Below are 72,089 nucleotides of genomic sequence, written 5' to 3' on the forward strand. Positions count from 1 at the left end.
AATGGCAAAGGGTCTACTTTTATTTGTGTATATTCATAATAACATCAAAACAACGTGCTTTTGTAAAATAATGGGTGTGCTCTCTGCCATCTCGGCCTCTGTCACCTCTCTTCACACACACGTAAATTAAAGAACCTGAAAATCAGTGAATACTTGCATCAAAGACATCAGAAATGTATGTATAGAAAGCGTGGAATGTCTACTTTTAAATGAAGTAAGTCACATCCAAAACAAATATTCTCTGATAAAGTAATCTGTATGAAACCAATGCGACGTTCAGTTTTTCCCATCTCAACTCATTATCTCTAATGCGATCATGCCCACAAGACGATCGTACTTTTCAAATTCCAAGCATCCACGTGAGACACGCAGACATGGAAATGTCCACATCACCTCCGTAAACAAACATGAAGAATTCATCCCGGCTACTTTTTTGTTTCTAGAAGAAGGCGAACTGAGGGCAATAACCCAGAATTTACCTCAGAAGAAGAACACAACATGATGCTCAGTTATATTCAGTTAATTCTCAGCATATAGAGACTCTTTCACGTACATATCACACTATAGAGACTGTGTCTGTTCCCCGAACTAGAAAGTACAAAAAAAAAGTCCAAACCAATTTATGAGTAACAAATTAATTGATGTTCAACAAACGAAAAATGTATATAACACAGAGAAACAAATGATAAAGCTTGGCTTATTGAATATCAGGACTCTTTCTACAAAAACGTTTTTGTAAATGATATGATAACTGATCATAAACTAGATGTGCTCGGTTTGACAGAAACCTGGCAAAAACCAGATGAATACATTAGTTTAAACGAGTCTACCCCCCAAGATTACTGTTATAAAAATGAGCCGCGTTCAAAAGGCAAAGGGGGAGGTGTACAATTTATAGCAATATTTTCAGTATTTCACAGAAGACAGGCTTTAAGTATAACTCCTTTGAAGTAATGGTGCTTCATATAACATTATCTAGAGAAAAAAGTATTAGTGATAAATCTCCTGTGATGTTTGTACTGGCTACTGTATACAGGCCAGCAGGGCACCATACAGACTTTATTAAAGAATTTGGTGATTTTCTATCAGAGTTAGTGCTGGCTGCAGATAAAGTTTTAATTGTGGGTGATTTTAATATCCACGTTGATAATGAAAAAGATGCATTAGGATCAGCATTCATAGACATTCTGAACTCTATCGGGGTTAGACAACATGTGTCAGGACCTATTCATTGTCGATATCATACTCTAAATATAATACTGTCACATGCAATTGATGTTAAGGGTGTTGAAATTCTGCAGCAAAGCGATGATATATCAGTTCATTATCTAGTCTTGTGTAAACTCCATATAGCTAAAGCTGTAAATTCAACTCCTTCTTACAAATATGGTAGAACCATCACTTCTACCACAAAGGACTGCTTTGTAAGTAATCTTCCTGATTTATCTTAATTCCTCAGTATATCCAACAGTGCAGAAAAACTTGATGATATACCAGAAACTATGGACTCTTTCTTTTCTAGCACTTTAGATACGGTTTCTCCTTTACGCTTAAGGAAGATTAAGGAAAAGAGTCCAACACTGTGGTATAATGAGCACACTTGCGCCCTAAAGAGAGCAGCCTGGAAAATTTAGCGCAGTTGGAGGAAAACTAAACTAGATGTATTTCGTATTGCTTGGTGGGAAAGTACCCTATCCTACAGAAAAGTATTAAAAACTGCTAGATCTGATTACTTCTCATCTCTTTTAGAAGAAAACAAACATAACCCCAGGTATTTATTCAATACAGTGGCAAAATTAACAAAAAATAAAGCATCAACAGGTGTTGACATTTCCCAACAGCACAGCAGTAATGACTTTATGAACTATTTAACTTCCAAAATCGATACAATTAGAAATCAAATTGTAACCATGTAGTTAAATTTACATTTAAAGTTACATTTACTTCGTTATATTTACTTGAGTACATTTTTGGGGTAACTAATACTTTTAGAGTATATTTAAAAATGGGTACTCTTACTAAAGTACATTTTTAGTGAAAAAACAGTACTTTTACTTCGTTACTGTGGGTGATGCTCCTCTCGTTACTTTATCTTAATGCAATGCAAGTTAAAAAGCCAACGATTTATTCCAAACGCGCCGTATGCTTTTTTTCTGGGCAACGAGCGATGCCCATTCGAGAATGATTCATTCTTTTGAGTCAATTCTGTTCAAAGGCTTGATCAAACCAGTTGGCAAAGCAATGAATCGGTTCGCAAATCAGTTTGAATGATTCGTTCAGTTCCCTGCCGCACGCGCTGAGTCATCTGAAGCGGTTCTCACTCAGGGTTGTAACAGAAAAGAGCTTTGGATCTACAGTCAGTTGAAAGCAAATCTGCAAAGGTTATGCATGGTTTGCTAGCTATGAAGATCTTTATTAGATGAACACCGCATGTGCTATCGGTTCCACAGGTATAGATTCGATTACAGTACATGATACCATGACATTACCAGTTTGTTCTACATGTGCCTTACACATTAAATACAATGTATAATTTATTCATTAAATAATCTGTCACAGAGTATGAAATGAACACCCGCCAAACCCGTGTTAGCAGGGACATGCACAGACATTTTGAGGGGCAGGGGCTCAAGTGGAAAAAAGGACACTTCTCATATTAATTTAATTATTTTCTAAACAAAACGGTAAATATATTATGGGTGTGCGAAATTGACAAAAAATATATCAATATTTTCTGAGATTTTATCGATAATGATAATTAGACAATATTTTGCTGAGTGTGTTATTGTGCTGATATCTTAAGGACTACCGTGGACAGCTGACTCCTAAAGTTTTTGATATTCTGCATATTCTATGGTGATCGGTTCACAGCAGTGGTAGAAATTTATCTTTTCCAATCAGTTTAAATAGATTTTTTACCTTTTATGGGCATTTTTACCTTTATAAAGCCCTGCATCAGGGTGCAAATTGAATCATTCAATTAGAATAAGTCATTCAAGCTGTTACCAAGCAAATGAAATCAGTATTGACTAAGTTAATCTTTGCAATGCAGAGAAAACACAGAAGCTGCATTAGAAGTGGCATTTAGATGCATTTACACACTGTTTAATGCAGGACATGAATGCATTTAACCTGCAGTTACAATTACAAATGCATTAATACTATTTTGATATTTTAAACATAAAACATTGAATACTGATAAAAAAAAATGAATAGATACTTTAAATGTGAAATTAAAACTGCCAGTAGGTGGCAGCAAGTCACTTAATAAGTGAGTCATTGCAACTGAACCAAATCATTTAAATGGTTGATTCATTCAGGAACAAAACAGCTGCTGCTTAGAGCCGCAAATGGAAATTATATTTGTGGGCAAAATAGAGCAAAAACAATCAATATGGTGTCTAAAACATAAGTATGTTAATATTAAATTCTTGGTTATTTAACTGCTTTATAAAATCAATATCACATTTGTAATCATGTTGCTTTTTGGTGGGGGAAAAAACAAACAAATAAAAAACGCCAGTCTTCGAGTGATACTGTGATACTGTGATGAAATGATATACATATATACATTTCTGCCCAAATATCTTGAATTTTGTGATCATTCTTAATCTAAATGCATTTTAATAAACTGAATCATGCAGTGAAAGAATGCGCACTGGTCTATGGTAGCTGATGTTAGCAAGACAAATTAACTATATTTGCCTTTTGTCTTTTGGATAATTAGCTGTAAATTCGAGGCACAGGTAGCTAGTCTTTTGTTTATAACCAATCACCTCCACACCAAGATAAACACAACTGGAGAGGGAGGGAGGGCTTCAATTTTGCGGTTCTCTGCCTGTCTGTGATGTGCATGTGCCGATCAATGTGTGCTACACTGCTGTGCTGCGCGTGCCTGCGCCGAGACGCGGAGGGGAGAAAGGCATCGGAACTAGACAGAGTCTCAACGTTTTCCGACCCGACCTGATATTTAGATTTTTTTTATTTGTTTGACAGGGAAAGCTGTGCACAAACAGAAACACACACGAATACATAAATACATAGGCCTATATTCATTTATAAAAAAAATTAATAAAAAAACCCCCAGAAAAAAGGGCACTTTCTCTCAAGGAAAAAAAGGGCAGGTGCTCCATCCCCCCCTTTATGTCTATGTGTGCACGTGCCTGCGTGTTAGCTCCAGGAGGAATGCCTTTGCCTAGACATAATAATTATATTTTCACAATATTTATGCTTGCAGAAATAAAGGCTACATTTGTTTACATTTTGCAGAACAAATGGAAGAAGATCCGTCAATGGGCATTTGTTTTGTTATGTTCAGATGTTCTGTAGCGGTCATGTGAGGAGTTTTCACTCGTCTCCGTGTCAGAGGTTATATATACATTTATAATACATAATATAATACAGCGCCATCAGTGAACAACAAACAAAAAACCCAGACGGCTTTTTCATCATAGCCGGAGACTTCAACCACGCAAACTTAAAGACAGTTTTGCCAAAGTTCTACCAACATGTGAACTTTGCAACAAGGGGAAACAACACACTGGACTTTGTTTACACAACAGTAAAGAACTCTTACAAGTCTGTACCCCGCCCCCACCTCGGGTACTCAGACCACAGCACTGTTATGCTAATCCCAGCATATAGTCCACTTCTCAAACTCGCCAAACCGGTTCAAAAGCAGATCACAGTATGGCCAGACAATGCCACCTCAGCACTGCAGGACTGCTTCCAGGACACAGACTGGAACATGTTTAAAGAGGCAGCCACCTACAACAACCACACAGACCTGCATGAGTACACTGAAACTGTGACTGCTTACATCAAAAAGTGCACTTATGATGTGACAGTCACCAAGACCATCACCACACGTGCAAACCAGAAGCCATGGATGACAGCAGAGGTTCGTGGGCTGCTAAAGACCAGAGATGAAGCATTCAGATCAGGAGATAAAGCAGCCCTCAAAACAGCAAGAGCCAGTCTGAGCCAGGACACATCCCTCCCCGATGCACTCAACCACTTTTATTCACGGTTTGAAATGCAGAATGCCACACCTGCACAAAAACTGCCCATACCTCCCAACGACCGGGCGCTCTGTCTGTCTCCAGCCGACGTAAGGAAGACCCTATCTAGGATTAACCCACGCAAGGCTGCGGGTCCTGACAACATACCTGACCATGTTCTGAGAGACTGTGCTGCACAGCTGACAGATGTCCTAACAGATATCTTCAACACCTCGCTGAGCCAGGCAGTCGTCCCCATATGTCTCAAATCCACAACAATCATACCGGTACCAAAGAAATCACCTGTGTCCTGTCTCAATGACTACCGTCCCATAGCACTGACTCCAATCATGATGAAGTGCTTTGAGAGGCTACTCATGCACAACATCAAAACCGGCCTCCCCAACACACTCGACCCGCTCCAGTTTGCATACCTTCCAAACCACTCTATGGACGATGCATTTTCCTCCACCCTACACCTGGCTCTTACCCACCTAGCAAATAAAGAATCCTATGTTAGAATGCTGTTCATTGACTTCAGCTCGGCATTCAACACAACAATAAGCTCATAAATAAACTAAACCTGCTGGGCCTTAACAATTCCCTGTGTAATTGGATCCTGGACTTTCTAACCGGAAGACCCCAGTCAGTCCGTGTCGGCCACAACACCTCAAGCTCTACCACACTGAGCACAGGGGCCCCACAAGGCTGTGTGCTCAGCCTGCTGCTCTTCACACTGCTGACCCACGACTGCACTGCCAAGTTCAGCTCCAAACACATCATCAAGTTTGCTGATGACACAACAGTGGTAGGTCTCATCAGCAACAACAATGAAGCGCACTACAGAGAGGAAGTGGGACAGCTGGCTGAATGGTGTGGTACCAACAATCTGTCCCTCAATGTGGAGAAGACAAAGGAGGTTGTGATGGACTTCAGAAGAAACTCCGTTGACCACCCCCCTTTGACAGCTCGACTGTGGAGAGAGTCAGCAGCACTAAATTCCGGGGGGTGCACATCACAGAGGACCTCACCTGGACCACCAACACCATGTCACTCTCCAAAAAGGCACAACAGCGCCTACACTTTCTCCGCTGGCTGAAAAGAGCAAGTCTCCCTCCACCCATCCTCTCCACATTCTACAGAGGCACCACTGAGAGTGTGCTGACCAGCTTCATCACTGTCTGGTACGGGAACTGCAGTGCTGCTGACTGCAAGACCCTCCAGCGGACAGTGAACACAGCTGCAAAGATCATCGGTGCTCCTCTCCCCTCCATCCTGGACATTTTCCTTACACAATGCTCCAGCAAAACCAACAGCATCATGAAGGACTCCACCGATCCCTCCCACAGTCTCTTCCAACTCCTACCATCAGGAAGACGGTACCGGAGCATCAGAACCCGCTCCGCCAGACTGCTCAACAGCTTTTTCCCCCAGGCTGTGAGAGCTCTGAACTCAAATCACCTCGCCTCCCTCTGAAACCCCATGCACACCCCTACCTCCTATAATATGGACCACCCCCCACCCCAAACACCCCCCAACCTTACAAAACTGTATGGAACTTTTTTTGTGCAATTCGAAGTGTGCTACACACAGGTGAGTGGGTCTGTACAAACCACCTGTAGTAGAACACTCTCCTCTATGTGCACTAGACACTTTACACACAGTGCTGCGTGTACACAATCCCACAAAAGATTCAGCAATATATGTATGTTTACATGCTCATGCACTACAAATCATCCTGCACTGTTCCCCAACCAGCTGCTTGACTCAAAATGTCTCTCTTTGCACATGTACAATATTTGTAAAGCATACGTATAGTTTGTATTTTTTATCTTCTATTTTTTAGTTTGTATAGGGTAAATATTTATGTGAAGCATTCGTATAGTTTGTATTTTTTATCCTTTATTCTTTTAGTTTGTATAGGGTAAATACTTATATATAGTATACTTATAGTTAAATCTGTCAGTAGGTTAGTTGTGTATAGGTTTATGGTGGATTCTTTTCCTCGTTGTATGTCTGTATTTATGTAGAACCGTGGAATGACAATAAAGCTCAACTTGACTTGACTATAAAAGTAGTATGTGTGTTAACACTATGAATGTTATTAGAGTCTGTGAATGTTTCAGTGTCCAGATCAGTATCTTCAATCATGTGTCCTTGGCTTTCACTGTGTCTTTCACTGTCTCCACATACACTACATCGCTGGGTCCCATCATACATGCACATGGCTTCTCCTAACACTGCTACGCTGATGACACACAGCTCTATCTCTCTTTTCAACCAGATGACCCAACGGTAGCTGCACGGATCTCAGGCTGCCTGGCGGACATCTCGGCATGGATGAAAGAACATCACCTACAGCTCAACCTGGCAAAGACAGAACTTCTTGTCTTCCCTGCCACTCCGACTCTAAAGCATGACTTCACGATTCAGTTAGGCTCATCAATGATTACCCCATCAACTTCGGTCAGAAATCTTGATGTAATCTTTGATGACCAGCTGACCTTCAAAGAGCACATTGCAAAGACTGCTCGATCCTGCAGGTTTGCACTACACAACATCAGAAAGATCAGGCCCTTTCTGACAGAGCATGCTGCACAACTTCTTGTCCAGGCCCTTGTCGTTTCTAGACTGGGCTACTGCAATGCTCTTCTGGCTGGTTTTCCATCAAACCTCTACAAATGATTCAGAATGCAGCGGCACGACTGATCTTCAACGAGCCCAAAAGAGCGCATGTTACACCTCTCTTCATCTCCTTGCACTGGCTACCAGTGGCAGCTCGCATCAAGTTCAAGACACTGATGCTTGCATACAGAACTACCACAGGCTCAGCACCCTCCTACTTCCACTCACTATTACGAACCTATATCCGCTCCAGAAGTCTGAGATCTGCTAGTGAGCGACGCCTTGTGGTACCATCACAGAGAGGCTCAAAATCACTCTCCAGAACATTCTCGTTCACCATTCCTGGCTGGTGGAATAATCTTCCCACCCCTATCCGGAACGCTGGATCCCTGTCAATCTTCAAGCAACAACTGAAAACTTATCTCTTTCGGCAGTACTTGACTTCATCCTAAACTAAAAAAAAAAACAAACAAAAAAACTCTTTCCCTCTATCTTTCTCTCCCCTTACTAGCTTGTAGTTATTTGAACAATGACTGAGACTTGGTGTTACGAGCACTTCCTCTGTCTGATTGCCTCTTCAAGATTAATCGCTTTTTGTATTCCCCAATTGTAAGTCGCTTTGGATAAAAGCGTCTGCCAAATGACTAAATGTAAATGTCTTTGAGCTGGACAGCTAACTCCGGCCACACTCCAGCCCAAGTGGGAAATGTTTGTAATGGTATCAATAAAGATACACATCTAGAGTGGGATCCAAGGTGAGGAACCAGGGTCTGAGCCACATAGAAGAGGGTACAATGCTGGCAGCGTGATCCTTACCACATATGGTTTTTAGAGAGTGCACAAGATGCTCAGCGTGTGTGCTTATAAGCTTGAAAGAGCAGAAAGCACTCAGTGCCATGAAGGCAATGCATTATTGGGGCCAAGAAGAGGCCTAGCGACCTGGTTTGACTGCATCACAGAGCTATAAGGAGCAGACTACTCGACTATCAGAATGAGAGGAGAGCGCATGGGATTCGCGACGCTGATTCGCTCCCGGCCACCAGAGGACGCTTGCCACCAGAGAACGCTTCCGCTTCCGGCACACACCCAGACTGAGATCACACACACACACACACACACACACACACACACACAGGGCCTTGCCCTTTTCGTTTTGTTTTTTCCTCCGTGATCCCGTTTGCCACTGAACCTGCTTTAACGACGACAGTGGGGCTTTGACAGCCTTAGTCAAACGGGTTGGCGCGTTTGGTCGGGTTGTTAGTTAGTGCGCTATATTGAACCGTTTGCCACTGAACCTGCTTTAACGACGACAGTGGGGCTTCGACTGCCTTATTCAAACGGCTTTTCTATAACGTGTGAATATATCCACTATAGCGTTCTATAACAAATCCGATCAGAGCGCCTGTTTATCACTAGTTTTATCACTAGTTTTATTCTGATTCTCGAGTCTGCTATTAGCTTATAGCCCGTTAGCATCGGCAGCGTGGCAGCCGCTAATCTCGCTTACATTGCAAATCTCGCTTACATTGCAAATCCTCTATTCACACACATTACTATCGTTTCACTGTTACTTGCTTAAATGGCGGATTTGTGTCTACCTCTGAGTGCAGGTGAGGACACGTTCGAGCTGCATTCGGTGCAGCTGGAGCTGGAGGCCGTGGAGAAACAGATCCGCGACCTGCTGGAGAAAAAGGCCCAGCTGAAGGAACGAAGAGCTGCGCTGGAAACATCCCGGGCTGTCGCTCACAAGTCCGGGGTAAGTATACAGCACGCTGCTAACACTCCCACCACCTCTACTCCGTGTGTTTCTCTGCACAGACCCTGTGCACCCAGGACTCGATCTTCCCAGATGTCCTTCACTCCGGCGCCGGGACACCACGGACCCTGGGTGCTGCAGCAGCGGAGGACGCGAGCCAGGCCTCGGGTGACGACTTCTCCCCCCCCTGTCTTCGAGATCTCCACAAGGAACAAATTCGCCCCCCTCCGCGAGACAGAACGCGACGTTGTGATAGTTGGAGACTCCATTGTCCGGCACGTCCGTGCTACGCTAGCTGAAGGTAAAGTACACGCTTCTAACATCCCCACCACCTCTACTCCGTGTGTTTCTTTGCACAGACCCTGTGCACCCAGAACGCGATCTTCCCAGATGTCCTTCATCTCCACCCGGAACCGCTTCGCCCCCCTCCGCGAGACGGAACGCGATGCTGTGGTCGTGGGAAGCTCCATCGTCCGGCACGTCCGTGCTACGTCAGCTGAAGGTAAAGTGCACACTCACTGTTTCCCCGGTGCACGTGTTCTCGATGTTTCTGCGCAGATACCTGCGATCCTGAAGGGCAACGAGAACATCGGTGCTGTCGTGCTGCACGCGGGGGCCAACGACATCAAGCTGCGGCAGACGGAAACACTGAAGAGGGACTACAAGAGCCTGATCGAGACGGTACGCAGCACATCGCCCGCGGCGACGATCATCGTGTCAGGACCGCTTCCCACGTATCGACAAGGAAACGAAAGGTTCAGTAGACTTTTTGCTTTAAACGAATGGTTATCGTCATGGTGTAAAGAACAGAAACTGCTCTTTGTTGATAATTGGAATCTTTTCTGGGAGCGTCCTAGGCTCTTCCGTGCTGATGGCCTGCACCCCAGCAGAGTCGGAGCGGAACTCCTGTCGGACAACATCTCCAGGACGCTACGCTCCATCTGACTAGTAAGCCAATTCTCAAATAACTGCTATGACGACTTTTGTTCTACCCACTTAAAAAATAGAAGTAATTGCGTTGTCCAATCTATACAGACTGTGTCTGTTCCCCGAATAGCGAGATCAAAATATAAATTCAATGCAGGATCTAGAAAAAATCTGACCGTGATTAAACCAAAAAAACGCAAAATAAATGAACAAAAACAATTTTTAAAACTTGGGCTCTTAAACATTAGATCACTCGCACCCAAAGCAGTTATTGTAAATGAAATGATCACAGATAATCATTTTGATGTACTCTGCCTGACTGAAACCTGGCTTAAACCAAATGAATATTTTGGTCTAAATGAGTCTACTCCACCAAGCTACTGTTATAAACATGAGCCCCGTCAGACTGGTTGTGGCGGCGGTGTTGCAACAATATATAGTGATATTCTCAATGTTACTCAGAAAACAGGATACAGGAGGTTTAAATCATTCGAAATACTTCTGCTTAATGTTACACTGTTAGATATGCAAAAGAAATCTCTCCTATCTCTTGCTCTGGCTACTGTGTATAGACCGCCAGGGCCATATACAGATTTCCTAAAAGAATTTGCAGATTTCCTCTCAGATCTACTAGTTATTGTTGATAAACTGCTAATTGTCGGATATTTTAACATTCACGTTGATAATACAAATGATGCGTTAGGACTTTCGTTTACTGACCTAATAAACTCTTTTGGAGTCAAGCAAAACGTCACCGGGCCCACTCATCGTTTTAATCATACGCTAGATTTAATTATATCGCATGGACTTGATCTTACTGATATAGATATCGTACCTCAAAGTGACGATGTTACTGATCATTTCCTTGTATCGTGCATGCTGCCTATTACTGATATTAGTTATATGGCTCCGCGTTATCGTCTGGGCAGAACTATTGTTCCAGCCACCAAAGACAGATTCACAAATAACCTGCCTGATTTATCTCAACTGCTCTGTGTACCCATAAATACGCATGAACTAGACGAAATGACTAGCAACATGGGCACTATCTTCTCTAATACATTAGAAGCTGTTGCCCCCCTCAAATTGAAAAAGGTTAGAGAAAAACGTACTGTGCCATGGTACAACAGTTATACCCATTCTCTCAAGAAGGAAACTCGTATTCTTGAGCGCAAATGGAGAAAAACTAAATTAGAAGTTTTTAGAATTGCGTGGAAAAACAGTATGTCCAGCTATAGACAGGCTCTAAAAGCTGCCAGGGTAGAGCATATCCGCAAACTCATAGATAATAACCAAAACAATCCAAGGTTCTTATTTAGCACAGTGGCTAGATTAACAAATAAACAGACGCCACCCGATCTAAACATTCCCTCACAGTTTAATAGTAATGACTTTATGAATTTCTTTACTGATAAAATAGATAACATCAGAAATACAATAACAAATGTAGATTCTACTGCGTCTAGTATTTCAGCTTCATTCATCGCACCTAAAGAAAAACTGCAGTGCTTTACAACTATAGGACAGGAAGAGCTAAATAAACTTATCAGTGCATCTAAACCAACAACGTGTTTATTAGATCCTGTACCCACTAAACTACTGAAAGAGTTGTTACCTGTAGCAGAAGAACCGCTTCTCAATATTATTAACTCATCGTTATCTTTAGGTCACGTCCCAAAACCATTCAAGTTGGCGGTTATTAAGCCTCTTATTAAGAAACCACAACTAGATTCTAATGAACTGGCAAATTACAGACCCATTTCAAATCTTCCGTTTATGTCAAAAATTTTAGAAAAAGTTGTGTCTACTCAATTATGCTCCTTTTTGCAAAAAAATGATCTCTATGAAGAATTTCAATCAGGTTTCAGGCCCAATTATAGTACAGAAACTGCACTTGTTAAAATTACGAATGACTTACTACTTGCTTCAGATCAAGGCTGCACCTCATTGCTAGTATTACTTGATCTTAGTGCTGCGTTTGACACTATAGACCATAATATACTCATAGATCGATTACAAAAATATATTGGTATTCAAGGACAGGCTTTAAGATGGTTTAGATCCTACCTGTCCGATCGCTACCACTTTGTTCATTTAAATGGGGAGTCATCTCAATTATCACCAGTAAAGTATGGAGTACCACAAGGATCTGTCCTAGGTCCTCTGCTATTTTCAATTTACATGTTGCCCCTTGGAAATATTATTAGAAAACACGGGATACGTTTTCATTGCTATGCTGATGATACTCAATTATATATCTCAACAAGACCAGATGAAACTTCTCAACTATCTAAGCTAATAGATTGTGTAAAAAGTGTAAAAGATTGGATGACCAATAATTTCCTCCTACTAAATTCAGATAAGACAGAGATATTACTTATTGGACCAAAAAACCGTACACAGAATCTCGTGGATTATAATTTGCAACTAGACGGATGTACTGTTACGTCCTCTAAAGTAAAAAATCTGGGTGTTATTTTAGACAGCAACTTGTCCTTTGAAAATCATATTTCCCATGTTACAAAAACAGCATTCTTCCATCTTAGAAACATTGCCAAGCTTCGAAGCATGCTACCTGTTTCTGATGCAGAAAAGCTAGTTCATGCATTCATGACCTCTAGACTGGACTATTGTAATGCACTGTTAGCTGGTTGTCCTGCATCTTCAATAAACAAGCTACAGATAGTCCAAAATGCAGCGGCTAGAGTTCTTACCAGATCAAGAAAATATGATCATATTACTCCAATTTTACAGTCTCTGCACTGGCTACCTATTAAGTTCCGTATCATTTACAAATTATTATTACTTGCCTATAAGGCCCTAAATGGTTTAGCACCTGCGTATCTAACTTGTCTTCTACCACGCTATAATCCAACCCGCTCTCTAAGGTCGCAAAACTCTGGACTTTTGGTAGTACCTAGGATAGCAAAGTCCACTAAAGGAGGTAGAGCTTTTTCACATTTGGCTCCCAAACTCTGGAATAGCCTTCCTGATAACGTTCGGGGTTCAGACACACTCTCTCTGTTTAAATCTAGATTAAAGACACATCTCTTTAGCCAAGCATACACATAATGCATTTTATAATCTTGTACTGCAGTTATATCTGATCAAATGTACATTATTATTATTCTTTAGCTTGGGTTGAACAATTTATTTTTGCTTAGATGGAACAGCAGCTACGTTAATCATGTCTCTGCTTGTCTCTACGTTTCTGCCACGGGATTAACATCCCGTGGTAGCCAGGAATTACAGAACTTCAGTCTGGATCTAACCATTACATGATCTGAGATGACCAAACACCTGAGATGGAGGATCAGCGCCGGGAGATGACGTATGTGTCCCTGATCGTAGGCAGAGGCCAAACACCTGGATGAACGCCAGAGACAGATCCCCATTGAGGACCCCGCCACTTAGACAGCCATCGGAAAAGACCACTGGAACCAGCTGAGCCCATTCAATCTGACTTACTGCAGTTTGGAACTGAACTGCTGGTTTGTTTGGCCAGAGGAGAATTGGCCCCCTGACTGAGCCTGGTTTCTCCCAAGGTTTTTTTTCTCTATTCTGTCACCGATGGAGTTTTGGTTCCTTGCCGCTGTCGCCTCTGGCTTGCTTAGTTGGGGACGCTTCATTCCAGCGATGTCGCCGACCTTATTGCAAAGACACTATTCAAACTTATTGACACTTTATTTTCCTTTTTTTGATATTGTGCAGTGCTTTGACACAATTTGCATTGTAAAAAGCGCTATATAAGTAAGGTGACTTGACTTGACTTGACTCATACGCTCAAACCATGTGCATAACTTGGCTCCAGGGAGTAGCTCAAGATGTGACCCATTAGACCAATGGGAGCACTATTACTCAGAACCATAAAGACAGTCCAGCAGGGAGGCCAAAAAAGGCCTAGCAACCTGGTATGACTGCTTCACAGAGTTCAAGGGCGTGGAGTACTGAATTCTCAGTGTAAGAGGAGAATTTACATGCTCGAAATAAGGGACAGTCACATGATGGGAGCTCTGGGGAACAGCATGCTCATAGGTAATCCTACAAATGAGAAGAGCAATGCCGGGCTCATCCATAGAGGCAGTAATCAGGGATCCCAAAGGAAAGGCTAATCAACCTGGTATGGTTGCCTCACGGAGGCAGCAGAGAACTCAACGCCCAGAAATGATAGGGGACTCACATGCTTGCCCTATCAACAAGGTGTGATTGCACATGGAGCTCTGGGAATGGAGTACTCGACTCTCAAATCGAGAGAAGAACTGAACAATCAATCTCAACAATCAATTTCATACCTCAGTAATTGGGGTGGGGTGGTGGATCCTATACAGAAAGGCTTGGAAGGAGCTTGTTGATGGGGCTCATCAAAAACTGTGTAAATATCGCTCTCAGAGAGAGGAGAGTCTCACCGGTTCAACCATAAGGGCAGTACAACATGAAGTCAATAGGCATGCAGTCTGAGGCTGACACTATAACAGTACCTAATAACCAATTATAATCACATTTTAACTTATAAAGTAACAGTAAATTATAAGTGCACACTAAAAATGAATAATTGGTGAAATTGTAAATTGTAAAATAACTTGCTTGTACATCGCACCTGACCAGTGGTGGAAAGAGTACTCAAAACATACTCATTAGCCCAAATATGGAAAAAGTACCATTACATTCCAAAAATGCAGTGTGAGTAGAGTAAAAAGTACTTATCCAAAATACTACTTGAGTAAGAGTGTCATGTCATGCATTTGTTTGTTATTTTTTAGCATCATCTTGTGGCAGTTTGGTGTAACAACATAATAAAGAGTACTTGAGTAAGAGTAGCTCATTTAAAAGTAGTCATGAGTATTGAGTAGTGAGTACTGAGCTGTGGATTCTACCCCCTTATAATAAATGTACACTGACATTTAAACATTTAGAAAACATTTTACATAATGTAATTCACATTATCTTGGTTGTCAGAAAGAATGAAGAATATTTATCATCCGGCATTTTAAATTTTGACTGTCAAATCTTTAAAATACATCAAACAAACTATTAAAGTGATGAAAAGATGAAAGTTATTCTCAGTACAATCATTACAATTTAAATCATCAGGTTTGAAAATCTAGATTTAGAAACAAGTGTAAGGCCACTGAGACAGAGCATGCTGCTGTTGCACATTAAATATTAATGTTTAAAACAGTGCAAAGAATACAAAAACCATTAGAAACCCATACGAGAGTTCAGCATCACACATCATGAGATGGGTTAAAATGAGAGATTAAAAAGAGCCAATTTCTCTCTAAAACAGTGCCAGTTTTAGCGTTTTGCGATAAAGAAATGAGAATCACTAAACATGATCATTTATTACAATTTAAACATAAATGCACATTGTTCTAAAAGGATGACATCATCCCTTTTACACATTGACTCAAATTGTTATGCTGATAATACAATTTGTAAGAAAAATTTGCATTAAATAGGGAAGTATTTCTTAGGAAACTTTTTCAAAAGAATAAACACACAAAAGCACATGCTGCAGCATTGTCGGTGAATAAACTGCTATCTGTCAGACTTGTGTCCTGTGTTTTTCCTCTCTCTTGTTTCCTCATGCCCTTATTTGGTCTTCCTGTTCCTGTCCTTGTTTGGTGTCATTAGTTCATTAGTCTCAGTCTGTGTTTGATTACTCCTCACCTGTTTCAGTTCTTCCTTGTTTGATTTCCCAGTGTTCTTAAGCCTTGTGTTCCCCTGTGTCGTACGTCTGGCATTGTTCGTCTAACCCCAGTGATCCATGGTTCCCTGTGATTTTGCTCCATTAAAGAAAGGTGTTGATTGTTCGCCTCGCTTCTTGCTCCCAGAGCACTATCATCAGCATCCACAACTGAATGTAACAAAATGTGTTGAACTTGAAAATTGTTTTTGAGTGAGTACACTTGCTAAATGAGGGTGGAAAATAGCAGAGTAAAAGTACCGATACATCATTTAAAATGTACTGAAGTAAAAGTACACAATTTTTAAACTACTAAAAAAAGTACAATTACTGATAAAAACTGCTTAATTATTGTAATTCGTTACTTCACACTAGAGGGTGACACGGGAGTGAATTTTCAAACCTCTCCCGTCCCACTCCCACAAAAAAAATCCCATCCCAATCCCATAAAAAAACTGGGGGGAAATCCCGTCCCGTCCCAATCCCAGAAGAATGACTCCCATTCCCTCCCACTCCCGTGTTGTTTTTTTTTTTTTTGGCTGGAATCTGTCAGTTACAGTAAAAAAAAATACAGTACAGATCACAGCATGCCCAGCTTAGTTGAATAAAAATCCAAAATGTAATTTATTTTATTGAACTGAAAGTCATCTTAACAATGCACAGTGTGTTTCATGTTGAATTTTATGCAAATCATCCATCCATCCATCCATCCATACACACACACACACATTATATAAGGAAGGAAGAAGGAAGAAATTGTCGGTTGCCTCGAGAGGGCTGCTTTGCATGTGTGACGCTGAAGGCCACTCGTGCCTGAGTCTGAAAAGTACTTAATCAGTTGTCTACAAGTCTTGCAGCTGGCGTATGGCGTTTTCACGCCATCTTTCTCAACGCGTAAATTTTTTTTTGTTATTTCAGACCGCCCAGAAATATCCGTGAGCACAACTGACGTATTATTTTCAGACAGTAGTCGTTGCAGTGTAGCTTTCACGTCTGCCTCCATTTTGGTTATGATTTTCGCGGCTAAAAAGTGCGTGAAGAAGCCTACTTCTTCTCTACCATTATTGGTGGTTGGCACTATCGCCACCAACTGATACGGGTGTGTGGAGCACGGCATTCACTTAACCGGCTACACCAAAGCAAACAGGAGGAGAGCATAAAGAGACAGGACAACTAGTATTGAGTTCAAAATTAGTTTATTTATTTAAAAGGTATATTTCTGTATAGTTATAGTTATCATAGTGTATTACGATTCCCGGTCCCGCCCACTCCCGCTTACATTTTTTCCAGTCCCGTCCCAATCACGTTATTAATAGTGATTTTGTTTCCCATCCCGTGGGATTCCCGCGGGATTCCCGTGACCCGCGGGATTCCCGAAAAAATGTCAGCCTCTACTTCACACCACTGCACCTGACCCCCTTTTTTTTGAGCAACACATGCAATTTAGAAAAAAGTGCATCAACTGTACCCACTGTAGTACCCCATTGTCTCAGATGCTGTCAAGTCCCACAGATGTGGAATGCACTGATGGAGGTGTTGCAACCTCGATAGAGTCTAGGGGTGCAGGGGTTTAACATTTAAACGGACGAGAAAAATAAGTTGCGTGCTGGCGTGCTGTGTAAAAGACCAAAAACAGGAGGTGGAAGAAGGGATGTGGGTGGCACTTTAAGAAGATTTTATGGGAATAACAAAACCCAAATAAAGTTTAACTTTTTAGAAAAACCTTCTTACACATAATAAAAAAAGATGTCTTTGGAATCCATGATGCCCTAACTAAACTATACTACCTAACCAAAAGTACAAGGGGTGGCACTTGCCCCTAACCTAATGTATTAGACAGAGGCAGATCCTACGTTTTGCAGTGTATGTCACGAGACATTTTTCTTACCTGTCTGCTTCTTCCAAGCCTCATAACATATATTGTAAATGCTGAAGAATGTTACTACATCAAGAAGAACAGACATATAGGATGACGTTGAACATACAAATAAAACAAGCAACGCAAACAAAAGGGAACACGTGAGTTAGACAATATGTTTTTGGCAGAATAGCAACAAAGAAAAAAAACAGCAAAGGGGAGCTGGCGAGTGGTCTGGCGCGCTCTTTTATCTGGGGTGATCTTTTTGGATTGGTGATGAATGGATGGATGACGTCAGCGGCTGGTGATGAGTGACAGGTGACAGGACCAATGACTGGTGTCTAAGGGTGTATTCACACGTCTTGTTTGGTTCAATTGAATCGAACTCAAGTTCCCCCTTGGTGGGGTTCTTTTGGGCAGGTGTGAATACAGCAGCGGTTCTCAATTCCAGTCCTCGGGCCCCCCTGCTCTGCACATTTTGTATGTTTCTCTTACCGCTTCAGACGTTTCTTCTATTTGAACGTAAGTGCTCTGCGAAGTGGACATCACAGAATATTCTGCCATGATTCTAGTTCGAAGCGAACGTATATGTTACATTCAAAGTGCATTGAAGTGTGCGAGAAGTGAATTTATATTGATTTACAGAGGTATATTATGTCACACACGCCCGTTTGTGAAGACGTTGCGCAGCAAAAATCCGTGAATGAATGTTCCGAAGTGAAGTAAACTTAAATGGATTTCCCCTGCTCAGGGAGTAGGGAGCAATGAACACTGTGTAAGGACCATGTTATTCGGACACAGTTCATGCAAGGAGCTCACTTCTACTGAGCAGATTATCTGAATCAGGTGTGTTAAGTGAAGTGAAGTGACATTCAGCCAAGTATGGTGACCCATACTCGGAATTCGTGCTCTGCATTTAACCCATCCAACGTGCACACACACAGCAGTGAACACTAGGGCTGTATACCTTGGAGAACCTGGCGATACGATACATACCTCGATACACAGGTCACGATTCGATACGTACCTCGATACAGAGCTGTCTCGATACGATTTGATACAATGTGACACGATTCGATACGATTCAATAAAAATACATGGGCCAGAGCCAATTAGTTAATGCTGAACACATTTACTCAACAAACAGAACTCTGCATTTTTCTTCAATTTAATGAAGACAAAAGTGCATTATAACAAAGTGCATTTTGCTTAAATATTTGCAACTTTAAGTGCTCTGATTAATTGTACACAAATTGTATTAATCTGGAAATTACCACAAGTCAACATTTAACTTTCCAAGGGTACAGTCTGAGCTCACACAAGCACAAAATCTTCTTCTTATTATTCTTAACTTCTTATTAAATCTTCTTATAATTCTTTTTTGTGACACCATGTACTGCCATAACATATTTCACTATGAAATCACTTAAAGGTGCCATAGAATGCATTGATACAGTATTTTAAATTGTTCTCTGATATCTACACAGAAGGTATGTGGCTTAGGTAAGGGCAAAAAATCTCCAGAAACGATTTTACATGTCCATTTACAACCCTAGGATTTCTCCCTAGAATGAAACGGTCTGTTATTGGCTTATTTGGCAGGGTCATGAATAATGTTGAGCTCTGCTCTGATTGGCTGTTTCACAGTACGGCTCATCAGCAAGAAGGACGCACAGGGAGGAAAATATATATTTAAATACTTTCTCTCGCAGTTATATCGTCGGGTAATTATACTGTATTATAAAACGCGGGCATCAGGGAGCCGTTATTAATATGCGAGGCATTGAAACTGCTTTTGAACGATCCATCGATCGCGTTATAGTTCACTTTCAAGAGACGCGATCACACAAACTATGTTTACATTATGGAGCAACAGTACTTACCACACATTTCACAAGATCAGATGCTTGTCAGTGGTCCTCATCTCTCCTTACTGAGAGTGAAATCTTATGTACTGTAACAGGCTACCGCTAGCAAGGAGCTAACCATGTCCCTTTAGTGGCTCGCGTTATTTGCTTTCTGTGCCTTTCTGAATACAGACACCAACCCATCCCTGCACTTCACACCCCCTGCACGGCCTGGAACATAACATTTATTTTGTTATTTTCGCTGTTGTCCGCGCTTGTTTATTTACAATACCTGCAGAGCTTCTGATGGTTCGGTGTTATGTTCTGATTCGCCTGTTTTTCAGTGGTCTTTTTTAATCACGATATTTACATATGAAGGAGGAAACTATGGTGTTTGAGGTTCACTGTATGTCATTTCCATGTACAGAACTGTTATTATTTAAATATGCCAGGGTAAAGACAGTTTTTCATTCTATGGCACCTTTAAATGCTACATCTTGCTTTAACATTTTCCATGAGTTTTTTTGAAACTCGCGGGCGCCGCTGCGCCCCCTAATGGCTGGGCGGAGTATCGATACTAAGGGCTAGAATATCGATACTGTATCTTTTTTTATTATATCGGTATGTATCTAAGAATCGATATTTTGAGCACACCCCTAGTGAACACACACACCGTGAACATACACCCGGAGCAGTGGGCAGCCATTTTATGCTGCAGTTGGGGGTTTGGTGCCTTGCTCAAGGGCATCTCAGTCGTGGTATTGAGGGTGGAGAGAGCGCTGGACATTCACTCCCCCCACCTACAATTCCTGCCGGCCGGGGACTCGAACCCGCAACCTTTAGATTGGAATACAGCAATCGCATTCGGGTGCTGACCAAATAACTGTTGATGGATGAACCAATAAATGGATGAACTTAGCACACGTGTGGTTTTGTTTAAACTTTCTGGTTCACTTGCTAAAAGGGTAGTATGAAAGCAAACCACACTGAACAAAAAAACAACAACGTTGTATTTGGTCTGGACCAAAGCAAGTGAACTAGTGGACTTTCCTGTTGTGAATACACCCTAAGAGAGTGAAAGTGACAAGAAAAGCAAAGACAGTGTAATGCCAAGCCAGCAGAGGGAGCCCTCACCCGAGTACTGACTGCACGCTCCCTCTGCTGCTTCTACAGTCACTTCCTGTTTGGGATTATTTAAACTGAAACCATGTGCTTCCTCTTCGCGAAGTATTGCCAGTTACCTGTCTTACTGAGCGTTATTCTGATTTTTCTGATTGCTTTCACGTGTATGTTTCTGCCTCGTTTTCTGACCATCGATTTCTCGGATTACCCTATTTGGATTGTTTGCTTGTGTGGACTGAATTCAAGGTTTGACATTATTGCCTGGCTTCTCACTTTCTATTTACGGATTATCCCCTGGACTGTTGAACGATTGGACTGCTCTTTTGGTTTTGACCCACTGCCTGATTACACGTGTATGTTTGTTGCTGTTTGTAATAAACTTCCGCACATGGATTCTAACGCCGCCTCAGCGTCTATGTTACAGAATACTTCGCCTACCATGGATCCAGCGGAGGTTTCCAACTTGCAAGCAGCATTCGCTTACCAAAGTGAACTATTGAAGAGTTATCAAGAGCAGCTCACTAAACTACAATCAGTCAACGAACACCTGACGCACTACGTACGATCCCTTCCACCTCCCATGCCATCAGTGGTAAGCTTCTCTCTTCCTAATAAGTTTGATGGAACTGCTGAGCAATGCAAGGGTTTTGTTCGTCAAGTGAGACTGTATTTTGATCATCAAAGGGATCGATTCGAGTCTGAGGAAAAGAGATGTGCTTTTCTAATGACTTTGCTCACGGGAAGAGCCCTCGACTGGGCTTCAGCTGTATGGGATACCGATCCTCTATTCAAGACATCTGTCGATTGTTTTTTACAACAAATTCATGAGGTCTTCGAATATCCCGCAGGGGGCAGGGATATTTCGACTCAAATTATTCATGCTAAGCAAGGTAACCGAACTGCAGCTGATTATGCTATTGAGTTTCGTACTCTGGCAGCCCAGAGCGGGTGGAATGATGTGGCGCTCAAAGCCATCTTTTACAACAGTCTCAATGTTGATCTGCAAACAGAGCTCGCCTGTCGTCGAGAGAACTCATCGTTTTCAGAACTCGTTAATCTCACCATTAAGATAGACAATCTCATGAGGCAGACACCAAGGCAACGTATTAAATCAAGTGGTCATCGCAATTCCCCAATCTGCATTCCAACAATGGAACAATCATCTGTTGAACCCATGCAACTTAATGCTTCACGACTGTCTGAGGAAGAACGAACAAGACGTCGACAAAATCATCTGTGTTTTTACTGCGGTGAACCAGGCCATCGTAGTGTGGGATGTCCACTCAAGGTCAAACCTTCATCAGGGGTAAATATCCACAACTTCTCTGTTCTAAGAAATAAATCACTTACCTTACCTGTTACCATAAGAACTGATACTCTGTCTCTTGATCTGACAGCGATGATTGATTCTGGAGCCACATTGAATCTCATCAATAAGGACATCATCAAGAAATATAACATCCCAACCCAACCATGCATTCCACCCATCCAGATCAAAGCTATCAACGACTCTCTCATCGATCATGGTATCCACTGCCAGACAAAAACATTAAAACTTCAAGTTGGTCTGTTTCACCAAGAAAATATCACCTTGTATGTGGTAGACTCACCCAAATACGAAGTCATCCTAGGATTTCCCTGGCTCTCCATCCACGATCCGTCCATTTCCTGGTTTCAAGGGGAACTAATTCACTGGTCACCATTCTGTGAGAAGAACTGTTTTTCCAGCCTGTTACAACCCTGTCTCACCACAAGCATTGAGAGCCCTGAGACACAGGTAAAAATAACCATCCCCAGTCATTATCAAGATTTATCTGAAGTTTTTAGCAAAACCAAAGCCACGCAACTCCCTCCACATCGTCCTTGGGACTGTGCGATTGATCTGCTTCCCAACGCCATGCCTCCTAAAAGTAGTTTATCCTTTGTCCAGAACGGAGGATCAGGCTATGGAGGAATACATTGATGAAGCTCTAGACTCTGGTTTCATCCGTTCGTCCACATCCCCTGCCGCAGCCGGATTCTTCTTCGTGAGCAAGAAGGATGGTGGTTTGAGACCCTGCATAGATTACCGTGGACTCAACAACGTCACAGTAAAGTTCCGATACCCCTTGCCGTTAGTACCCCCGGCTCTAGAGCAACTACGGGAAGCCAACATTTACACCAAGCTAGACCTGCGAAGTGCATACAACCTCATCAGGATCAAGGAGGGTGATGAGTGGAAAACTGCATTTCTCACCACCAGGGGGCACTATGAGTACCAGGTAATGCCGTATGGGTTAGCCAACGCTCCAGCTGTCTTCCAGTCCTTCATCAATGAAATTCTCAAAGACTTCATGAACAAATTTGTTATTGCCTACATCGACGATATTCTGATTTATTCCAAGACTGAAGCAGAACATATTACCCATGTCCGTGCAGTACTGTTGGAGAACCAACTTTATGTCAAGGCTGAAAAATGTGAGTTCCACGTTCACCAAACCTCATTTCTCGGCTATCAAGTTAGCCATCATGGAGTTAAAATGGACTCAACCAAGGTTCAAGCAGTCACGGAATGGCCTCAACCCACTACCATCAAGGAGCTTCAAAGATTCCTGGGGTTTGCCAACTTCTACCGCCGCTTCATCAGAAATTACAGTACCATAGCTTCTCCACTTATCTCACTCCTCAAAAATAAACCTAAGAAACTCTGTTGGACAGAAGAGGCAAGTCATGCTTTCGTCACTCTCAAGTCAAGCTTCACCTCAGCCCCCATCCTTAAACACCCTGACCCCGATTTACCATTTATTGTGGAAGTGGATGCCTCAGATTGCGGGATAGGAGCTATTCTCTCCCAACGGCATGGTCAACCAGGCAAGCTTCATCCATGTGCCTTCTACTCCAGGAAACTCACTAGTGCAGAGAGGAATTACGACGTGGGAAATAAGGAATTGTTATCCATGAAAGCCGCCATCGAGGAGTGGCGACACTGGCTGGAGGGTGCTCGCCATCCTTTCCAAGTTATCACTGATCACAAGAACCTTGAATACATCAAAGGAGCCAAAAGACTTAACCCTCGTCAAGCTCGATGGGCCCTCTTTTTCACTCGTTTCAATTTCACAGTCACTTATAGACCAGGAAGCAAAAACAGCAAGGCAGACGCTCTCTCCCGCAAGCATGATCCTCCTATGGACAATCTCAAACCTGAACCCATCCTACCACCCACTGTCATTCTGGCTCCAGTCTCATGGGACATCATGGACGAAATTCATCGCCGGCACGAACAAGATCCACCATCACCACAATGTCCCCCAAACAAACATTATGTACCCCAAGAGATGCGTCGCCAAGTATTACAATGGGTTCATACCTCCCTCAGTGCTGGTCATCCAGGTATATCACGCACCCTACACCTGTTAAAAAATTCATTCTGGTGGCCATCTATGACCAAGGACATGACCGATTTCGTTAAATCATGCCAGGTCTGCGCCCAATCCAAGACCCCCAAGGAATTACCCTCAGGCCTACTCCAACCATTACCTATTCCACAACGACCCTGGTCTCATCTTTCCATTGACTTTGTCACTGACCTGCCACCTTCCAATGAATTCACAACCATTCTAGTAATCATTGACCGTTTCTCCAAGTCATGTCGTTTAATCCCTTTAAAAGGATTACCCACAGCCATGGAAACGGCCTTAACTCTCTTTAATCACGTCTTCCGTATCTATGGTTTACCTGAAGACATTGTCAGTGACAGAGGAACTCAATTCACCTCTCAAGTCTGGAAAGCCTTCTGCAAACAGCTGGACATTAACGTCAGCCTCACCTCAGGATATCATCCTTAGAGCAATGGTCAGGTGGAGAGACTAAATCAGGAGATCGGCCGATACCTACGTACTTATTGTAGTCGCGAACAACATAGGTGGTCAGAGTTTCTCCCCTGGGCCGAATATGCCCAAAACTCACTCACTCATGCATCTACAGGCCTCACCCCCTTCCAGTGCGTCCTGGGATTTCAGCCCCCCATGTTCCCGTGGTCAGGTGAACCTTCCTCGGTTCCGGCTGTCGACGACTGGATTAAGCGTAGTGAGAGGGTGTGGGACAGTGCTCATGTGCGTCTCCAGCGGGCTGTACGGGATCAGGAGATCCAAGCCAACAGACGCCGCCGTCCACACCCTCCCTACCAACCTGGACAGCGGGTCTGGCTTTCTACGAGGGACATCAAGCTGCGGCTGCCCAGCAGGAAGCTCAGCCCAAGGTATGTAGGTCCTTTCAAGATTCTTAAAAGAATTAATGAAGTAACCTACCAGCTTGAGCTTCCTGCTAACTACCGTATCTCTCCCTCTTTCCATGTGTCCCTCCTCAAACCGGTCCACCCGGAGGCTGACCCCGGCCAGCTTGCCCCAGAACCACCGCCACCCCTGGATGTAGACGGCATGCCCGCCTATCAGGTAAAGGAGTTACTGGACTCTCGGCGTAGAGGGGGTCAGCTCCAATATTTGGTGGACTGGGAGGGCTATGGACCTGAGGAGAGGTCATGGGTGGCCGCCAACGACATTCTGGATCCATCTCTCACCGAGGAGTTCCATCGAGCCAGACCCGACCGTCCAGCACCACGACCACGGGGACGTCCTCGCCGAGCTCCAGGAGTCGCTCCTAGAGGGAGGGGTTCTGTAATGCCAAGCCAGCAGAGGGAGCCCTCACCCGAGTACTGACTGCACGCTCCCTCTGCTGCTTCTACAGTCACTTCCTGTTTGGGATTATTTAAGATGAAACCATGTGCTTCCTCTTCGCGAAGTATTGCCAGTTACCTGTCTTACTGAGCGTTATTCTGATTTTTCTGATTGCTTTCACGTGTATGTTTCTGCCTCGTTTTCTGACCATCGATTTCTCGGATTACCCTATTTGGATTGTTTGCTTGTGTGGACTGAATTCAAGGTTTGACATTATTGCCTGGCTTCTCACTTTCTATTTACGGATTATCCCCTGGACTGTTGAACGATTGGACTGCTCTTTTGGTTTTGACCCACTGCCTGATTACACGTGTATGTTTGTTGCTGTTTGTAATAAACTTCCGCACATGGATTCTAACGCCGCCTCAGCGTCTATGTTACAGACAGAGAGAAACACACAGCACCGCTCGCAGTTAGTAGCTGAGTAAGAGTAAATTCATAAATCAGTATGTGAATTAGCGAATTTCATGACAGATCTTTGTATTTTTTAAAACAAATTAATAGCTTTAAAGATAACGGATTTAACTGTTTTAGGGTATTGCACATGATACAGGTATAATTGGAACAAAAGCACTTTTTGTCTACTAGTTTACTAGTTTTTGTCTCATAATGTAAAAATCAACTGTACTCGCTCTAACAATTCAATAATATGTTAAGTCAAGTCAAGTCACCTTTATTTATATAACGCTTTTAACAATACAAATTGTGTCAAAGCAACTGCAGAGTATCAAATTAGGAAAATAGTGTGTCAATAATGTAAAATGACAAGATTAAACACTCAATTTTCAGTTAAAGGCATTTCATTATTGAATTCAGTGATGTCATCGTCCAGCTCAGTTCAGTTAAAATAGTATCTGTGCAATCAGGTCGACGATATCGCTGGAAATTAAGTGTCCCCAACTAAGCAAGCCAGAGGTGACAGTGGCAAGGAACCAAAACTCCATCGGTGACAGAATGGAGAAAAAACCTTGGGAGAAACCAGGCTCAGTCGGGGGGCCAGTTCTCCTCTGGCCAAACGAACCAGCACTTTGTTCCAACTGCAGCAAAATCTGATTGTAAGGGCTGTCTAGGTGGTGGGGTCCTCACTGGGGGTCTGTCTCTGGGGCTCATCTAGGTGTCCTGGTTTCCATTGACGTTCAGGGCTGTAGAGGTCGTTTCTGTGTGCTGATCCACCATCTGATCTGGATACGAACTGGATCTGGTGACTGCAGTGACCATCTGGGCTGGATACGGACCGGATCGGGTGGCTACGGTGATCTCGGAATAAGAGAGAAACAGACTAATTTTAGTGTAGATGTCAATCTTCTTACGATGTAACAAGTAAATTGTGTGTTATGGGAAGTGTTCCCGGTTCCGGTTGACGTAGTTAATGCAGCCTAACAATCCTTTAATGGATTTGAATATTAGAAGCATATTACTGTGTTATGTGTACGCCAGGTTAAAGAGATGGGTCTTTAATCTAGATTTAAACTGACAGAGTGTGTCTGCCTCCCGAACAGTGTTAGGTAGATTGTTCCAGAGTTTGGGCGCTAAATAGAAAAAGGATCTGCCCCCCGCAGTTGATTTTAATATTCTAGGTATTATTCAATGGCCAGAGTTTTGAGAACGTAATGGATGTGGAGGACTATAATGCGATAAGAGCTCGCTCAAGTTCTGAGGAGCTAAACCATTCAGGGCTTTATAAGTAATTAACAAGATTTTAAAATCTATACAATGTTTAATAGGGAGCCAGTGCAGTGTTGACAGAACCGGACTAATGTGATCATACTTCCTGGCTCTAGTAAGAACTCTAGCGGCTGCATTTTGGACCATCTGTAGTTTGTTCATTAAGCGTGCAGAACAACCGCCCAATAAAGCATTACAATAATCTAACCTTGAGGTCATAAACGCATGAATTAATATTTCTGCATTTGACATTGAGAGCATAGGTCTCAGTTTGGATATATTTTTAAGATGAAAAAAAGCAGTTTTACAAATGTTAGAAACATGGCTGTCAAAGGAGAGATTGTTGATGACGAAGAATTTACAGAGCAGCCATCAAGCGTTAGCCAGTGTTCTAGGTGGTACTTTTGGGGGTTTTAGGTCCGATAATTAACACCTCTGTTTTTTCAGAATTTAACAGCAAGAAATTACTCATGTTCCAGTTTTTTATATCGACTATGCATTCCATAAGTTTCTCAAATTGGTCTGTTTCACCAGGCCGCGAAGAAATATAGAGCTGAGTATCATCAGCATAACAATGAAAGCTAACCCCGTGTTTCCTGATAATATTTCCCAAGGGTAACATGTAAAGCGTGAAAAGTAACGAAAGACCCTAGTACTGAGCCTTGAGGTACTCCATACTGCACTTGTGAGCAATATGATACCTCTTCATTCACTGCTGCGAATTGATGGCGGTCAGAAAAGGACGATTTGAACCATGCTAATGCACTTCCGCTAATGCCAACAAAATTTTCTAGTCTACTCAAAAGAATGTTGTGATCGATAGTGTCGAACGCAGCGCTAACATCCAGTAAGATCCAGATCCAGTACTAATAGAGAGATACAACCACGATCAGATGATAAGAGCAGGTCATTTGTAACTCTGATGAGAGCAGTCTCAGTACTATGGGATGGTCTAAATCCTGACTGGAAATCCTCACATATATAATTTTTCTTTAAGAAGGAATATAATTGTGAGGATACTACATTTTCTAGTATCTTTGACAGAAAAGGGAGATTCGAGATCGGTCTGTAATTAACTAGATCTTTAGGGTCAAGTTGTGTTTTTTTAACGACAGGCTTAATAACAGCCAATTTAAAGGTTTTGGGGACATATCCTAATGACAATGACGAATTAATAATAGCCAAAAGAGGATCTATGACTTCTGGAAGCACCTCTTTTAGTAGTTTAGATGGAATAGGGTCTAACATACATGTTGTTGGTTTAGCTGATTTAACAAGTTCATACAATTCTTCCTCTCCTATAGTAGAGAATGAGTGGAACTGTTGCTCAGGGGATCTATAGTCCATCGGATGTGATACTGTAGCTGACGGCTGCATGGTTACAATTTAATCTCTAAAAGTATCGATTTTGGAAGTAAAATAGTTCATAACTATGAACTAATAGGTCATTACTGCTGTTCTGTTGGGAAATATCAAAACCTGTTGATGCTTTATTTTTTGTTAATTTTGCCTCTGTATTGAATAAATAAATACTTGGGGTTGTGTTTGTTTTCTTCTAAAATAAATGAACAGAAATCAGATCTAGCAGTTTTTAATGCTTTTCTGTAGGATAGGGTACTTTCCCACCAAGCAATATGAAATATCTCTAGCAAAGGAGTTATACTTAAAGCCTGTCTTCTGTGAAATACTGAAAATATTGCTATAAATTGTAGCAACACCTGCCCCTTTGCCTTTTGGACGTGGCTCATTTTTATAACAGTAATATTGGGGGGTAGACTCGTTTAAAATAATGTATTAATCTGGTTTTAGCCAAGTTTCTGTCAAACAGAGCACATCTAGTTTATGATCAGTGATCATATCATTTAAAAAAAAGCGCTTTCGTAGAAAGGGACCTGATATTCAATAAGCCAAGCTTTATCATTTGTTTCTCTGTGTTATATACATTTTTCATTTGTTGAACATCAATTAAGCTGTTACTCATAAATTGGTTTGGACGTTTTTTGTATTTTCTAGTTCGGGAAACAGACACAGTCTCTATAGTGTGATATCTAGGTGAAAGAGTCTCTATATGCTGAGAATTAAGTGATTTCTGTCACGTGAGGCGGCTAGCAGACGGTCGGTTTAGCCAGTTCATGGGGCACCACTCCAGGAGGGATGAAGACCATATCTTTTCAACAGGTCAGGTCTGCCCCAAAAACTCGTCCAATTGTCTATAAAACTATTGTCTATTATTCTGCGGGCACCACTTAGACATCCAGCCATTGAGGGACGACAGTCTGCAATGAATATCATGGCCACGGTAAGCAGGGAGGGGACCAGAATACTGGGGTAAATATTAGACACAATATTGTCTGATTTTGCAAAATTGTTTAATTGAAAATATTAGCTATAAAGCCACAGAAGAACGTCTCGGTTACGTACGTAACCCTCGTTCCCTGATGGAGGGAACGGAGACGTTATGTCGTGACGACATTAGGGGATTTACTTGGAAGCCCCGACTGCCTCTGATAAGAGAAAACGCCAATGAAATTTGGCTAGTGGATTTTGCATACCTGAGCCACTCCCCGTGCATACGGGTATAAAAGGGCGACAGGTGCATCCACTCATCAGGTTTTCCGCTGAGGAGCCGAGAACGTGTCCCTGGCAACCAGCGATGGTTCGAGATTGTGGCATGGGGACATAACGTCTCCGTTCCCTCCATCAGGGAACGAGGGTTACGTACGTAACCGAGACGTTCCCTATCTGTCGGTCACTACGAGTTATGTCGTGACGACATTAGGGGTCTATGGAAAGCGCCACAACCTGAACCCCGTCACGACTTTGTGGCATGCAGATGTTGACAAGCTAGCGCGTGACAGACAAATGCGATGCGAAGGTCGCAACCTTCCCGTCGCCCCAGCGCAAATTCGCTAACCTTGGTGCCCGCAGGGACCACTGAGTACATTGCTGCTGGAGATAGCCAAGCCGCTGTTCCTTTCCCCAGAAATCGGAAGGGATTTCGACCTTCTATGAAAGACTGCTTCAAGTCTTTCCTGTTTGTTGTTACAGCCCGGCAGTAACGACGGGGAAGCGAGCCTTCCGGAGAAGGGCGCTACGGAGGCCACACCCTGCCCGAAGGGAGGTAACGTGTGGAGACACTGGTATGGACTGGCCCAAGCCTGGGGCAGTGCTACATACGCCTGGACCCTGGGGCATATCCTACCTAGGAGAAGGGAGGAAGGCTGCCAGCAGGGCCTGACAGAGCTCTGTCAAAGGGAAGACACGGGTTTACCATGAGGGAAACCGTACCGTGGATGAATACACGTGTGGGATCACCCGAAGGGAATCGGGCACCTAGCCGAGTACAGGGGCTGACCGGAGACCCGGGCAAGCTAACACCGGTACTGGGCCTGGCGTCAGACTGCTCCGCCCAGCCTGACTGCCGGGGGTGCTGGAGGAACTCCGCCAGGGTTCGCCGTTCGGGGAACTAACTGGAGGAGAGAATAGGCGCTCGTATCCCCGGGTAAGGGGGAATGGCGCAGCAAGCGTGACACCGGCCAACTCTTCCCGCCACTTACCTGTTACCTAACACACGGGAAGAGACTGGCTCAACGCGGAGACTGTAAAATCTCGCGAAGGTGTTCGGTGTCGCCCAGCCCGCAGCTCTACAGATGTCTGCCAAAGAGGCGCCGTGCGCCAGCGCATAGGAGGAGGCAACACTCCGTGTGGAGTGAGCCCTCACCCCGAGGGGGCACGGCTCGCCTTGGGATTGGTACGCCAAGGCAATGGCATCCACTATCCAGTGGGCCAACCTCTGCTTGGAGACAGCCTTCCCTTTCTGCTGACCTCTGTGGCAGACAAAGAGCTGCTCAGAGCTTCTGAAGCTCCGGGTGCGGTCCACGTATATGCGCAGCGCTCTTACGGGACACAGCAACGCCAAGGCTGGGTCTGCCTCCTCCGAGGGCAGTGCTTGCAGGTTCACCACCTGATCGCGGAAGGGCGTGGTGGGAACCTTGGGCACGTATCCAGGTCGGGGTCTCAGGACAACGTGAGAGTAGGCCGGCCCAAACACAAGGCACTCTTCGCTTACCGAAAATGCTTGGAGGTCCCCGACCCTCTTGATGGAAGTGAGCGCGGTCAGGAGCGCTGTCTTGGCCGACAGGAATTTCAGCTCGACTGAGTCCAGCGGCTCAAAGGGACCCCTCTGAAGTCCAGCCAGGACAATAGAGAGATCCCAGGAGGGCATCAGGGGTGGCCTAGGAGGATTTAACCTTCTGGCACCCCTCAGGAACCTCACGATGAGATCGTGCTTCCCCAGGGACCGGCCGTCCACTGCATCGTGATGGGCCGCAATAGCAGCCACGTACACTTTCAAGGTGGAGGGCGACAGCCTGCGCTCCAACCTCTCTTGCAGGAAAGAAAGCACCACTCCAATCGTGCATCTTCGGGGGTCCTCTCGACGAGAAGAACACCAGTCCGCGAACAGACTCCACTTCAGTGCATAGGCTTGCCTAGTTGAAGGGGCCCTAGCCTGAGTGATGGTGTCCACCACAGCCTGTGGCAGGCCACTCAAGTCTGCCGCGTCCCATCCAGGAGCCACACATGGAGGTTCCACAGATCTGGATGCGGGTGCCATATGGTGCCGAGCCCCTGAGAAAGAAGGTCCTTCCTCAGAGGGATGCGCCAGGGAGGGGCTGTCGCGAGGAGGGTGAGTTCCGGAAACCAGGTCCGGGTGGGCCAATATGGCGCAACCAACAAGACCTGCTCCTCGTCCTCCCTGACCTTGCACAGCGTCTGTGCGATCAGGCTCACTGGGGGAAACGCATACTTGCGCAGAGCCCGAGGCCAGCTGTGTGCCAGTGCGTCCGTGCCGAGGGGGGCCTCGGTCAGGGAGAAATACAGCTGGCAGTGGGAGGACTCGCGGGAAGCAAACAGGTCTACCTGAGCTTCCCCGAATCGACTCCAAATCAGCCGGATCGTCTCGGGATGGAGTCGCCATTCTCCGGGGAAAGTGAGCTGTCGTGAGAGCGCGTCGGCTGCACGATTGAGCTCCCCCGGAATGTGGACGGCGCGCAGCGATTTGAGCTGTGACTGACTCCAGAGGAGGAGATGGCGGGCGAGCTGTGACATGCGGCGTGATCGTAGACCCCCCTGCCGGTTGATGTACGAAACAGCCGCAGTGTTGTCCGTGCGGACCAACACGTGCTGGCCTAGAAGCAGTGGCCGGAACTGCTTTAAGGCCAGATGCACTGCCAACAGCTCTAGGCAGTTGATGTGCCAAAGCAGTCGAGGCCCCGTCCAGAGCCCCGAGGCTGCCTGCCCGTTGCATGTAGCGCCCCAGCCCATGCTGGAGGCATCTGTTGTGACAACAACATGCCGGGACACTTGTCCTAAGGGCACCCCGGCCCGTAGGAAAGCAAGGTCTGACCAGGGGCTGAAAGAGCGGCGGCACGACTGTGTGATGGTCACACGACGTGTCCCGCGGCGCCATGCCCATCTCGGGACCCGTGAGTGTAACCAGTGCTGAAGTGGTCTCATATGAAGCAACCCGAGCGGCGTGACTGCGGCTACGGATGCCATATGCCCCAGGAGCTGCTGAAACTGTTTCAGCAGAACCACTGTCCTGCCTCTGAAGGAACTCAGGCAGTTCAGCACTGATTGGGCACGCTCGTCCGTGAGACGTGCCGTCATACTCACGGAGTCTAACTCCACACCGAGAAAAGAGATTCTCTGCACAGGGGAGAGCTTGCTCTTTTCCCAGTTGACCCGAAGCCCCAACTGGCTGAGGTGCCGGAGCACCAGGTCCCTGTGACCGCACAACTGTTCTCGCAACCGGGCCAGAATGAGCCAATCGTCGAGATAGTTGAGGATCCTGACGCCCACTTCCCGTAACGGGGCAAGGGCGCCCTCCGCCACCTTCGTGAAGGCACGGGGAGACAGGGAGAGCCCGAAGGGGAGGACCCTGTACTGCCATGCCCGCCCCTCGAACGCAAACCGTAGGAACGGCCTGTGTCGAGGGAGAATCGAGACATGAAAGTAAGCGTCCTTCAGGTCGATCGCTGCAAACCAATCCGCGGACTGCACGCATTTGACGATGCGCTTCTGTGTCAACATCTTGAACGGGAGCTTGTGTAGGGCCCGATTCAAGACTCGCAGGTCCAGGATTGGCCGGAGGCCACCGCCTTTCTTGGGCACGATGAAGTAGGGGCTGTAAAACCCCTGCCTCATCTCGGCTGGAGGGACCGGCTCGATTGCACCCTTTGCCAGAAGGACAGCAATCTCCTCGCACAGGACAGGTGCATCTCGGACTGCCACCGAAGTCTCGAGGATGCCACTGAACCTGGGAGGCCGCCTGGCGAACTGAATCGCATAGCCGAGTCGAACTGTGCGAATGAGCCAGCGAGACGGGCTGGGTAGCGCAAGCCACGCCCCCAGATACCTGGCCCGCAGCGCTGTAGGCCTTGGCGGCGAGTGCGGCCGTCAGCTTACAGGCTTTGGACGGGAGACACGGACGATTCCTCCAGGTGGCGGCGTTTTGCGGGCACAGGTGCACCGCAACCGCTCTCTCCACCTGGGGAATATCCACGTACCCCCTGGCCGCCCCGCCATCGAGGGTAGTGAGGACGGAGGAGGGAGACGAGCGGCTTCTGGCCGAAAAAGGGGCCGTCCACGACTTCGTCAGCTCCTCATGCACCTCCGGGAAGAAAGGCACCGGGGCAAAGTGCGGCCGCTGGTCGCGTTTTGCGCCGATGAACCAATCATCCAGCCGCGAGGGCTCGGGACTGGGCGGTCTGTTGACCTCCAGCCCGATACTCACGGCTGCCCGGGCAAGCATGGCCGTCAGCTCTGGGTCCGGATCGGCAGTGGCGACAACACCCGAGGGGGGCAGCCCCGCCGATCGTTCATCCTCAGAGGACGAAAGCCCATCCCCCGATGCCGCGATCGACATCTGATCCTTGGGCGGCGCACCGAATGAAATGCTGGCGGCCCCGTGAGGCGAACCAGCGAAATCACTCGGGAACCGGATGGAACAAGCGCTGCGGGAGGAGTAAGAGGTCCGTGGGGACGTGCCCGGCGGAGAAGCTCTTACCGTCACCCTCAGATCTCCCAGAGCGCCAGCCGGCGGTCCTCTGCTCGAGCCAGAGAGACCGGGACGGGTGGCGGCAGAGGGTGCCAATCCTTTCAGAAAGGAAAGGCGAGAACGCAGCGTTGCCATGTTCATACGCCCATAACAGGCGCATGACTCATCCACAAACGCATCTTCAGCGTGCTGGATGCCCAGACACTGAAGACAACGCTCATGACCGTCATCCGAGGACAGGAAGCGACCGCAACCAAGAGAACACGGACGGAACGGCATCTTTAAAAAGACGCGAACCGCCCAGTGTTTTAGAAATTTGCTCTTTCAGGTGAAGTGCCCAGGGGAATCGCTGCTGCAGGGACACCGCTGTCTGCACCGTGACGCCACCCAGGAACAAACTCTTTTTTGAGGCAGAAGGCTTTGTGGAGATCGCAAGACTTCTCATCCACTCGGCTCCGAAGCAAAAATCTGATGAGTGGATGCACCTGTCGCCCTTTTATACCCGTATGCACGGGGAGTGGCTCAGGTATGGAAAATCCACTAGCCAAATTTCATTGGCGTTTTCTCTTATCAGAGGCAGTCGGGGCTTCCAAGTAAATCCCCTAATGTCGTCACGACATAACTCGTAGTGACCGACAGATAGGGAACTGTTGTGCATCTCCTAACAAAACACAGGTGTTTGACCGAAGCAGCACTGGCCAGATCATTCTGTGTATGACATTAAAAGTGATTAAAGAGTATTTTTGACATATTTGTTTTGATGTCATAAATCTTGATTTTTTTTTTTTTTGGTAAAGCAGTGTTGCTGTTGTAAAGTTATACAGTTGTGTTGCTGTGTTTTAAAGCAGGTTTGATTTTTTTTGTATCAGTCTTTATTTACAGCAGTTTCACTGTTCACTTGGTTCAAATGTGGATGGATGGCTATAGATGCAGAGGTGTAAAAAGCAAAATTTTTCTCAAGTGGAAGTAAAGATACTCAATGAAAATTTACTCCAATACTGATTTCTTTGTTCTTATGACGAAACAATCTGGAGTGGAGTGTTGAGAGGCCACGCCCACTTCTGTTGAGAGACTGACAAACCCTGCGTGTTTTGAGTTTGAGCTCCGTCAAGTTGATTCTTTATCATCTATTTTTTATCTTAAAAACAATTTGATACACTATCATTTTCGTTTCTATAACGTGTGAATATATTCACGATAGCATTCTAAAACAAAAACAATCGGAGCGCCTTGTTATCACTAGTTTTATTTTGATTTCTCGTGTTTGCTATTAGCTTATAGCCCGTTAGCATAGGCAGCGTGCCTGCCGCTAATCTCGCTTACACTGCTAATACTCTATTCACACACATTGCCTTTGTCTCACTCTTATTTGCTTAAATGGTGGATTTGTGTCTACCTTTGAGTGCAGGTGAGGACACATTCGAGCTGCATTCGGTGCAGCTGGAGCTGGAGGCCGTGGAGAAGCAGATCCGCGACCTGGTGGAGAAGCAGGCCCAGCTGAGAGAGAGGAGAGCCGCGCTGGAAACATCCCGGGCTGACGCTCACAAGTCCGGGGTAAGTATACAGCACGCTGCTAACACTCCCACCACCTCTACTCCGTGTGTTTCTCTTTACAGACCCTGTGCACCCAGGACGCGATCTTCACAGATGTCCTTCACTCCGGCGCCGGGACGCCATGGACCCTGGGTGCAACAACAGCAGCGGAAGACGCGAGCCAAGCCCTGGGGGACAACCTCGCCGCCTCTGGTCTTCGAGATCTCCACCCGGAACCGCTTCGGTCCCCTCCGTGAGATGGAACGCGACGTTGTGATCGTCGGAAGCTCCATCGTCCGGCACGTCCGTGCTACGTTAGCTGAAGGTAAAGTGCACACACACTGTTTCCCCGGTGCTCGTGTTCTCTATGTTTCTGCGCAGATACCCGCGATCCTGAAGGGCGATGACAGCATCGGTGCTGTCGTGCTGCACGTGGGGACTAACGACATCAAGCTGCGGCAGACGGAGACACTGAAGAGGGACTACAGGAGCCTGATCGAGACGGTACGCAGCACATCGCCCGCGGCGAAGATCATCATGTCAGCACCACTTCCGACGTATCGACGAGGACACGAAAGGTTCAGTAGACTGTCTGCTTTAAACGAATGGTTATTGTCATGGTGTAAAAACAGAAACTGCTCTTTGTAAATAATTGGAATCTTTTCTGGGAGCGTCCTAGGCTTTTCCATGCTGATGGCCTGCACCCCAGCAGAGTCGGAGCGGAACTACTGTCAGACAACATCACCAGAACGCTACGCTCCATTTGACTAGTAAGACAATTCTCAAATGACTTTTGTTCTACCCACTTAAATGATAGAAGTACCCGCGTTGTCCAATCTATACAGACTGTGTCTGTTCCCCGAATAGCGAGGTCAAAATATAAATTTAATGCAGGATCTAGAAAAAATCTGATCGTGATTAAACCAGAAAAACACAAAATAAATGAACAAAAACAATTTTTGAAGCTTGGGCTCCTAAATATTAGATCACTCGCACCCAAAGCAGTTATTGTAAATTAAATGATCACAGATAATAATTTTGATGTACTCTGCCTGACTGAAACCTGGCTTAAACCAAATGAATATTTTGGTCTAAATGAGTCTACTCCACCAAGCTACTGTTATAAACATGAGCCCCGTCAGACTGGTCGTGGCGGCGGTGTGGCAACAATATATAGTGATATTCTCAATGTTACTCAGAAAACAGGATACAGGAGGTTTAACTCATTCGAAATACTTCTGCTTAATGTCATACTGTTAGATATGCAAAATAAATCTCTCCCATCTCTTGCTTTGGCTACTGTGTATAGACCGCCAGCAGAGCCGACCCAAGGCATAAGCGAACTAAGCGGCTGCTTAGGGCCCCGTGGCCACCAGAGGGCCCCCAAGAGTAGTCTAGATGAAATGACCGTTTATTTTATTTTATCTTATATTCGTGATATATGTCAATGGATAGTGGTAATTATACAAAAGTGAAATATTAAATAATTAAATATTCTATACATATAATTTTTTATTATTTCCATAGCGACGTGTCATGCAGGTACAATAATGAGCATGTTGATAATAACCTATGCGCCGGACGCTGCCGTGTGGATCTGTCGGATTAACATCACGTAAATTCACCTATTTCTCCCGAAATACATGAAAATAAGTGGTCAGTTAGCTGGGAGAAAAACAGAGTAAACTTTATGGTAACCTACACAATGTGTAGACTATTTGATAGGAATAAAACATGTCGTCCATTAATTGAAAGGATTATTATTGCCGCTTTCCACAGAAATCAGCGCGTAGCCTATTTAACAAATTAAATGTATTTTTTTTTCACTTAACTGAAGTGTATTTAAATGTCTGAAACCTAAAATAAACTGTATTTGGTTTAAAACACTGAACAGTTATGAAATATGAAAAGCACAGAGCGCGTCTTTCTTTTTATTTTTTTTCTGAGCTCGTCTTTCTCAGGCTCAGCGTTTTGGGGGTGGGGTGGGGTTCAACATGGCACAAATTTGTGGCACAAATCAGAGGTGCGTTTCTCAAAACCATTGTTAGCTAACTGTGGTCGTTATTTCCACTGAACTCTATTTGTAACGACACAACTTGCGACCATAGTTGCTTTTGGGAAATGCACCCCTGGTCAGATCAGTAAAAATTGCCATAACTTTCCTGGGTATATATTTTTGTAATAACAATAAGCTTCTGTTTCATAAACTGATAACAGCTTAACATTATTTACCCCAGCCTACATTTTGCGTCTTTGCTATTATATTCCAATATCATTATGCCTCAATTAGCTACATATAAATTAAGAGTTGTTGTTTTATATTTACAGATGCTCTCTGTTGTGTTTAATATTTATTATAAAAAGTATGACTTGTAATAAAAGTACAACTTCGATTAATATTTATGTTGTTAAAATAACATTCTGTTCTCTAAATGCATTGTCTGCTTGTTTATTTAGCTACTTTTCAGCACATTAAGTATGCCACTTAATACTTTACCCCCGGTTTCTTGTTTCACAGACAAGGCTTAAACCTAGTCCTAGACTAAAATGTAAATATGAGCTATTTCAACTGAAAGAAACTTGCACTGCCTGATCTTAAAACATGTCAGTGCTTTTGTTTTGTCTTATGATGAACACCGGTAATGGTTTTTTTTCTAAGGCATGTTTATAAACATCACTTAAATGTCCTAATTGAACAATGGTTTAATCCTGGCTTAATCCTGGTTTAGTCTGTCTGTGAAACTTTGACCTAAGACTTTGAATGTTGAAGTGAAAATTAACACTTGACCACTGTTGTAAGTTTGCAACTATTACAATTATAAATCACAGAAGGGTAAAAACATGCAGTATGATTTAAAAGGAAAGGGAAGTGGTCTGTGGCCAAGTATGGTGACCCATACTCAGAATTTGTGCTCTGCATTTAACCCATCCAAGTGTACACACAGTAGTGAACATACACCCGGAGCAGTGGGCAGCCAATGCTGCAGCGCCCGAGGAGCAGTTGGGGGTCCGGTGCCTTGCTCAAGGTTCTCACCTCAGTCGTGGTATTGAAGGTGGAGAGAGTGTTCGTATTCACTCTCACCCCCTACAGTCCCTGCTGGACCCGAGACTCAAACCCATGACCTTCAGGTTATAAGGCCAACTCTCTATCCATTAGGCCACAACTGCCCCCTAAGCAACACAGCTACAACAAACACTGATAATGGGTGTGTTAGATTTATAGTGTGTGAATAATCAAGCTTTGACAATAACCAGTCATATTGGCGGCACCAAGGGGCCCCCAAATAAAATTCTGCTTAGGGCCCCATAGAGGCTTGGGCCGGCCCTGACCGCCAGGGCCATATACAGATTTCCTAAAAGAATTTGCAGATTTCCTCTCAGATCTATTGGTTAGTGTTGATAAACTGCTAATTGTTGGAGATTTTAACATTCACGTTGATAATACAAATGATGTGCTAGGACTTGCGTTTACTGACCTAATAAACTCTTTTGGAGTCAAGCAAAACGTCACCGGGCCCACTCATCGTTTTAATCATACGCTAGATTTAATTATATCGCATGGAATTGATCTTACCGATATAGATATTGTAACTCAAAGTGATGATGTTACTGATCATTTCCTTGTATCGTGCATGCTGCGTATTACTGACAAACTCATAGATAATAACCAAAACAATCCAAGGTTCTTATTTAGCACAGTGGCTAGATTAACAAATAAACAGACACCGCCCGATCTAAATATTCCCTCACAGTTTAATAGTAATGACTTTATGAATTTCTTTACTGATAAAATAGATAACATCAGAAATACAATAACAAATGTAAATTCTACTGCGTCTAGTATTTCAGCTTCATTCATCGCACCCAACGAAAAACTGCAGTGCTTTACAACTACAGGACAGGAAGAGCTAAATAAACTTATTAGTGCATCTAAACCAACAACGTGTTTATTAGATCCTATACCCACTAAACTACTGAAAGAGTTGTTACCTGTAGCAGAAGAACCGCTTCTCAATATTATTAACTCATCATTAACTTTAGGTCACGTCCAAAAACCATTCAAGCTGGCAGTTATTAAGCCTCTTATTAAGAAACCACAACTAGATTCTAATGAACTGGCAAATTACAAACCCATTTCAAATCTTCCGTTTATGTCAAAAATTTTAGAAAAAGTTGTGTCTGCTCAATTGTGCTCCTTCTTGCAAAAAAATTATCTCTATGAAGAATTTCAGTCAGGTTTCAGACCTCACCATAGTACAGAAACTGCACTTGTTAAAATTACAAATTACTTACTTCTTGCTTCAGACCAAGGCTGCATCTCATTGCTAGTATTACTTGACCTTAGTGCTGCGTTCGACACTATAGACCATGATATACTCATAGATCGACTACAAAACCATATTGGTATTCAAGGGCAGGCTTTAAGGTGGTTTAAATCATACCTGTCCGATCGCTACCACTTTGTTCATTTAAATGGTGTCACGGTGTACACACGAGGGAGGAACAAGGAACACGCACACGAGGATGTAAACTCAAATAACATATTTACTAGCCATCAGGCAGGGCAAGACAAGGCAGACACTGACAGGAACACCGGGGAGTAACGAGTAGACCAGACAAAATGGCACAACACAGACAGGACTATAAATACACAAGTAAATTAACGAACACGGCTGGACAGGAATAAACTACTAATTACATGAAACGAGAACAGGAAACACACCAAATATGGGCACAAGAGGCAGGAACACATGACACACACACAACAGTTCTCTTACATTACTCCCCCCTCCCGAAAGGCTCGTCCCGAGCCTTAACAGTTCCATCGGGGAGGGGGGGTGGGCGCTCTGGAGGCCTCTCAGGACAGACACAGACCGGAACACAGGACAGGGACCTCCAGAGCGGAACAGACAGACGGAGAGCTGGACGAGACCAGTGGAGACACAGGAGAGCTGGACGAGACCAGCGGAGACCCAGGAGAGCTGGACGAGACCAGCGGAGACCCAGGAGAGCCCAGGAGGCCATGGTGGAGCCAGGGGCTCAGGTGACCATGGCGGTGCAGGGAGCACAGAAGGCCAAGGCAGATGGTCTACGGAGCCTTGGCCTCGGACCCCTCTCGGCCCGGCCCCTACAGCCGGAACCCTACTACCCCCCCCCAAAAATTTCCCTGGGGGTGTGGGGGTATCAGGAGCCCTCCGGGGCTAGACACAAGTTAAAAAGTCCTCGGTCACTGGTCAATACGGCGGCAGCCGGCTGCCACTACCACAACGGTGGCAGCCGGCCGGCTGACCATCCCAACGGCAGGGACCGGTGGGCTGGAGGCAGCCCCAACCGGTGTCGGGCCGAGTGACCTCGGACGGCGGGTTGGCTTTCCCCGCGAAACAGTGGCCAAGGTGAGCCGCGAACGGCGGCGTGATGCCCCGCGCACGGCGAGCTGGAGTCAGCGGCGATCCGGCGGGCATTGAGTCAGCGGCGATCCGGCGGGCATTGAGTCAGCGGCGATCCGGCGGGCATTGAGTCAGCGGCGATCCGGCGGGCATTGAGTCAGCGGCGATCCGGCGGGCATTGAGTCAGCTGCGATCCGGCGGGCTTGACTCAGCGGCGATCCGGCGGGCTTGACTCCCGCAAACGGCGGGTAAAACAAAAAACACAGGAACAAACAAAACACTGGAAAACTGGACCAAACAAAACGCGGTGAAGGGACGACGCTTACTGTACTGGTCTGGTCTTCTGTCACGGTGTACACACGAGGGAGGAACAAGGAACACGCACACGAGGATGTAAACTCAAATAACATATTTACTAGCCATCAGGCAGGGCAAGACAAGGCAGACACTGACAGGAACACCGGGGAGTAACGAGTAGACCAGACAAAATGGCACAACACAGACAGGACTATAAATACACAAGTAAATTAACGAACACGGCTGGACAGGAATAAACTACTAATTACATGAAACGAGAACAGGAAACACACCAAATATGGGCACAAGAGGCAGGAACACATGACACACACACAACAGTTCTCTTACATTACTCCCCCCTCCCGAAAGGCTCGTCCCGAGCCTTAACAGTTCCATCGGGGAGGGGGGGTGGGCGCTCTGGAGGCCTCTCAGGACAGACACAGACCGGAACACAGGACAGGGACCTCCAGAGCGGAACAGACAGACGGAGAGCTGGACGAGACCAGTGGAGACACAGGAGAGCTGGACGAGACCAGCGGAGACACAGCGGAGCTGGACGAGACCAGCGGAGACCCAGGAGAGCTGGACGAGACCAGCGGAGACCCAGGAGAGCCCAGGAGGCCATGGTGGAGCCAGGGGCTCAGGTGACCATGGCGGTGCAGGGAGCACAGAAGGCCAAGGCAGATGGTCTACGGAGCCTTGGCCTCGGACCCCTCTCGGCCCGGCCCCTACAGCCGGAACCCTACTACCCCCCCCCCAAAAATTTCCCTGGGGGTGTGGGGGTATCAGGAGCCCTCCGGGGCTAGACACAAGTTAACACACAACAGTTCTCTTACAAATGGAGAGTCATCACAATTATCACAAATAAAGTATGGAGTACCACAAGGATCAGTCCTAGGTCCTCTTCTATTTTCAATATACATGCTGCCTCTTGGTAATATTATCAGAAAATACGGGATTAGTTTTCATTGTTATGCTGATGAAGTGATGATACTCAACTATATATCTCAACAAAACCAGATGAAACTTCTAAACTATCTAAGGTAATAGATTGTGTAAAAAATTTAAAAGATCGGATGACCAATAATTTCCTCCTATTAAATTCAGATAAGACAGAGATATTATTTATTGGACCAAAAAACAATACACAGAATCTCTTGGATTACAATTTGCAACTAGACGGATGCGCCGTCACATCCTCTAAAGTAAAAAATCTGGGTGTTATATTAGACAGCAACTTGTCCTTTAAAAATCATATTTCCCATGTTACAAAAACAGCATTCTTCCATCTTAGAAACATTGCCAAGCTTCGAAACATGCTACCTGTTTCTGATGCAGAAAAGCTAGTTCATGCATTCATAACCTCTAGACTGGACTATTGTAATGCACTGCTAGCTGGTTGTCCTGCATCTTCAATAAACAAGCTACAGATAGTCCAAAATGCAGCGGCTAGAGTTCTTACCAGGTCAAGAAAATATGATCATATTACACCAATTTTACAGTCTCTGCACTGGCTACCTATTCAGTTCCGTATCATTTACAAAATATTATTACTTGCCTATAAGGCCCTAAATGGTTTAGCTCCTGCGTACCTAACTTGTTTTCTACCACGCTACAATCCAACCCGCTCCCTAAGGTCGCAAAACTCTGGACTTTTGGTAGTACCTAGGATAGCAAAGTCCACTAAAGGAGGTAGAGCTTTTTCACATTTGGCTCCTAAACTTTGGAATAGCCTTCCTGATAACATTCGGGGTTCAGACAAACTCTCTATGTCTAAATCTAGATTAAAGACACATCTCTTTAGCCAAGCATTCACATAATGCATCTTATAATCTTGTACTGCAGTTATATCTGATCAAATGTACATTATTATTATTCTTTAGCTTTGGTTGAACAAATCATTTTTTGCTTAGATGGAACAGCAGCTACGCTAATTATGTCTCTATTTGTCTCTGTATCTGCCACAGGATTAACATCCCGTGGTAACTAGGAATGACAGAAGCTTCAGTCTGGATCCAACCCCTAAATGATCTGAGATGACCGAACACCTGAGAAAAGATAATGCCAACCCCTCAGAGGATCTCGGAGGATGCCAACGCTCAGACAACATACAGAATTACTAAATGACCACTGGAACCAGTTGAGACCTTACAATCTGACTTTGCTGCAGTTGGAATTGAACTGCTGGTTCATTTGGCCAGAGGAGAACTGGCCCCCGACTGAGCCTGCTTTCTCCCAAGGTTTTTTTCTCCATTCTGTCTCTGATGGAGTTTTGGTTCCTTGCCGCTGTCGCCTCTGGCTTGCTTAGTTGGGGACAATTCATTTCCAGCGATATCGTCGACCTGATTGCAATTTTTTTTTCTTTTTTCATTTTACACTATTGACACACTATTTCCTTTTTTTTTGTATATTGTGCAGTTGCTTTGACACAATCTACATTGTTAAAAGCGCTATATAAATAAAGGTGACTTGACTTGAAAATTTTACTCAATTAAAAGTACAAGTATCTGGCCAAAAATTGTACTCGAGTATTAAAAAATTAGAAGTACTTATTTTTCTGACAGACATACAGAAGTTAGGTTAAAGGGAGAAAACGAAACAAAATACAATGGCACAGGTCAAACACATATATCTAGTGCAGCATTAACAATTAAAATGCAGCACTGCAGAACACACACACACCCACACATAATTGCAGGGAAAGGGATTAAAAGGAAACTCCATCCTTTCCACCCTCATGTATACAGTTTTTGCAATTCAAATTTATTTGTATAGCGCTTTTCACGATACATATCCTTTCAAAACATCTTTACAGAAAATTCAAGTTTCTACATTAAATTTAGGAGTAGGTTTTTGGTGGTACAGTAAAAATCATGTAGTTAGTTAAATTATACCCAGATAGCACACGTACGTCTGCAAGATGTCTGTTAAAGATCTCTTGATCTGGAAAGCATCTGCTGTCTACAAACGTCTGGCAGACGTCTTTTAGATGTCAGTTTTACATGCATTCTAAAGCATAAACATCTTAAAGACATCTAATAGACGTCTATTTGACATTTAAAAGGAAACGTCCTATAGACGTATTGCAGATGAGCAAACACCCTAAATAATAGGTCTTGCAGATGTAAATTCAGACATCAAATAGACGTCTCGGAGATGTACATGTGCTATCAGGGATATATATATATATATATATATATATATATATATTTATGACTTTCATTTATCAGATGAACACAAACTAAGATTTAAATCATCTAAACTAAATCATCTTTCTTCGTATAACAATGACACTTCAAAAACTACACAAAGTGAATATGACAGTTACTTATACAACCTCTGTTAATGAATCGGTGATTAAATTAAGTAATTATTTATTATTATTTATGTTGTTATTTATTGATTTATGTTGTTGTTATATATATGTTAATGCTTTGGCAACGTTGTGTTACACAGTCATGCTAATAAAGCTGAATTTAATTGAATTGAATCAGTGCCTTCTTAAGTGAAACGATAAACTTGACCGTCTTGTTCACTTTGTGTGGTTTCTGAAGTGATCCTGTCCCCTTGCATTATACGGACTAATCTTTGCTTGTGTTCATCTGAAGAAAGAAAGTCATAAACATCTGGAACGACATGAGAATCTTAATTTTTGGGTGAACTATCCCTTTTAATAACAATGTGATGCAGAGGTTAGAAACATATTCCATATTCCATAATCAAGATGGCGCCGCTTTGTTCGGACGCCATCCAGGTCGCTCCGCTAAGATTGTGTTTTTATCTACTTTTTTACTTAGTTTTACTTTCTCTTTTTACACATCTCACGTCGGCACTGATCACCTATAACAAAGAAACACTTTTGGACATTGGAAACCGCTACACCAACCTGTTCCAGGACACTTTATCCAGGAATCCAGCATGGCCTCTGGAGATTCTTTGGAACGCAGAGATGAACAATAACCCCCCGAGGCGAAGGATCAAGAAACACCGTGGCAAACGCGCTGGGATTCGAGCTAGACTAGGAAAAGGGCTCACAGTCCTCCTCTTCCGAGCATTCTGCTCGCAAATGTCCAATCCTTGGAGAATAAGATGGACAATCTTAGAGCCAGGATTAGTTTCCAACGGGACATTAGGGACTGTAACATCCTTTGTTTGTCCAAAACGTGGCTTTTGTCCATGGTCCTGGACACTGCTGTAATGCCAAGTGATAACTTCTTTGTTTTTCGGACGGACAGAACAGCAGAGGCCGGTAAATCCAGGGGCGGAGGAGTGTGTTTCATGATTAACAAGAAATGGTGTGATCCCAGGAATATCTCCATTCTGTCGCGTTCCTGCTCGCCTCATCTGGAACATCTTTCCATTATTTGCCGGCCATTTTATCTGCCCCGGGAGTTTTCATCGATCATTGTCACTGCTGTGTACATTCCACCACAGGCGGACACCGGCTTGACTTTGTCTAAACTTCACGATGTGCTCAGTGGTTACACTAACAAGCATCCTGACGCTGCCTTTATCATCGCGGGAGACTTTAACAACGCTAACCTCAGGCAGGTTATGCCGAACTTCCACCAACATGTATCCTGTACTAGAGGACCAAACACACTGGATCATTGCTACACTCAGTTCAAGAATGCCTACAAAGCCCGCTCACTACCGGCTTTTGGCAAATTGGACCATTTTCCTCACAGCGGAAAAGGCTCGTTCAGGATCCTCCAGTGCAGAGAGTAGTGACGCGCTGGTCCTCCCACTCAGAAGCTATGCTACAGTCGGCTCTTGATGACGTCGACTGGGACATGTTCCGGGCAAGTTCGTCTGACGTCAGTGAGTTCACGGATGTAGCATTAAGCTTTGTAAACACGCTAACCGAGCAGGCTACAGAAACAATAACAATAAGGACATTCTCCAATCAGAAACCGTGGGTGGACAGAACAATCCGTGCTGCGGTTAACACGCACTGCCGCTTACAATGAGGCTCTTCTGACCGGGAATATGAGCGAGTACAAAGCATCGTGCTATGCTCTCCGACGTGCAGTAAGAGCCGCTAAACACCGATACAGAGAGAGAATTGAGTCTCATTTCCAGCTCAATGACTCTCGACGGATGTGGCAGGGACTGAGGACCATCTGTGCTTTCGGAAACAAATCCTCTGCGGAGGTGAGAGCAGATCCGTTGCTGGCCGATGAGTTAAACACCTTCTTCGGCCGGTTCGATTGCAACGGCGGCGGCACGTCTCTGCCGTCCAGCACGTCAGGAAGCAGCAGGCAGAGCAGCGATGATCCTGTAATCACCGTGTTAGAGGATGAGGTTCGGAGGGCGCTAAAGAAAGTGAACGTCAGGAAAGCAGCCAGACCTGTGTTCTGAGGTCCTGCGCCGATCAGCTCACTGGTTTGTTCACGTCTATCTTTAATGAGTCCTTTGCTACCTCCGTGGTTCCCACCTCATTCAAAAAATCCGTAATAATCCCTGTGCCTAAGAACAATAAACCCTCTTGCCTGAATGACTATCGCCCAGTTGCCCTCACATCTATAGTCATGAAGGTTTTTGAGAGACTTGTAAAGAGCCACATCTGCTCCTCCATACCTGATACTTTGGACCCTCTTCAGTTTGCCTATCGCCCAAACAGATCCACTGACGATGTCATCTCTCACATCCTCCACTCTTCCCTCACACACATGGACAGCAACAATGGGAATTATGTAAGGCTGCTATTCATTGACTATAGCTCAGCTTTCAACACTATAGTCCCCATCAAGCTGGCTTCTAAACTCACAGACCTCAGCCTAAACTCCTCACTCTGTGACTGGATTCAAGACTTCCTCACCGGCAGACCTCAAGTGGTGAAAGTTGGCCAGTTCACCTCAAACTCCATCACCCTGAACGTAGGAGCCCCACCGGGCTGTGTCCTGAGTACCCTGCTCTACTCTGTCTACACGCATGACTGCGTGTCCTCTCACAGCTCCACTTTGCTTCCATCTGGTAAGTGCTTCCGTAGCCTGATGGCAAAAACTGAGAGACTTAGGAGGAGCTTCTTCCCAGGCCATCAGGCTCCTAAACTCTAACTCTGTATTATAACATCACTTCACTCCATGTAAATAGCACCATATCAATAAGCTATTCATAATTTTTTCTACCTCATATTGCTGCTATTTAAATACCCTGTACAACTTTTTTCCACATTCTTTTGCAATTTCCTGTTATATTACTATTTATGTCAACAACATACTGACCTGCACATTTATATTTATACTTATATTTTTTATCCTTTATTTTATTTTATTTTATTCTTTTTCTTAATATTTGTATTCTATACAATTGCACTGTCCTTGGAGCAGACCTGACTTACATTTCACTGCTGGTTATACGCTGTATAATTGTGTATGTGACGAATAAAAATCTTGAATCTTGACAGAATGCAAGAATGGGTTGACTTAATGAGGAGAGCCATAGAATTAAAACATACAACATTAATGTTTTGAAAGGCCACTTTTTTGTGTTGTCTATGTCATGTCTAAAAGGATAATTCATCTTTTAACTGTTTATTTGGGGCATTTTTTGGGGGGGCTTTTTCTCAGCAAATATTGCTACATAATTATTTGAGACTAATTATATGAATTAATGAGCAAATCATGTAATTATTACGATTAAAAAATATTAATTGAGAGTCCAAATTAATACTCAGTGCATCATATTAAGGAGATATTATTATTAATACAACTTATCCACTACCTGGTAAGAACATCACTAAACAGGAATAACAATTAAGTATACATACAATGTTCATTTAAACACTTTTTTTGGAGATTTTTAACATTTTATTAAAAAATAATAATTCCAACAAAAATATTAATTATAAGATTTTTATATTTAAAAGCAAGTACTTCTGTACTTTTACTTAAGTTAAAATCAGTCTTTACAACTTTCAGTTATAATGGAGTAATATTTGACCAGCAGTATCTGTACTTTCACTCAAGTAATGGAGTTGTGTACTTTGTTCACCTCAATGTTTAATCAGCTGAATGCGTGAGGTGTGAATCTGTTTGATGAACACAGATTACAATTGGATATCTCTGGAAACATGTAGCTGCCCATATTTTATCTTAGAGAGTGGAGCATTTCACTATGTTTAATTCTCCATGTTGCTCTTTTATCTCGGTTTCTTTCGTTTCTTTCTTTTTTATGTTAGTCTCTCTCTCTCTCTCTCTCTCTCTCTCTCACACACACACACACACACACACACACACACACACGCACACACCTAAAGTGTAGCAACGTCCTCTGTATGCACAAGGACAATAACTTCCTGCGGCTGTGATTAATTTTCACCAGCTGACTCTAATCAGCATGTAATTAATAGCTGGTGTTGTGGTGTACAGAAGCAACAGTAGCATTAATCTGGACTCAAGTTCTTCTGATATTCTCTCTCTTTCATGGAACTCAAAATGTGGGGACTGAATGACAAATAAGTAAATAAATAAATAATAATTCAAGTCATTACTGACATAAATCAAATGTCATTTATCTCATAGAGATACCAACATAATAAATAAAAAGACCTTATCTTCACAAAGTAAAGAAATCAATCAGTGTAAAGTAAACATCCCGTTGTTTCCCTAGGCCCAATTTTTACAGAAAGTCACCATTATACAAGACTTTTGTAGGTATATGCTAATTTGGTCATGTTAAATAATATTTTTACCTTAATTAAACCATACATTTAATTGGTTTAAGACTTTTATATCATTTCCTGGACTACATTTGCCTGTTAATTCTTTATTAAAATGTTCTTTTATATCTTAATTAAACATAATCTGCACAGATTTAAGAAAATGACACATAGATCAGGAAATGTTTTTTTATTCCGCAAAAAAATAATTCCCTCCTTATAGTACTGTCAGCTTGTCTTCATAAGAGAGAAACTTTTCATTGAAGCATGACACATCCTGCTCTGCCAGGGTTTATGAATATTTTGCATTAACAGAAAGGCTTATTTTTCAGAGTTTCTGGTTAACAGACCATGAGATATAACCAAATGAAAGATTTGCCTTTCTGGGTTTGTAACTGTATCATAAATGTTTCATTTTCAAAACTTTTCAACCTTTATTTTATAGGTAACTTATGTGTGTGTATATGGCATAACATATAATAGATGTCATTCTCTTGAGAAAAGATTTTTGGACAGTTAATATAATGTTGGATATAGGTCCCAAAATGTATTGGTACTGTATGCTTATGTCATTAACAATGTATGAATATTATAGCACTGTTAAATCAAGTGGCATCTGCAAACAATTGATGCTAGAGGTTTTCTCTCAACAAGTTCCACTTTACGACAAGCCCTACAAACCATTTTTTAGTTACATTTACGCAATTACGCAACAAACATACAGCACACACAGTCACTTGCTTTGTTATTTTGTTGCAATGACATTCAAACATTTTTAATTGTGGCATAAGGGTCTAAATAATTTTGGGGGGTCACTGAATACATTGCCAGACAGATAAATCTGTCAATATGAATGATTGTTTCTGTGGAACAATTATTTTGTGTAAACATTCACTTTCAAAATATCAATAGTTGATGAAACAACAATATAATAAAAATTCTAATCCATTTTTTTTAGTTTTGTTTCAACATTAATCTGTACTTCTATATAATTGTATATCTCCAGTTAATTTTTATTTAGATGGCCAAATAACAGGATCTCCTCTTGGCATTTCAATGAAGACATGCAATACAAAGATCAACAACACAATCTCTCAGTTAAGCGGAGTCCAAATAATTAGGCGTGATAGAATCCTGGAAAATTCAATCATTTTGTTTCCTCCAAATGATGCTGATGTGTCACACAAATTCTTCATTGATACACTCGTTTCAAGCTTTGTGCCTTTTTTTTTATCTCTGTGTTCATTGTGACTGCAATAATCAAAGAAGATGTTGCATTATGACCAGAAATGGCAGTCTTGGCTGTGAATGTGATCAGATGTGTTATTTCAGCCAGACAGGATTAATGGACATTCATGCATGCCCGACTGAAGAACAAGAGAAGAATGAGGTGTATTAAACCAAAGAAGTCATGCACACCAGTGGAGACACTCTTGAGTTCACCGTTGGGGAAGTCGTGGCCTAATGGTTAGAGAGTCGGACTCGTAATCCAAAGGTTGCGGGTTTGAGTCTCGGGCCGGCAGGGATTGTAGGTGGAGGGAGTGAATGTCCAGCACTCTCTCCACCCTCAATACCACGACTGAGGTGCCCTTGAGCAAGGCACAGAACCCCCAACTGCTCCCCGGGCGCCGCAGCATAAATGGCTGCCCACTGCTCCGGTTGTGTGTTCACGGTGTGTGTGTGTGTGTGTACGTTGGATGGGTTAAAAGCAGAGCACGAATTCCGAGTATGGGTCACCATACTTGGCAGTATGTCACTCTGGCATGCATACTTGTTTCAACAAGTTATTCCATTTTAAATGTCAGCTCTCTGGTTCCTCAGGAGTAGCTCTCAGTAGACAGCATAGTTCTTAGTATATTTATTCTTTCATCTTTATACCTGTAAAGACCTACAAGAATCTTTATGCATTTCATATAATTATTATGCAGTCTTTTTATATCATGGGTGGGTTCTTCATAACACATGTAAGGTGCTATTATACAGTAGGTTTTTAATTTCCAGGTAAAAAAAAAAAAAAAAAATGTTTTAATGTGCCAGTACAGAGATCTGATCTTATGATCGAGTCAGAAGAAAGAGTGAAACCTAAAGTTGATATTGACACCAAAAGCTAGCTAAAATAAATAAATAAATCCTAAGATTGTTTAAACTGTTTTCACTCCCTCCAAAATTCACTCCTACTATACTATCGAAGTTAGGCATACACCAAAGCAGAAAATGCTGATGTGAATCAGATCTTTGCTTTTTTCCCTGCGTTGTCAGCTTCTTTTAACAGTAATACATCTAAATTAAATCTAATCCACACTCTGCCACATGCATTCAGTTGTTAAAATATATGAATCAAGCCGTAAATTAATATCCACACAACTTGTCTACCCTGCTTTGCAGCGCAATACATCTTCTTAGGACATGATTTAGTTACGTAAGCAAATTGACAGGTAATCCATCGTGGTTGTCCTTGTTGTCACCTTTAGGGTCATGTTTGACTGCTGGGGAGCAAATGGACATTCTCACAGTTACAAAGCAAAGGAAATGGGAAACCAGCCAGGTAAATTTGTCAATATGAATGATCTTTACCATGTATGACAACCTGTTTAAGCCACTGTATGTGGGTGTGTGTCTGTGTGTGCATAATCAGATACACTTTGTGGGCAAAACTGGCTAACGAAACCTTCATTTTGAATCATTCTGATTTGGAAAAACTAAATCAGAAAAAAAAATATATATATTTTTTTCCATTCTTGGGGTGTGGAATAGTATTAACTTTGTAAACAAACAAACCAAAATTTTACTTGGTGAAATCATAAGTGTGCTCATAGTTATGAAGGCAAAATCCCACTGAAGGCATGTGATTTCTACACAAGGGAAAAATTATAATGGGGTCATAAATTATTGTAAACAACAATTATATGGATGCTGTTCAAGAACACTTGACCTTTCAAAACATTTTATGCACTTGGTTGGTTACAGCACCAATTGGGGCATAAAGGCATTTAGATGATTTTCTGTTCGATGCAGTACTGGTTTGAACTATTTGCATAATAACCCTTTTGGCAATTATTTTTACTCCTCTCTTCGCATTCTCTGCATTTTCATTTGACAGACTGGACCCTGCACTTCACCTAACAAAAATAGACTTCCTCACTTGGGTATTCACTTTGGCTGGCATTTTTTCAGATTATGTTAAAAAGATATTTCTTAGGCAGTAGTTTAGGAGTACATGAGTCGATTTCAAACAATGGCACTATGAGGTTTTAAATGGATTACCCCTAATTATCCCTAATTATTTTGGAAAGATAAAACAAAATCATGATGTCGGCCTAGATCATTAATCTTGCTTTAGGTTAGGGGGCCTATAAAAAAGTTTTATAATTAATACACACAAGAGGCATATTATACCAAGATGCTTGCACAGTTGATACTGTAGTTGAATGTTAGCATTGCTTTAAAAAAAAACAATATATATATATATATATATATATATACATACATACATACATACACACACACACACACACACAGTATTTCTTGAGCAGTTTTTCACTGCTCAAAAAACGAAATAAATAAACATACAAGCAATTTTAAAGAAAACCATACCTTAGTAAGTAAGCAAAGAGTGATTTGTGGTAAGGGGGATGGGGTAATTTATTTAGGTGAACAGGGAGAAAAACCTTCAGTGGAGCCAAATTCAGCAAGGGAATTTGTCCTCTTCTGATAAGGCACACATTAGTATAAATGTACATATAACAACTAGTAACACTGACTATTTGGCTGGCAGAGGCGGAAAAAGTACACAACTCCATTACTTGAGTGAAAGTACAGATACTGCTGGTCAAGTATTACTCCGTTACAAGTAAAAGTTGTAAAGACAGATTTTTACTTAAGTAAAAGTACGGAAGTACTTGCTTTTAAAAGTACTTAAGTACCAAAAGTAAATTTCCTTTTTTTTGTCAATGCACTGTTTTATTATTGGTGTACGTAATACCTCTAAAGCAACTTACAATACCTACTGAATACACTGACTAGCTTGTAGTATCTTTGGAATAAAGAGCTTTTAGAATGTTAAAAACATATGGGTAAAAAAAGACAAACAAACAAACAAAAAATGTATAATAATTATTATTTAACACCCCTACCCACCCCCACAAAAGCAGGATGGTAGTGATCTCACACAGCTCTGACAATGTGTGCACACATCTATTCATCCACATTTGAACAGAGTGGACAGTCAAATTGCAGTAAATAATTGCTTTAAAACCCAGCAACACAACTGTAGCTGTATAACTTTATAACAGCAATGCTGCTTTAATGAAAAAGCAAAACAGCAAGACTTATTTGACATCAAAAAAAAAAAAAAAAAATGCTGTCTAATCACTCTCACAGTACTTTGATGTCACACACAGAACGGTCTGTGCAGTGCTGCTTCAAGTCCAACACCTACTGTGTTTTAATAGGAGATGCACAACAGTTCTCTATCTGTCAGTCACTACGAGTTATGTCGTGACGACATTAGGGGATTCACTAGGAAGTCCCAATCATCTCTGACTTTAAGAGAAAACACCAATGAATATTGGCTAGTGGATTTTGCATACCTGAGCCACTCCCCGTGTATACGGGAATAAATAGGCGACAGGTGCATCCACTCATCAGATTTTTGCTTCGGAGCCGAGTGGATGAACGTGTTGATCTCCACAAAGCCATTCATCATCTGACTGGAAGTTGTTCTGGTTGGCGTCACGGTGCGAATAGCGGTGTCCCTGTCTGCAGTGATTCCCCTGGGCACATCAACTAAAAGAGCAGATTTCCTAAAAGAGCAAATCACGTTCGGTTTGCATCTTTTTAAAGATGCCGTTCCGGCCGTGTCCCCTTGGTTGCGATCGTTTCCTATCCTCCGTCGACAGCCACGATCGTTTTCTCCAGTGTCTGGGCATCCAGCACGCTGAAGCTGCGTTCGTGGATGGTCATGCGTTCGTTCTGAGCATGTAACCATGGCAACGCTGCGATTGTGCCTCTCTCTCCTCACGGGGATGGGATGGGCCCCCTCTATCACTACCCGCGGTGGCTTCTCTGCCACACTCTGGGCGATTTGAGGGTTACAGTGAGAGCTTTCCGCCGGGCCAGTCCCCACGGACCTTTCACTCCTCCCGCAGCAGCTGTTCTGTTCGGCTCCCCGGTGATTTTGCTGTGCCACCAATAGAGGATTAGATGTCGATCGCAGCATTGGGGGATGGGCAATCGTCATCTGAGGATAAAGATTCAGCGGGGCTGCCCCCCTCTGGTGTTGCGGCCGCCGCCGAATCGGACCCAGAGCTGACGACCGTGCTTTCCCGGGCCATCACGAGCATCGGGCTGGAGGCGTGCACACCTCCGAGTCCTGAGCTCTCGCGGCGAGATGATTGGCTCGCGACCACGCCTTGCCCTGGTTCCTTTCTTCACGGAAGTGCACGAGCAGCTGATGAAGTCGTGGACGGCCCCTTTTTATGGCCAAAAGCGACTCATCTGCCTCCCCCATCCTCGCTACCCTTGATGGCGGGGTGGCTAGGGGGTACATTGACATTCCCCAGGTGGAGAGTGCGGTTGCGGTGCACCTGTGCCTGCAAAACGCCGCCACTTGGAGGAATCGTCCTCGTCTCCCGTCCAAAGCCTGTAAGCTTACAGTGCTGCAGGCCAAGCCACCTCTACTCTGGAAGTCACAGCGCAGTCCCTCGGGAAGGCGATGTCCACACTTGTGGTCCAAGAGCGCCATCTATGGCTCAGCCTTGTTGAGAAGGGCGATGTCGACAAAGTGCGCTTTCTCGGCGCTCTCGTCTCGCAGGCTGGACTGTTCGGCAACACTGTCGAGAAGTGTGCCCAGCAGTTCTTGGCAGTACGGAAGCAGACCGAGGCCATCCAACACATCTTGCCCCGGCGTGATGCACCATCTGCCACCGCTCCGCCGCAGGGCAAGTCCCAGTCTGCTGGTCACGGTGGGCACCCTCCTGTGTCCCCCTGAGCTGCTCTGCCCGGTGCTGAATCATATAAAATAGGTCGGTGCGTCGAGACTCTCACGGGAGCGTGGTGCCCCCCCGTGTTCCAGCTGGCCCCGATATCATCCAAGGAGTCGATAAAGAGACCCTGACGTGGGCAACCCAGAGATGTGGGAAGCTGCTCGATCTCAGGAGATGGCGAGGACAGCGCCGTTCCTTCCCCCGAAGGAGGGCAGGGGGAGAATCATTTCATTCTGTTCCGCCGTTGGCTCAAGGGCCATTGCCAAACAAAGAGCAATTTCCCTTTCCTCTGGGTTCTCAGGCTCGCGGGCTGACAGTGTGCGATGCACTGCCTCCTCACTCTCGCCTGCGACGCCCCCTCTTGCCAGCTGCCATGCCTCTCCACACATCTCTGGCCAGTCCCTCCAGGGACCTGGGGAGTTTGGCGGGGATGTGTCAGAATGTGACGCCTTCCGTACCATCCAGCTCTGCTCCCCTCCGCTGCACCACCGCGGGTATGTCGATTGTCCCTTTTGTGCCACTCGCATGGAGTTTGGGGGCAGGGCTTGCGCTGCTGGCTCATTCACACAATCCGACTCGGCTATGCGATTCAGTTCACCAGGCGACCTCCCAAGCTCAGCAGTGCTATCAAGACTTCGGTGGCAGTCCGAGACGCACTTGTCTTTTGTGAGGAGATTGCTGTCCTCCTGGCAAAGGATGTAATCGAGCCGGTCCCTCCAGCCGAGATGAGGCAGGGGTTTTACAGCCCTTACTTCATCATACAGAAGTGCATCATCATATGCATCCAACCCTAGGATTGGTTTGCAGCGGTTGACCTGAAGGACGCTTACTTTCATGTCTCAATTCGCCCTCGACGCAGGCCGTTCCCATTGGTTGCGTTCGAGAGTCGGGCATGGCAGTACAGGGTCCTCCCCTTCGGGCTCTCCCTGTCACCTCGTGTCTTTACGTAAGTCACGAAGGGCTCCCTTGCCCCATTACGGGAAGTGGGCATCAGGATCCTCAACTGTTTTGAGCATGGCCCATGCACGAGAACAGTTGTGCGATCACAGGGACCTGGTGCTCCGGCACCTCAGCCATTTGGGGCTTCAGGCAAGCTCTCCCCCGTGCAGAGAAACTCTTTCTCAGTATGGAATTAGACTCGGTGACTGTGGTGGCGCGTCTCACCAACGATCGTGCCCAGTCCATGCTGACCTGCCTGAGTTCCTTCAGAGGCAGGATAGTGGTACCACTGAAACTCCTGGGCATCCGCAGCCGCAGTCTCGCCGCTCGCATTGCTTCATATGGGACCACTTCAGCACAGGTTACACTCCCGAGTACCCAGATGGGCATGACGCCGCGGTAAAGTTCGCGTGACCACGCCAACGCGTTGCTGCTCATTCAGCCCTGGACGGACCTTGTCTTTCTACGGGTCGAAGTACGCTTAGAACAAGTGTCTCGGCATGTCATTGTCACGATGGATGCCTCCAGTGCGGGCTGGTACTCTAAATGTAACGGGCAGGCAGCCTTGGGTTTCTGGATAGGGCCTCGACTGCTTTGGCACATCAACTGCCTCGAGTTGCTGGCAGTGCCTTTCAGCGGTTCGGCCGCTGCTGCTTGGCTAGCACGTGTGGTCCACACGGACAACACTGCAGCTGTCTCATAGATCAACTGGCAGGGTTGTCTACGATCATGTTGCATGTCACAACTCGCCCGCCATCTCCTCCTCTAGAGTCAGACGCTGCGCAAGTTGCTGTGCGCCGTCCACATCCTGGGGGAGCTCAATTGTGCAGCCGATGTGCTCTCACGACAGCTCACGTTCCCCGTAGAATGGCGACTCCATCCTGAGATGATCCGGCTGTTCTAGAGTCAATTCGGGGAAGCTCAGGTAAACCCGGTTGCCTTCCACGAGTCCTCACACGGCCAGTTGTATGACTCCTTGACCGAGGCCCCCTTGGCACGGACGCACTGGTGCGCAGTGGGAAGTTGTGGCCTAATGGTTAGAGAGTCGGACTCGTAATCCAAAGATTGCGAGTTCGAGTCTTGGGCCGGCAGGAATTGTAGGTGGGATGAGTGAATGTACAGCGCTCTCTCCACCCTCAATACCACGACTGAGGTGCCCTTGAGCAAGTCTGACTCAATATACCATGCTCCCCGGGCGCCGCAGCATAAATGGCTGCCCACTGCTCCGGGTGTGTGTTCATGGTGTGTGTGTGTTCACTGCTGTGTGTGTGCACTTTGGATGGGTTAAATGCAGAGCACGAATTCATAGTATGTGTCACCATACTTGGCCGTATGTCACTTCTCGCACAGTCACTGTGCAAGGTCAGGAACAGGTCCTGCTGGTTGCACCGTTGGCCCACCTGGACCTGGGTTTCGGAACTCATGCTCCTCGTGACAGCCCCTCCTGGCGCATCCCTCTGAGGAAGGACCTCCTTTCTCAGGGGCCTGGCACCATGTGGCACCCGTGTCCAGATCTTGGAACCTCCATGTGTGGACCTCTACGAGGTGATCTCTTGCCTTAGAGCAGAGTGTGTTCGTGATCTGATGTTCTTCTCGCCAAAAAGACCCCTGAGGATGCACGACTGGAGTAGTGCTTTCTTTCCTGCAGGAAAGGTTGGAGCGTAGGCTGTCACCCTCCACCTTGAAAGCGTACGTGGCTGCTATCGCAACACATCACATTGCAGTGGACGGCCGGTCCTGGAAAAGCACAATCTCATCGTCAGTTTCCTGAGGTGTGCGTACCAGAAGCTCAAAATTATCGTATTTGGAAGAAAATTATCATACACAAGGTAAACGTACAGAATATAGCTATTTATCTAGACCAACAACTTTTTTACACAACCCGTAAATTACCACAATAGATAAATAACTAGGCGTACGCAAGTGAGAAGGTCCAAACTCCACTTCTGAGTCGCAGTTATCAGAATCCTGTGTGTTGCCAGATGTTGAGGGGTTCCGTTTGTGGTACAAATTTGATGCCGTCATGGACCGCAACATAGTGCTCGTTGGCTTAAAACAGCACTATGTAACTTTTTCTGTGTTAAAAATTTGCAAAATGTATATAATGAGAAAGTACATCATGAATTCATCTTCCAAATTTACTTCTTGTCTTATCCCGAATCACTACGGTACACTTATAATAATTGCTTATATTCTGACTATTTTGGCCTGTTTGGGTCTGTGGAGTAACATACCTGCATGAATCGTCATAGACATAAACTTGGAGAAGTAGCTTTGGTTAGAATGCTCTTCCGCGGGATGCATGCAATTCTGTTTGTAGTCCTGTTGAAAAAATAAATATATTTATTTTGTTGTTTATCAAGGTTTATATCACTCTTTATATCCTTTTATTTAAAAACGTTATTATATACTGTGTATGATTTATTCGTACTCTGATAGGGTGTTTCACAAGTCAGTTTGGAGAGGAGAGTGATGTGATGTGATTGGTCGAAGGGGCGGGAGGGTATAAAAAAAAAAGGGAAGGGAAGAAGATGACGGTAGACGGAGAAGAGTAAAGACGACACAGAGTGTGTTGCCGAGCAATTAAGGTGTTAATCCACTAAAGCTTAGTGTAGTGAGGTTTATTTAACTTCGTACAGAGGTTTAAGGGATAAACTCCTGCATAAGGTCAGTCTTGCAAAGCCTTATTGGACAGTGGTTCTCGTGTCTCTATAGTGTTTGAAAGTTGGTACCAGCAGCACCTTTCACATGTTCCTCTTATGCCGCTGTCAGACCTTGCTATATGGGGTCTCAGTGATTCAACTTACCCTTACAGGGGTTATATATCTGTAGAATTGGCTTTCCCTGATTACAAACCTCTCTCTGGAGAAAAGATTCCAATCTTGGCCCTTGTATGTCCCGACCCCAAGAGTCCAGATCCGGTATCAGTCATTCTTGATACAAACGCCTCCAAGCTTAACACTCTGTTGGCTCACTGCAAACAGCTGGTACTGATACGAACTCCGTTTTTTTAAGATAAGTGCAAAAGACACTAAAAATACTCTGTTGATTTTGGTCACACAAATAAGTGTTATACATCAATCGAAACTGTTAAGTGTCTACTTTTTTTTGAGTACACTCACGATTACAACAAAACTTTGTGGTTTTGGGGAAAAAAGAAAACAAACAGGGTGCGCTCTCTGTCTTCTCTGTCTCCGCGATCTGTTTATAGTAAAGCGTCACTAAAATAAAGTGTAACTCAGCAAATACTCAACACAGAAACATGAGAGTTATCTCTATAGAAAGCCTGGAGTGTCTGCTTTCAACTGTTTGTTGTCGAAAACAAATATTCAGTTGTAGCGCTCTGACTGGTGCTGGGGTGCCAACTTATAAATTATTTATAAGTAAAAAAAAATGTACAGTAAAGTCAGCTCTACATAGGATTCTCATAGGCAAAAAAAAAATAAACCTTGGGAACCCTTTTGAGTCAGAGACAACAACAAAACAAGAAACCAGTTTAACTTTGGGTATTATTTCATTTTTCTTTTTTTTTTCCTCCCTTTGTTTTTTATACACACACAAAAAAAATATTCAAACTTATTTTACAAAAAAAACCCCAAAAAAATTAAACAACAAAAGAAAAATTCATATGTACATACTCTCACACATCAGTTCAACACCATCAAATAAACTTTTTACACAATTAACCTAGAGGTACCTCTTTTACCGTGAAAATAATCTTTAAACAACTTAAATTAAATTTCCCAAACGTTTTTGTAAAGACAAGAATTATCTTCAGTTGTTTTCACATCAATACTTCCAATTTAACCAGAGCTCAATAATTAATTTAACAATTTGACCACAATGATTCACTTCAAACAGTTCAAACATTCAATGATTCAATTTAAACAGTTCGAAAGTTCCATGATTCAATTCGATCAGTTCAGAGATTCAGTTCCAATAATTCGAAAGCAATGATTCAATTCAACAGTTCAAACATTCAATGATTCAATTTAAACAGTTCGAAAGTTCCATGATTCAATTCGATCAGTTCAGAGATTCATTTCCAATAATTTGAAAGCAATGATTCAATTCAACAGTTCAAAGATTCAATGATTCCATTTAAACAGTTCGAAAGTTCAATGATTCAATTCGATCAGTTCAGAGATTCATTTCCAATAGTTCGAAAGCAATGATTCAATTCAACAGTTCAAAGATTCAATGATTCCATTTAAACAGTTTGAAAGTTCAATGATTCAATTCGATCAGTTCAGAGATTCATTTCCAATAGTTCGAAAGCAATGATTCAATTCAACAGTTCAAAGATTCAATGATTCATTCCAAACAGTTCGAAAGCTCACTGCTAACATCAAGGAAATAATCAATGATTCACTGTTCAAAGATTCCGTAAACTTTCTTTTACTATTAAAGGAGAGAGGCTAAGATTCAGAAAAGGAGAGCAACAAATATTACAGTTCCTATCATTTTCCACTAACGTTAGTTCAACTCCATCCCATTCTGATTCAAACAAGATAGTCAAGATTCGGCTAGTGCACAAGTCGTTTTTTCCAACGACCTTCAAACAGTCTTTGAAGCATTTAGGAGCATGATACTCAGCTACCCCCACAGAAAGAAAATAAGTAGCGAAATACTTGTTCATCCCGTAGCGTCAGTCATGAAGATTCAGCCACTGTTTATGAATCGGGAAGTTCAGAACCATTCTGTGGTTGTTGTCAGATCTGTTCCGTCAGAAGGAGTTAGATCAGCTCTCAGTACTAAGATTCCAGATAGTTAATCCAAACTTTCTCATTGTTAGTTTCCACAATCAGACGACATCAGACTAGTTCAGGGTAGCAAGGCCATGAGTGCTGCTCACCATGCTCTACCATTAGGTGTACATACTCTTCCGTTTTTATTCTTCTCTAGACGAATCAGCAACGTTCGAAAACACATCGCCCTCATGTGGACAATTTGGGTGACAGCTACCAACTCGTCACACAATGATGAAGTAATCCGTATGAAACCGACACAATGTTCAGTCTGTCCAGTCTAACTCATTATTTCTAATGTGATCCCGCCCCCTCGTGTTCACATGTAAATAACCACGTGACCCGCGCGCGCTTGGAGACGCCCAACAACAAACAAACAGTCACGAGACTCTGTTCATCTCTGCTGCTGTTTGTTTCTGGAAGAAGACGCGCTGAGTAAAGGCTGGATTTACCTCAGAATAACAGCAAGCGTTCATCCAGAAGACATCGATCGATCTGATAAGTAAGTAATGCTCCTTCTTTGCATTAGTTAGCGTGTTATTGTGACAAACCTGAACCCGTTTAGTTGGGTTTTTCCCAAACGACAACATGATGAATGCTACGCATCTAAGAATGTTTAATGTTCACAAATAGATTTAATATCGTGCTAAACAATAACATTTACTTTCTCAGATATAAAATATCCTTTTTTTAATGGTACAAAGTACAACCTTTTGTAGTTCACAGCATACGTGAGTCTATGGCTGCAGAATCATAACAGCTTCTATAAAATCATACATACTAGACTATATGACTGCAAAATCATAGTTGTTTTTCTCCCAAACTGTAATTCCAGACTGCAGTGTTTGAATATGATGGACAATTCATTGTATTTAAATTTCTTACAGCACGATGATGTTTTCATGCTCTGTATAAAACAAAAGTAATATGAGAGTATATTGTAACATGATGAATGCTACGAGTCTAAGTATGTTTACAACATGTTTATTATTAATAGTCTTCTCTGTTCAAAAATAGATTTAAATAACGTGCTAAACAATAATAAATAGTTTCTCAGATAGAAAATATTTTTTATAGTACAAATTACATCCTTTTGTGGTTCACAGCATACATGAGTCTATGGCTGCAGAATCATAACAGCTTCTATAAAATCATGCATACTAGGAAATCATAGTTGTGTTTTTTTCCCCCCAAACTGTTGTTTTCATGCTCTATATAAAACAATAAAAGTAATATGAGAGTACATTGTAACATGATGAATGCTACGAGTCTAAGTATGTTTACAACATGTTTATTATTAATAGCCTACTCTGTTCAAAAATAGTTTTTAATAACATACTAAACAATAATAATTAGTTGCTCAGATATAAAATGTATTTTTTTGTGTACGATAGTACAAAGCATGCATGAGTCTATGCTCACAAATGTTTTTTTTTTGGTTGTTTGTATTTTATTAAATCAGGTACCTGAACCACAGATGAATCCTGATGACTTTCTTCAAGATTTTTTCCTCTGAGAGCGCTGTACCAACATCAGATGGTCAACTACACTGATATTCTATGGTAAAACAAGATCCTTGACTACTGATTATGTTTTTTTCTTCTTGAATCCATGGGAATAAGTAAATGTCAGGTATTTGTTTCACTTGTTGAACAGAATCTGTTGCAGGAATGACTCAAAGTCTGTTCACATCTCTGTGGTTAGATCAGTGTGCACAATAATGTGTCTTTGACCTTCATTATGTATGTTTTGATTATACTGTGTTGTAAATAAAATACAAATAATTTAAAAACCCCATTTTTTCAGTCTCCTTACACTCTCTTACCTGCCTCAGTCACAGTCACACTGATGGCCCATTAGCAGCCTTTAGGGGAGGGCCCTTTGTCTCAGGTGAGAATCACTTAATATTCAAGGCTATTACCACTCCCTCGCATATTGGCTTTCGATCACAAAACATGTCTTTTTAAATCAATATATTGTTTTCTGTGAATGAGTAAACTGAATGATTTTCACATAATTGTGAAGTAAATATTCTAGCCTAGAAGACTGATTACACAAAAGTCTTATTCAGGACGATTTAGTGTGGCTTTTATGGCCTTATTTCAGCTACATTTTTTCCCCCAAAACTTACTAACCACGCATAATATTTTTTTTCTAACAAATGCAAACATGTACATCCACCTTGGTCACATATTATTGTAGCATAGTTTGTGCTGAATACAAAAAAAATACATGTTGGTCAATAGTATATTATAAGTAGCTGAAATAAGCACAAATATCAGGGCATGTCAACACATCTCAAGGGCCCCAAAATTACCTGAGACCCCAGAGGGTTAATAGCAGCACTGTAAAATCGTTGAGAATACTTCCTTATGAGTTGAAGGTGTCCAAACCCCCGTTAAAATCAAACAACAAAGTACCTTCTGATGTGGTAGGACAGATAAAGTGGGTGGGCCCTGGACTATTAACCATTCCTCCTCGCAACACTAGACATGCTCTGTGGGTGTAGATATGTGTAAGGTTATGCCAATTCCGGAAACTTGGAAGACCCGCCTTGTCAACACCCTTTCGCAGAGAACCTGAGTGTTTTCAGTAGACGAATGGGATGTGGGACTAGCTAAGGGGGTGAAACACCACATAAGACTTCATGATTCCAAACCCTTCCGTGAGAGATCCTGAGGTATAGCCCCTGCTGACCTTGAAGATGTCCTCCGTCATTTGCAGGAACTGTTGGTGGCAGGAATAATAAAAGAATCACATAGTCCTTATGCTTCCCCGATAGTCATTGCAAGAAAGAAGAATGGTCGAATATGCATGCGCATTGACTATCGCACGTTGAACTCTCGCATAGTACCTGATCAATATACCATGCCTCGTATTCATGAGGTTCTGGATTGTTTGACAGGCAGCAGATGGTTTTCTGTTCTGGATCTGCGAAGCGGATATTACCAGATTGCAATGGCGGAAGATGATAAGGAGAAAATGGCATTCATTAGTTCATTGGGTTTCTACCAGTTTGAGAGGATGATGCAGGGGATCACAGGGGCGCCTGCGACATTCCAGCGCCTAATGGAGGCTGTAGTGGGAGACATGAATCTGTTACAGGCACTCGTCTATTTAGATGATCTGATAGTGTTTGGGAGAACGCTTGAGGAGCATGAGACGCGCCTGTAGAAGGTACTGGATAGGCTAGAGGAGTATGGCCTTAAAATTTCACTTGATAAGTGTCAATTTTGCCAGCCCCAGGTTAGGTACCTGGGCCACATCGTTTCTGCCGAGGGTATCTCTGCCGACCCGGGGAAAGTGCAAGCCATTTTAAACTGGAGGAAACCTGTGGACTTGAAGTCGTTACATTCGTTTCTTGGGTTCTGTGGATATTATCGGCACTTCATTGCCAATTATTCATCCATTGTCAGACCTTTGACCGAATTAACTAAGGGTTACCCGCCGACTCAGAAGAAGAAAAACTCTGGCTGTAACGAGAAGCAGTACTTCAAGGTGTCGGAACCTTTCGCTGAAAGATGAAACAAAGCATGTGATGATTCCTTTGAAAAAATCATCAATTTCCTCACCTATGCCCCAGTGTTAGCTTTCGCTGACCCAAGCAAACTATACATCCTACATGTGGATGCAAGTCTGGATGGGTTGGGTGCAGTGCTTAATCAGGAGTACCCTGAAGGTCTCCGCCCCATTGCTTTTGCCAGTCGAAAGCTGAGTCAGTCGGAGCGTAATTAACCTATACATCAGCTGGAATTCCTCGCTATGAAATGGGCCATCGTGGATAAATTCCATGATAATCTTTATGGTGCCAAATTCACAGTGAGGACAGATAACAATCCTCTAACATACGTGTTAACGACTGCTAAACTGAACGCAACCGGTCATAGATGGTTAGCAGCGTTAACAACATATGATTTTGATGTGGAGTACAAACCCGGAAAAAGCAATGTGGATGCCGACCTCTTGTCGAGGAATGCTCAGGATTCCCAGGACGAATGGGAGAAGGTACCTGCTTCTGGAGTGAGAACTCTTGTCAGCAGGTTGGTGTCAATAGGAACGAGGATGCCTCCAGATTTGTAGATCAACTTGGGGCTTCTCCTGATGCCATCCCTAATGTTTTTGCTTTTCCAACTCACATTGGAGGGGCTCCACTTGAACCGTTAAGTAGAAAGGACTTAAAGGCACAAAGATGTGATCCGGCCATTGGAGTGGTGATAAAACAAATTGAGGCTCGGAAGTCCATAGCTGATCTGAAAACTCAAGAACCTGTCCTTATGATATTTCAGTGGGAGAGTTCTAAGATCCAGATGAAGAAAGGACTCCTATATCGAATCACTCAGAGGTCTGGGAAAGAGATTTGTCAGCTTATTCTGCCAGAGCACTACAGGGCTGTAGTCCTAAGAGCCTTACATGATGACATTGGACATTTTGGAGCTGAGCGAACCATGGATCTCATAAAGGACAGTTTCTAATTGGCCCAGGATGTCTTTTGAGATTACACAGTACGTCAAGAATTGTGGTAGATGTGTCGCTCGTAAGACAGCGCCACAGAGAGCAGCACCCTTACAGAAGATCACAAGCCCTCTTGATTTAGTGTGTATAGACTTTTTGTCTATCGAGCCGGATTCTAAAGGAATTTCTAATGTACTGTTTGTGACAGATCACTTCACCAGATATGCCCAAGCCTTCACAACCAAAGATCAAAAGGCTTTAACAGTGGCTAAGGTTCCGTTTTAAAAGTTCTTTGTGCTTTATGGATTTTCTAATCGAATCCATTCTGACCAAGGATGTGATTTTGAGAGTCAGGTCATTAAAGAATTGCTGGGGATGCTGGGTATCCGTAAGTCCAGAACCTCACCGTACTATCCCCAAGGCGATGCCCAGCCGGAGAGATTTAACCGCGCATTACTGTCCATGCTTGGAATTCTCGACCCAGAAAAAAAGCAAGGTGGAGCCAGTATGTATGCCAGCTGGTTCATGCATACAATTGCACCAAAAATAAAGCCACTGGTTTTTCACCATATTACTTAATGTTTGGGCGAGAGGCCAGATTGCCCATTGACTTGTGTTTTGGAATCTCTCCGGATGGTGAGGACGACATCAAATATCATCAGTACGTAGATCAACTGAGGCACGAGTTGAAAAGTGCTTACCAGCTTGCCATGAGCGAAGCGTCCAAGAATCTTCAACGAAACAAAAAAAGATATGATTCTCGAGTCCGAGATCAGACTCTTGAGAAAGAAGATAGAGTGTTGGTGCGTAACCTAGGGCTCACTGGAAAACACAAACTTCAAGATAAGTGGAATCCATTGCCTTACCTGGTGATAGAAAAGCTTTCTAACCTACCTGTTTATAAGGTGAAGCCTGAAAGAGGATTAGGGGTTGTGAAATCATTACACAGTGATCATTTACTGACAATTGGTTATCTGGTGAGGATGCCGGTGTATGCCCCCAAAGCACCAACAAGACGGAGGATGATGACTTGAGTACGCAGGACTGAAACAGCAAAAGAAAAAAATGAACAAAGTTCAAGATCACATGGTAACTGTGAAGAACAAGATGAATGGGACTCTGAGTCTGAAGATCTTAATTGCTTACCAAAACATAACTTTCAAAGAGCCAGATTATGGGATAGAACCGTTGTGTCTAACAATGTCTTACCTGACCCAAGTGGTGCTCTGATGGTTCCTTTCGAAGAACCTCCAGTTCCTGATGTATCTGAGGAAGAAGATGAACAAGAAGCGTTAGTGCAATGTGGGAAAACAGAAGATCCTCTATCACCTGTCCCGGAGCCTGTGGTGGACACAGAGCTTGAAGGGGGAGACGTCCCTACTTCTAGTGTCTTGTATACGGAGGTGGAGCCTATGTGTGAATTAAAAGAACGTAGAAAAGTGAAGCCTGTCATCCGCCTTAGTTACGATGAACCTGGAACCTGGGTGTATGATTTAGTCGTACTCTGATAGGGTGTTTCACAATTCAGTTTGGAGAGGAGAGTGATGTGATTGGTCGAAGGGGCGGGAGGGGATAAAAAAAAAAAATGGAAGGGAAGGGAAGAAGATGACGGTAGATGGAGAAGATTAAAGAGTGTGTCACCGTGCAATTAAGGTGTTAATCCACTAAAGCTTAGTGTAGTGAAGTTTATTTAACTTCGTACAGAGGTTTAAGCGATAAACTCCTGCATAAGTTGGTTGTGTAAGTGCATTTGATACATACTTATGACTGTGACGCACTTGCTATTCATGAGTGGAATCGTTATGGATTAACCGGAGACTGAGCTCCTCCGGCAACATTGGAGATGCTAACCAGGTAGCGCTTCAGGCATCCAGGATTGCCTGTTAAGTTCCCCTGGCATCGTGGGATTTCCTGATCAGGATAGCGCGACCAGTGCGAGGTTCAGGCCTGGGACAGCACTATATTCTTCTTAAACGTCTCTGGTGGCTCCCTGCTTTACTGACTGTGATATGAAGGACTTCTGGTGAGGTTCGTGAGTAGTATTTTCCATTCAGGATTGTTCTGCTAAGAGTGAAGCGGTGATGTAGTACTTTCCCGCCCCAACGCACCCCAGCATCGTTCAGGCCTGCACAGTTTTATTTGTTTTTTTTTCTTGTTTTGGGACTAATTTTGAAATTTTAAATAAGAGTCTGGGCCCAGTGAAGTTTGAGTGCTTATTTAAGCAACTTTATATGTAACCTGATGTAAAAAGTGGAGACAATACACAAAAGATCTGGTTAGCAATAACATAGTTATTTACTTCCATTTCACCTAAATTGGGTGGCTCATTTGAGCATATTTTTTAGTTTTCAAGTAAAAGAGACAAGTAGTCACATTTTTGAAGAATGTAATTTTACTTTCAATTTCTTTCATATTGATGTAAGTGAAAGACACATCAACAGAGCAACACAAAAATTTGATTTTTTCCCCTTTTTATTTGTTTTTCTTCCTTCTTATTATTCATTTAAATTTCATCAGGCTAAAAGAGAATTGAAGGATCCCTTTTGTGCATTCGCAATCTTGTTGTTTGTTTAATTCCAGTCAAAGACAAGGATGAAGTAATCTCTTCATAGAGCTGGCTGAACATCACTGAGTGTATAGAATTATTTTACGAACCCAGAGCCCTCTTCCTCCGTAAAATGAAAAGAGTGCTACATGTTTATTAACCACTAGAGCGCCAAAAGTTACATATTGCTACTTCAAAAGCAGGGCATGGTAGACGTAGGATCCACAGCTAGATGAAGTAGTATAGAAGCCCTATGATTAAAACGACCAACATTTGAAGTTTCACAAAATACTGAAATTATCGTACATTATGGCATTTTTTCCATTATTCATACAAATACGATAATTATCATACGTCTGGCAACACTGGGTGGAGCTGTATGTTAGGACGGGGAGGACAGAGCAGCCAGCAAGCACATCAGGAGAATGCCTCTGGAAAAAGACGAAGAGAGAGGTCAAACCAGCAAGAGTTAGGGAGATCAACTTCTAGAGGCCTAAAAGACAGTTGACAGCATCAGTTCCAGCCAAAGTCAGGAGGTTCAGTAGCAGTGCTAGAGGCATGTACCAGAGTACATCAGGCTTAGTTGCTTCACTGCACAGTAAATACTATTGATTTAAGTAAAGTAACTATATTTTATTATATATTTTACTAATAATACTTACCTACTTAAAAGTAAGGTTTTCAATGCAGGTTTTTGTTTGTAGTGTAGTATTTTCAGTGTTATTTTACTCAAGTAAAGGATCTGAACACTTCTACCACTGAGTACTACTATAAACCGAATGCTCTACACCCAATTAAAACACATTGCATGATCATTTTGCTGTATATTCATAAGATGCCAATCATCTAAAATAATGTGTTAAATATTGTTTTAGGTCAACCTGTTACGGAAGGAGACTCGACCAGAGGATTAGAAAATAAGCAGGTGTTTTATTTAACAGCAACAGAGGCAGATAATAATAGCAGGTGAGAATCAAGGGCAATAGAACTGTTCTTGGATCAATTGGGATGGTAACCTTGTATCTAGTTTCACAGGAGATTGTGGAATGGAGACTGGAGATAGCACACACCTCAGACGATGAGCAGTGACAAGGATTCACAAAGATAAGGCACCTGGAGGAGACGATGGAGCAGAGACACACACTGGAGGAGACACAAAGTGTAAGTAAACAAGGTAAGTATTTCTCAATAGCGCTTCAAAAGGAGTAGCGTGAGTCCACTTCATAAAAACGAGACCGGACACTGAGTGAAGTGAGGTGTGTGCTTATGAAGGAATACTGATGAGCGTGATGATTCCAAACAGGTGCGTGCAGTTAATACTCTGTAATACTCTTAATAAGGTGATGGAGTGCGTTGTGATTGGGTGGTGGATGAGCCTGGCTGATCTGTGACAAATCCTCTAGAACTCACAGATGGAGACATCCAAGAACTTTGATTGCCCCTGATGCTGCTGTTCTTACCAGCATTGAAAACAGTGACACTGACACAGCATCTGAGTCTGAACTAGAGCATCCTCCAGAGAATCCAGAGCCATTCACAGTCTTGTACAACCCCATGCTCAGACAGCAGACACACGTAGACACCAGAGAGAAATGTGAGGAAGCCTATCTCAACATGAAAATAAACATCCACCTTGACCAGTGTGAGAGACTTGAAGCCACCACAAAACTGCAGGCAAAGTCCCAAGACTGGCACACTCACAGGGCAGGCAGAATTACCGGCACAACATTTTACAGTGTATGTAAAGGTGACCATCTGCACAAAACCACCCTGGACAAAATCATGCGATACTAGGACACCAACATACAGCAGTTTTATGGGAAGAGAGAATGAGGAAATTGCTATGAAGTGCTTCTCCAAAGAGATCAACAAAACCCATCAAAATGTAAAGATTAGTCCCTGTGATTTTGTGATACGACCTGATGAACCACACCTCGGCGCATCTTCAGACGGGAAAGTTATGTGTTCCTGCTGTGGTAAAAGAGTCCTGGAAATCAAATGCCCATATAAATACAGGGAAGGCCTACAGGGTGTCACATTCACTGAGGATTTCTGCCTTGAACAAATACTTCAACTAAAGAAGACACATCAATACTACCACCAGATTAAACTCCACATGTTTGTCTGCAATGTCCATTACTGTGATTTTGTGGTGTGGACAACTCAGGAGCTGGTGGTAAATCACATCCCAAGAGACGAAGAGTTCTTGCAGAAGAATTGACCTAAAGCAAAGAATTGTTTTGTATCTTTTATTCTGCCAGAACTTCTAACCCGCAGCCAAGATCCTGCCCTTCAACCACCAGTATTTTGCAACACATGCGAAAAGCCAGAGATTGGAAACATGATTGAGTGTATGATGTGCAAACACTTCTTTCATTATAGTTGTGCACAATTCAAGAGGAAGCCAAAGAACTGACACTGCAGTCGCTGTAGATGAATACACCTGACTCTCCTGGGACTTAACATTTCACCATGACGATGTATATATGTTTCTATTTCAGTAAGTGTACTTGTACAGTTTAATTTTAAAGTAAGATATTTTCTAGAAATAAAAAGTCCAGACACTGCAAATAAATTTTTGAAGTTTCTGATTTTTCTAGTCACAGCTAATCCCAATAATGTATATACTGTACAATGTATGTGAGCAGAGCCAAAAAAATATACATTGCCAGTTAATTGTTTTACACACAGATACACACATGCACACAGACATTATTTCACTCACGGCACACTCTTTCATTTCTGGGTACGACAGATTTACACAAATTGGTAAGAGCACACACAATCCATTGGATGACATGGTGATTGTGTGTGCTCTTACCAATTTATGAAGGTAAATCAGTAGCAAAACTTGAGAGGTTGCTGGTTTGAATGTGAGAACATGTCACATTAATATTTGTGTTTGTAAATGGAAATTACACTCAGAGCCCTGATGCGAAAAGCTGAATCTTTCGATTTGCACACACAGACAATAATCAAAACACCCGTGTTTCGAAGTTGAAGTTGCAGATTAATAGTTACAAATGTGTAAAATAGCATTCACATAAACAAAGTGACAGACACAAATGTGTGAGAAATATTTACTTTTGCACTTTCCTTCAAATTCGCTGTACAACCTCAAGTCGGCGCTTACAACCTCTCAGATCTGGCAGTACACGTTAAAATCCTAGCGCTTTGACTTTTGCTACTACTTTTGCGATATTCCTGTTGCAAAACTGACTTGTGCACTTGTAAATGCAGACGCGAGAGAGCAGAAGGGTGGTGTGGTTCGAAGCCGTTTTATGGGTTGATGCCTGACCAATGGACAACTCCAGCCAGTGCGACTTGGTATGCGGAAATAAACCTTTTTATGCATATGTATGAGTTATTGTTAAAACTCTTGGACAATATTTTCATTAAATATCATTAGTTTTACCAGGATTTTATATTATAGTAAAAGAGTAACAAAGTCGTTTATTGGTTGGAGTCAGCCAATGAAATGGGACGTTTTTGTACGCGATGACGTCACTACATAAAGCAGATAGTGCCGTTTTGGTGGTCAACGTAGCAGCCTGTCATCGCGATGGAGGCATCAAGCAATCTCAGGGTAAGTTTTTATTTTTAATAAAATAAGACAATTAAAAAAAAAAATTGTTTTCCTTAACTGATATACTGTATTACTGATGGAGACTACTTTCCACACGAAAATAACGTTTTGCCACAGATAGTTTATTTATAGTTTAGTAGGTGTAAATGCTCAACATAATTATTCAAGGAATTTTCTTTGATGTATTAAGGACAATGTGATTAGAATGCCAACGCGAAGTGTTGCACCGTGTTATCACACTAAATGGGGTTTATTTTGAGACAATTACCAATTGACTGTTTGTGGAGACTGGTATGTTGTTTTTGTATTTTCCTAATAGCAAAACTAGCCATCGAGCTGCCTGGTGCTGATACAAATCCATATACAGACAAATCTTTTCTGTTTGCATCATTGATGAATATTCATCAGATCTTTACATTAACTTGCAAATATATTGTAAAATTTGTGTTTTGATAACTTGTCTTCTGTTCTTCATATGTCTGCTCCATTTCAGCTGATCAATGTAAATTGAAACAGCTGGTCAAATTCTGGGTGGGCTGGGAGCTGCCAATGAAGGATATGCAGGTGAAGGTGGTGCATGCAGAAAACCCTACATCCTCCACCTGTTTTTGCATTCTTCGCCTACCAGCTCATTACACAACCTATGACCAGTTAAAAAAACACCTAGAAAGCTGTATTGCCACTAGTGATGTTGGTT

The sequence above is a fragment of the Barbus barbus genome (assembly GCF_936440315.1).
Source record: "Barbus barbus genome assembly, chromosome: 42".
Lineage (NCBI taxonomy): Eukaryota > Metazoa > Chordata > Actinopteri > Cypriniformes > Cyprinidae > Barbus > Barbus barbus.